The following is a 72,089-nucleotide window of genomic DNA, read 5'->3' on the forward strand; positions in this document are numbered from 1 at the left end:
GAACGAGAAAATATTTTGATCAAAATTTCAAATCGATTTGTTTTCTGAAAACCCTATTTTCAATGCGTTCATTACCATTGAACGTAAAATCCTAGGAATTCACCTGGAATTCATTAGGTCACCTGAACTAAATCGGGTGTCAACCGTAAGAACGGTGGTTGCATAGTGGTCAAAGACAGGACCTTGTGCCATACCGAAAAATTATAAGGGTGAGCTTTACTATTGCTCCTACCAAGGATAGTAATTGCGTCCGACACGTTATAGACCATAATTAAAAGCATGTCAGGGGACATTGCCTTAACAGTTGCTTGTTCAACGCTTTCCTTTACAACCGGACGGTAGTTTACCGAAAGGTAATATACGGGACAAGTAAACTGGACGTTTTGCTTTCCAAATACAAGGTTAGCAAGTGGGTGACACAAAACCATATGTTTTGAGCTAAAATTTTCAAATCTGAAACCCACCAAACCCACAAAAATATTTTGCAAACACCGGTAAAGGGTTATCCCGGAAAACTTATCTAGGGTAAAAACTAGATTTAATTTTCAAAAGATCAAATGTTTTCATAAAGATCCAATTTCCTTAATGGATCTAAATTTTTATAGTCATGTGGGACTGTAAACCATATCGTTACTACCATTGTTTATACCGCCGTATAGAAATCACTGATGTACAAAGTGTGAAGAATAAAGAAGTGATTCTAGTATTTCAAGACGATATTGCTTGAGGACAAGCAACGCTCAAGTGTGGGAATATTTGATAATGCTAAAAACGAACATATATTTCATAGCATTATTCCTCAAGAAAGACAAGCTTTTAGTTACAATTGTTCTATTTACAAGTGATATTCGTTTAAATAATAAAAGGTGAAGACAAAAGACAGATTCGACGAATTGAAGACGCAAACGACCAAAAAGCTCAAAAGTACAAAAGACAATCAAAGAGGTTCCAATTATTGATAAGAAACGTCTCGAAATTACAAGAGTACAAGATTCAAAATGCAAAGTACAAGATATTAAATTGTACGCAATGACGTTCGAAAATCCGGAACCGGGACCAGAGTCAACTCTTAACGCTCGACGCAACGGACTAAAAATTACAAGTTAACTATGTATATAAATATAATATAATATATAATTAATTATATTAATTATATATATATTATATTTATAAATAAAAACCGTCGGCAGAGAAAGACTCCAAAGTTGTGAGCTGTAATTTCAAACTCCGCGACTCGCGGAGTTTGAAGGCCAAAATGGCCGCGAGTCGCGGAGCCCCCAGTTTTGAAACTCCCTATAAAGCAAACCGAAATCTGATCATTTTCATCATCTTTTTCTTCTTCTCCTCATACGTAATATATATATATATATATATATATTTATAATTTATATTTTAATTTTAATTATAATTCTAATAATAAGGGTATGTTAGCGAATGTTGTAAGGGTGTAAGTCGAAATTCTGTCCGTGTAACGCTACGCTATTTTTAATCATTGTAAGTTATGTTCAACCTTTTTATATTAATGTCTCGTAGCTAAGTTATTATTATGCTTATTTAAAACGAAGTAATCATGATGTTGGGCTAATTACTAAAATTGGGTAATTGGGCTTTGTACCATAATTGGGGTTTGGACAAAAGAACGACACTTGTGGAAATTAGACTATGGGCTATTAATGGGCTTTATATTTGTTTAACTAAATGATAGTTTGTTAATGTTAATATAAAGATTTACAATTGGGCGTCCCTATAAATTACCATATACACTCGATCGGACACGATGGGCGGGATATTTATATGTACGCATAATCGTTCATTTAACCGGACACGGGAATGGATTAATAGCCACTAGAATAATTAAAACATGGGTGAAATTATGTACAAAAGACACTTGGTATAATTGATAACAAAATATTAAAACCTTGGGTTACACTCAGTCGACATCCTGGTGTAATTATTAAACAAAGTATTAAAATCTTGTTACAGTTTAAATCCCCAAATAGTTGGAATATTTAACTTCGGGTATAAGGATAATTTGACGAGGACACTCACACTTTATATTTATGACTGATGGACTGTTATGGACAAAAACCAGACGGACATATTAAATAATCCATGACAAAGGACAATTAACCCATGGGCATAAAACTAAAATCAACACGTCAAACATCATGATTACGGAAGTTTAAATAAGCATAATTCTTTTATTTCATATTTAATTTCCTTTATTTTATATTTAATTGCACTTCTAATTATCGCACTTTTATTTATTGTTATTTAATCGCACTTTTAATTATCGTACTTTTTAATTATCGCAATTTTATTTTATCGCACTTTTATTGCAATTTCATTATCGTTATTTATTTTACGCTTTAAATTAAGTCTTTTATTTATTTAATATTTTACATTAGGTTTTAACTGCGACTAAAGTTTTAAAATCGACAAACCGGTCATTAAACGGTAAAAACCCCCCTTTATAATAATAATATTACTTATATATATGTTTGTATTTTTATAAAAGTAAATTAATATAACGTTGAGCTTTGTTTAAAAAAGATTCCCTGTGGAACGAACCGGACTTACTAAAAACTACACTACTGTACGATTAGGTACACTGCCTATAAGTGTTGTAGCAAGGTTTAAGTATATCCGTTCTCTAAATAAATAAATATCTTGTGTAAAAATGTATCGTATTTAATAGTATTTCTTGGAAAATTTAATAGTATTTTATACCACTCCGCTACCGCATCAAAAAACCTGGTGGTTTAGAGGTTCCCGGGTCATTGTTACAACTTAAGGACTTCGGGGGTTAACGATACATATAAAGTTCATCGGGGTTGGAATTAGATTTTTCTATTTTTATGCCCTTTCCCTTATTATTTTCTTTTGCCTTTTTAAATTCAGTTGGGGTAATTTCTATAACATCATCGGAATTCTCGTCGGAATCTGATTCATCGGAGAATTGGTAATCCTCCCAATATTTTGCTTCCTTGGCGGAAACACCATTGACCATAATTAACCTTGGTCGGTTGGTTGAGGATTCTCTTTTACTTAACCGTTTTATTATTTCCCCCACCGGTTCTATTTCTTCTTCCGGTTCCGATTCTTCTTCCGGTTCCGATTCTTCTTCCGGTTCCGACTCTTCTTCCGGCTCCTCTTCAGGAACTTGTGAATCAGTCCACGAATCATTCCAATTTACATTTGACTCTTCATTATTATTAGGTGAGTCAATGGGACTTGTTCTAGAGGTAGACATCTATCACATAATATCAAACACGTTAAGAGATTAATATATCACATAATATTCATATGTTAAAAATATATAGTTTCCAACAAAAATGTTAAGCAATCATTTTTAAAGAAAACACGGTCGAAGTCCAGACTCACTAATGCATCCTAACAAACTCGATAAGACACACTAATGCAAATTTTCTGGTTCTCTAAGACCAACGCTCGGATACCAACTGAAATGTCCCGTTCTTATTGATTAAAAACGTTCCATATTAATTGATTTCGTTGCGAGGTTTTGACCTCTATATGAGACGTTTTTCAAAGACTGCATTCATTTTAAAACAAACCATAACCTTTATTTCATCAATAAAGGTTTAAAAAGCTTTACGTAGATTATCAAATAATGATAATCTAAAATATCCTGTTTACACACGACCATTACATAATGGTTTACAATACAAATATGTTACAACAAAATAAGTTTCTTGAATGCAGTTTTTACACAATATCATACAAGCATGGACTCCAAATCTCGTCCTTATTTAAGTATGCGACAGCGGAAGCTCTTAATAATCACCTGAAAATAAACATGCTTAAAACGTCAAACAAAATGTTGGTGAGTTATAGGTTTAACCTATATATATCAAATCATAATAATAGACCACAAGATTTCATATTTCAATACACATCCCATACATAGAGATAAAAATCATTCATATGGTGAACACCTGGTAACCGACATTAACAAGATGCATATATAAGAATATCCCCATCATTCCGGGACACCCTTCGGATATGATATAAATTTCGAAGTACTAAAGCATCCGGTACTTTGGATGGGGTTTGTTAGGCCCAATAGATCTATCTTTAGGATTCGCGTCAATTAGGGTGTCTGTTCCCTAATTCTTAGATTACCAGACTTAATAAAAAGGGGCATATTCGATTTCGATAATTCAACCATAGAATGTAGTTTCACGTACTTGTGTCTATTTTGTAAATCATTTATAAAACCTGCATGTATTCTCATCCCAAAATATTAGATTTTAAAAGTGGGACTATAACTCACTTTCACAAATTTTTACTTCGTTGGGAAGTAAGACTTGGCCACTGGTTGATTCACGAACCTATAACAATATATACATATATATCAAAGTATGTTCAAAATATATTTACAACACTTTTAATATATTTTGATGTTTTAAGTTTATTAAGTCAGCTGTCCTCGTTAGTAACCTACAACTAGTTGTCCACAGTTAGATGTATAGAAATAAATCGATAAATATTATCTTGAATAAATCCACGACCCAGTGTATACGTATCTCAGTATTGATCACAACTCAAAATATATATATTTTGGAATCAACCTCAACCCTGTATAGCTAACTCCAACATTCACATATAGAGTGTCTATGGTTGTTCCGAAATATATATAGATGTGTCGACATGATAGGTCGAAACATTGTATACGTGTCTATGGTATCTCAAGATTACATAATATACAATACAAGTTGATTAAGTTATGGTTGGAATAGATTTGTTACCAATTTTCACGTAGCTAAAATGAGAAAAATTATCCAATCTTGTTTTACCCATAACTTCTTCATTTTAAATCCGTTTTGAGTGAATCAAATTGCTATGGTTTCATATTGAACTCTATTTTATGAATCTAAACAGAAAAAGTATAGGTTTATAGTCGGAAAAATAAGTTACAAGTCGTTTTTGTAAAGGTAGTCATTTCAGTCGAAAGAACGACGTCTAGATGACCATTTTAGAAAACATACTTCCACTTTGAGTTTAACCATAATTTTTGGATATAGTTTCATGTTCATAATAAAAATCATTTTCTCAGAATAAAAACTTTTAAATCAAAGTTTATCATAGTTTTTAATTAACGAACCCAAAACAGCCCGCGGTGTTACTACGACGGCGTAAATCCGGTTTTACGGTGTTTTTCGTGTTTCCAGGTTTTATATCATTAAGTTAGCATATCATATAGATATAGAACATGTGTTTAGTTGATTTTAAAAGTCAAGTTAGAAGGATTAACTTTTGTTTGCGAACAAGTTTAGAATTAACTAAACTATGTTCTAGTGATTACAAGTTTAAACCTTCGAATAAGATAGCTTTATATGTATGAATTGAATGATGTTATGAACATCATTACTACCTTAAGTTCCTTGGATAAACCTACTGGAAAAGAGAAAAATGGATCTAGCTTCAACGGATCCTTGGATGGCTCGAAGTTCTTGAAGCAGAATCATGACACGAAAACAAGTTCAAGTAAGATCATCACTTGAAATAAGATTGTTATAGTTATAGAAATTGAACCAAAGTTTGAATATGATTATTACCTTATATTAGAATGATAAACTACTGTAAGAAACAAAGATTTCTTGAGGTTGGATGATCACCTTACAAGATTGGAAGTGAGCTAGCAAACTTGAAAGTATTCTTGATTTTATGTAACTAGAACTTGTAGAATTTATGAAGAACACTTAGAACTTGAAGATAGAACTTGAGAGAGATCAATTATATGAAGAAAATTGAAGAATGAAAGTGTTTTGTAGGTGTTTTTGGTCGTTGGTGTATGGATTAGATATAAAGGATATGTAATTTTGTTTTCATGTAAATAAGTCATGAATGATTACTCATATTTTTGTAATTTTATGAGATATTTCATGCTAGTTGCCAAATGATGGTTCCCACATGTGTTAGGTGACTCACATGTGCTGCTAAGAGCTGATCATTGGAGTGTATATACCAATAGTACATACATCTAAAAGTTGTGTATTGTACGAGTACGAATACGGGTGCATACGAGTAGAATTGTTGATGAAACTGAACGAGGATGTAATTGTAAGCATTTTTTTTAAGTAGAAGTATTTTGATAAGTGTATTGAAGTCTTTCAAAAGTGTATAAATACATATTAAAACACTACATGTATATACATTTTAACTGAGTCGTTACGTCATCGTTCGTCGTTACATGTAAGTGTTGTTTTGAAACCTTTAGGTTAACGATCTTGTTAAATGTTGTTAACCCAATGTTTATAATATCAAATGAGATTTTAAATTATTATATTATCATGATATTATCATGTATGAATATCTCTTAATATGATATTTATACATTAAATGTCTTTACAACGATAATCGTTACATATATGTCTCATTTAAAAATCATTAAGTTAGTAGTCTTGTTTTTACATATGTAGTTCATTGTTAATATACTTAATGACATGTTTACTTATCATAGTATCATGTTAACTATATATATATCCATATATATGTCATCATATAGTTTTTACAAGTTTTAACGTTTGTGAATCACCGGTCAACTTGGGTGGTCAATTGTCTATATGAAACATATTTCAATTAATCAAGTCTTAACAAGTTTGATTGCTTAACATGTTGGAAACATTTAATCATGTAAATATCAATCTCAATTAATATATATATAAACATGGAAAAGTTCGGGTCACTACAACGCTTCAGGTTCATTGTCAAGAGGTGAATTCAGTTGGTGGAAGGGATTGCCTTCTGCGCGTTTCCATTAATTAAGTCGACTACGAACCCATCAGATGAATTGATAATGGATAATTGGTTGATTCATGCCGGTGACGCTGTTTTCGGAGCTTAGGTGAACATCTATGCCGGAATAGCTCTCGGAATAACTATCAGAATAGCTATCGAAATCTGAGGGACTCGAACAGGTTGCAGATTCATCTCCTACGATCAGATGAAGGATTTTCGATAAGAAATAGATTATAGGATGTAGATTAGTACCCTGCAATACATAATTTACATATGCATATATAATACTAACATCCCATAAGTTACGGAGGAATTTCACGGAAGCTGTCAGGCAAAGTTTTCAGTAACAGATACGCTAAGATATGAATTTTGTCTATACACTATTCATGCAGTCAATGCAGTAAGATGTGTCTAGACTAAGAATGATAAGCATTTGATTCTCTAAGAATGATAAGCAGGTAAATTTTCGACACGAAATGATAAGCAAAACTTTTGACATGTAGACACGGTCGAAGTCCATACTCACTAAAGCATCCTAACGACTTATCAGTTAGACACACTAATGCAGACCTGGTTCGCTAAGACCACCGCTCTGATACCAACTGAAATGCCCCGTCCTAATCCATCTGGACGAAGTCATCAACATTTGATCTCAGAGCGATGATCGACTCCAAATAATGTCCTAAAAATGAGCAAATGCACAGCAGAAGATTTCTTTCATACCTGAGAATAAACATGCTTTCAAGTGTCAACCAAAAGGTTGGTGAGTTCATTAGTTTAACATAAATAATCATTTTATAATTTTAATAGACCACAAGATTTCATATTTTCATTTCTCATAAACATACGTCCCATGCATAGAGATAAAATATCATTCATATGGATTGAACACCTGGTAACCGACATTCACAATATACATATAAGAATATCCCCATCATTCCGGGATCCTCCTTCGAACATGATATAAATTTCGAAGTACTAAAGCATCCGGTACTTTGGATGGGGCTTGTTGGGCCCGATAGATCTATCTTTAGAGTTCGCGTCAATTAGGGTGTCTGTTCCCTAATTCTTAGATTACCAGACTAAATAAGGGGCATATTCGGTTTAATAATCCAACCATAGAATGTAGTTTCATTTACTTGTGTCTATTTCGTAAAACAGTTATAAAAACAGCGTATGTATTCTCAGTCCCAAAAATATATATTGCAAAAGCATTTAAAAAGGGAGTAATGGAACTCACACATATAAATATTGCAAAAACAGTTATTTAAACATTGCATGTATTCTCAGCCCAAAAACGTAAAGGGTAAAAAGGGATTCAAATGAACTCACCATACTGTATTTTGTAGTAAAAATACATATGACGTCATTTAACAAGTGTAGGGTTGACCTCGGATTCACGAACCTATATCATTAATGTATATTAACACATATATTTGTAATCGAACAAATTTATATATATTATATCTTAGTTTATATGTTATATGTATTTAATTTGTATACATTTAAAATGATTACTATTTATACATATAGATATCTTAATATGTATATTAGTATTGTATCAATAATTTGTTATTTGTAATATTTATAAAAATAATGTTAATAATAATAATACTTATCATATCAAGAACACTAATAATAATAATAATTAATATTAACAACATTAATATAGTAATAATAATAATAATAATAATAATAATAATAATAATAATAATAATAATAATAATAATAATAATAATAATAATAATAATAATAATAATAATAATAATAATAATAATAATAATTTACAACCTTTGAAGGGAAACTCAATAAAAAGAATGCACCCGCCAGGACTCGAACCCGAGACCTCTAGCTCACACACTAACACTCCAACCCCTTGGGCTGTTGCCTCTTATCTGATTTAATAACATTACCAGTTTATTTAACTCGTATTTCCTTTTGTCTAATTCATCTCCTTCCTCAATCAATAACAGACTCATCTTCATCATCTATCTTTATTATTCGAATCACCATTGAAGCATCATCACGTCCTCCTTCATCAACCTCGTTACAATCATCTTTATTATTTAATGATCACCTCATCATCATAAGTTTTTATCGACCAACATAAAATCATAACAACAATCATCATTATCTCAAACGATTTTCTCCCATCATCATCGTCCATCTTCATCGTATATTATTCATCGTCTTCCCTATCGATCATTATCTTCTTTTTCAACATCAACCCAATTATCATCATCATTAGAAATAGAAAAAGAATGATGCAGCAGTAGCACGTCGACAACCAACAATAACTAGTCTAAATGGGTTTTGGGCCGATTTTATAACAAGTTTTATTTTAATTGTAAGATGGGCTTCGGCCTATACAGCATCATAAATCCAAAACATCTTGATCCAAAAACAATTCGTGGTTTGGTCTGTTTGGTTTATCACTCAACCGAGAATGAGAAAAAAAATAGATAGCGGATCATTTTCATCGTGTACCATTTATCATATTTATCCCCACTTCACTTTATGTGGTCATTTTGTCTGCCATCAAACTCCATTAGTGCCACATGTGTGCTTGTAATATAATAATTAATCAAGTTGACAAATCCAAATAAATACTCCATGATACAACTTCATTTCCTTTACAGCTTATCATAATGTATTCCTTTTATTTGTAACCCAGAAAAATATAAACCGCTGTAGTAACAACGAATCATAAAGTAAATAAGCTGAGCAATAGGTAGTTGCACACAGAAGAAATCAGACAGCGAACAACAGAAAATACGAGGTGCTTGGCCGTCGTGAGTTCATGAAGAAATTACGAGAGAGGGATGGAAGGTGAGAGTGGTGGTAGCGAGTTTATGGTGGTGAGATTTTGGTTATAATCGAAAGAAATGAGCAAGAAATCATGGAAGCTTGATGATGGTTTTCGTCCTGGGTTTGTGCCCTGTTGAACAGAAACAATCAGATATAGTTTGTGGTGGTGAGGTTTCGAAAGATACATAAAATATATGGGTTGATATTGGCGGTGTGCGTGTGTGATCTGTTCAAAACAGTTCCACGAAGTAGCAGTTTAGCAACGATGAAGTTTTTGGTTTTGATTTAAACAGTAAAATAAAAAAATGGCACATGGTTGTTCATGAATTGGGTGAAAGTTTGAAGATGGTGATTGATGGTACATGGTGGTTAGTGGTGGTCGTATAAAGGTGGTGGAGATGTAACTGGTGGTTTGCCTAAACGAAGATGATGATCAAATACTAAAAACATAATTGAGTTTTGATAGTGAAGTTCCCGGTTATGTAGCAAAATACAAATGGGTTTGTGTGGTGGCTTTAGTGGTGATGTTTGTAGTGTTCATGAATAGTATGTAGCGGGTTTAGAAGGTGGTCGTGGAAGGAGATTAAGGTGGGTTGATATTTGGAAGTGATGAGTTCTCTTACGTCTACTAAATTGATCAATGGGTATATGGAGGATTTGTGGGTCTCATGTTGTGACAGACAACAGGAAATTAAATAAATAAAAAAAATAAAGTCGATGTGTATCTCTAACTGATTTTGGACTTGTTCCTTTGATTGTTTCTGGTTCGTACGAATTTGGTGGTGGAAGGACAATTAAGCACAGTTGATTAGTTACAGGAAACAGATTTGGTTCTAATTCTAAAGATACACTCCTTTACAATTGATTAATAATAATTTTAAAAATAAAAATAAAAATAAAAATACTGAAATATTTTTAATAATAACAGCATATTAATACAATCAATAATAATTACCATAATAATATCTAGGATAATAATACTAATAGTTATAATAATGTTTGTAATAATATTATTAATAATCCTAATAATAAATTGTATTATTTTTATAATAATTATTATGATAATGATAATAATAATATCTAATAATAATACTAGTAAAATTTATAATTACTAATTATAATAATAATGATATTAACAATGATAACTACATTAATGATAATAACATAACATTTCCAAGTTCATAAAATATATCTCATAGCTTATATGCATATCAACTAATCCGTTAAAGGCTTTATTAATATATCTCAATTTAATAATCACACATATGTATATGTATATATATATATATATATATATATATATATATATATATATATATATATATATATATATATTTATTTATTTATTTATTTATTTACACATAATTGTTCGTGAATCGTCGGGATTAGTCAAAGGTCAAATGTAACCATGTACACAGTTCAAAGATTTTGAGATTCAATTAAATATACTTTGCTTATCGTGTAGAATTCATATAGAGATTAAGTTTAAAAATTTGGTCGGAAATTCCCGGGTCGTCACATATGACGTCGATGCTCATGGGACAGATTGTGAAGTTGAGGTTTGCGATGCGGTTGTTGTTGGTGGTGGTAATGGTACTGTTGATGTTATTGATGGTGGTACTGGTTATGCTGTTGGTGCTGCTGCTGGTGTTTGTAACCTTTGCACCATATTCTCCAAAGCCACTACCCGAGCGCAAAGCTCGTTGACTTCTTCTATTACACCGGGGTGATTGTCGGTTCGGACGAGCGGATAAATAAGATCTAGAATTTGATGTAGTATATAATCATGACGAGATACTCTGGAAATGAGAGAGAAAATGGTGTTTCGGATAGGTTCGCCGGTAAGTGCTTCAGGTTCATTACCAAGAGGGCAATGTGGTGGATGAAAGTGATCACCTTCTTCTTATCTCCAATGGTTAAGTAGATTACGAACTCATCCCCAATTCATCCAAAATAGATGATAGCTAATTAGTTGATCCATTCCGGTCACGCTGCTTTCAGAGCTCATGTGGAAATCCATATCGGCATAGCTGTCGGAATCCGAGGAACTCGAACTGGTTGAGGGATCCATCTTGTATGATCAGGGAAAGAATTTTTGGTATGAAATAGATTATAGAATTTAGATTTGGTATTCTTCAATACATAATTTACATATGTATATATAATACCAAAATCCCATAAATTACGGAAGAATCTTTGAAAGATGTCAGTCAAAGTTCACAGTAACAGATACGCTAAGATAAGAATTCGTCTATACATTATTATGCAATAAATGTAGGAAAACGCGTCTAGACTTAAGAATGATAAGCAGGTAATTTCCTAAGGATGGTAAGTAGATGATTTCCGACTAAAAATGTTAAGCAAAACTTTTGACATGCAGACACGGTCGAAGTCCAGACTCACTAATGCATCTTAACAACTATCAGTTAGACACACTAATGTAAGACCTGGTTCACTAAGACCACCGCTCTGATACCAACTGAAAGGATCCGTTCATATACATTATAAACGATTCACAATAGTTGATTACATCGCGAGGTATTTGACCTCTATATGATACATTTTACAAACATTGCATTCGTTTTTAAAAGACAAACTTTATTTACATCAAAAATTGACGGCATGCATACCATTTCATATTACATCCAACTATAATTGACTTAATATTAATCTTGATGAACTCAACGACTCGAATGCAACGTCTTTCAAAGTATGTCATGAATGACTCCAAGTAATATCCTTAAAATGAGCTAATGCACAGCGGAAGATTTCTTTAATAACTGAGAATAAACATGCTTTAAAGTGTCAACCAAAAGGTTGGTGAGTTCATTAGTTTATCATAATCAATCATTACCGTAATAGTAATAGACCACAAGATTTCAGTTTCTATAAATATCCGTACACTCGCAAATGTATAAAAGTATTCTATAAGTTGTTGAGTGCTTCGGTAACCATACTTAACAATTAATGTGGCATATTCCCTTTATTATGAAATCTCCCTACACTGTACCAAGTGTAGTAAAAACGAAGTACTATGCAACCGTTTACGATACTAGAGCGACTAGCCCGGTTGGGGTTATCAAACCCGATAGATCTATCAATAGGATTCGCGCTTACATGCTCTTACAACATGTAAATATTAGTTACCAAGCTATTAGGGAAAAATATGCAAAGTGGTACAACTCAACGTAGAATATGTTTTTAGTATTTGTGTCCATTTCGTAAAATAGTTATAAAACAGTGCATGTATTCTCAGCCCAAAAATATATATAAAAATGGAGTAATGAAACTCACACTACTGTATTTCGTAGCAATTATGTATATGACGGCACTGAACAAGTGCAGGGTTTGTCTCAGATTCACGAATGTATCAATATTGTGATTCGGTATTGCAGGAAAGTACGTAGACGCAACAAAAATGATAAACGTTAGGTTGAACTCACGATCAATACCCTCAATCAATACCCATAACCTCCATAGCTATAACCCATAATTTCCTTAGCTCTATCCCGTTTGAAAACTTATTTTGAAATCGTCTGAATATAACTCCGTCGTAGTATTTTATGTATACTAATAATATCTTGAAATAATACTAAGTATATATATATATATATATATATATATATATATATATATATATATATATATATATATATATATATATATATATATATATATATATATATATATATATAAAATTCGATTGAGAAAGTTTAGAGAAATATATTTTCAATTTTCTATGAAATAATGAAACCTATTAAATTCTATTTATAATAGATTTTTAAATTATTAAAGTGAATTATTAAAGTATGAATTATTAAAGTGAATTATTAAAGTATGAATTATTAAAGTGAATTATTAAAGTATGAATTATTAAAGTGAATTATTAAAGTGAATTATTAAAGTGAATTATTAAAGTATGAATTATTAAAGTGAATTATTAAAGTATGAATTATTAAAGTTAAAGTAAAGTAAAAGTTAAAGTATAGTAAAAGTATAAAACTATGTACGTATAATACGCGTATAAATATATATAATATAAATTTAAATCGTTATATATATTTGATAAAATAAAATATAAATATCGTTATTTTTATCATACTGGTTAAGTAATGAGTGGTCAAAAAGAAAAGATTTCTTAAATCACATTGGACCTCATAACATAGGCCCGTAATCATATCATAATGTATCTGATAATTTAATCATTTGATATTATTTCTTAATTCTGTCAATAAATATATCGAAACAAATATGTTCATGTAAAGTATCATATATCTAATACTTTGTTAATGTTTTCAGTTAATATTATATATTATATATACATATCTATATACACATAATTGTTAGTGAATCGTCGAACACGGTCAAAGGGTAATTGATTACATGAATGTAGTTCCAAACTTTTTGAGATTCAACATTACAAATTCTGCTTATCGTGTAGGAAACATATAAAGGTTAAGTTTAAATTTGGTCAGAAATTTCTGGGTCGTCACAGTTTGGAACTGGAAAACGGATTAAGCAAACCATGAAGGAGGCTGTGGACAAATCACAAAGACTAAACCTGCCTTCAAAGAATCCAAATGATTCAGTGTATGCTGAAATTATTATCAAATACCTTACTCCTGACTCTAAACCCTTGTGAATAATATTCTTCATCATCCTCTGATCTTAGATATTCTAAGATATCATCATATCTTTCATTATAAATATCTTCAATGTTTCTGAAGATATCTTCATAACTATTGTTATTCGAAATCATTTATCTCTTTGCGCTATCTGTGTTACATCATAAAAGAAACTATTTTAGTTTCTAAATTCTGAAAAATTCGAATTTAAAATATGTATACTATTGAAGTAGTGTTGGGAACTGAAGCATGAGTTAGTATAATATAATGACACTTGATCAACGTGATTATATTACAGTAAGTCATGCTGAGTTTTTAAATGGAACGTGATGATTCACAGATCATAACATCATCATGTGCCATGTTACACGACTCTTGTATTCTATTTAACCTCTAAAATATTAAGAAAATATTTCTTGATGATTCGGTCTTTTCCATGGTATTCTGGTAATTTAACAAATCAAGACCGTGCCATTACCATTTCCTTCTTAGAACATTAACAATATTCATTCCGAAATTTATATCTGCGAATTATGGACCATTACAAGCGATGCTTAATCGCAAGAAGAAGAAACGAAAGGACAAAGCTCCAAAATAGAAATTGGAGTATAAATGGCAGCAAATAGGAGGGAGTATTAACTGTGGATGACAATGATTATAGAAGACAGAAGCAGGGACTTTGAAGTATAAGGGAAGATATAAAACCCAACAACAATCCAGAAATTACAAACCATATATATCGATGCATATAGTAATATAAAGACACAGGAGAACTAAAAACACTATAAAACCAAGAGTATAGTAGAAGTAAATAGATTCTTCCAGCGACAGATGAAAAAGAAGAATGACAAATATGAAAGTTAGGAGTATATCAAGAATAAGAACTGGATGGAGCATATTAGCGAATGCTATAAAGTATGAATTGAGGGAGAAAGAATAAAAGGTGTGAGTTGTGGAAATAAGGAAACGAAGGGGGTGGATATATAGTAAAATATCCGACAGAGAAATCAAAACAGATTATCGCATTTAATCAAAGCGGATCCTAACTTCCTTAATTACCGAAGAACCAAATCTTATTACGAAGATTTTCTCTAAATTCCTTGAATTCCGGAAATCAACCGTGACTATGTCATTGGTTAAAAAGAACGTGCATTTACTCATTTCATTCTTTTGTGATAACTTCACTCGAACTCTTCACAAAAATCAAATTGCTTTATCTATATTACTTGATGATAATAAAACTCTAATTTCCAACTCGTATACGTTATGAAAACATACTTATTGTCAGCCATGATCATCCCTTTCAAATTTCGGGACGAAATTTCTTTAACGGGTAGGTACTGTGACAACCCGAAAATTTCCAACCAAATTTAAACTTTATCTTTATATTATTCCAACACGATAAGCAAAGTTTGTTAAGTTAAATCTCAAGAATTTTAAATTGTGTTCATACATTCATTATAACCTCGACCAAATTCTGACGATTCACGAACCGTTATATATAAATAAATATGTATATATATGTATATATATATTATAACTTGAGAATATTAATAAAGTATTAAACGTATAATACTTTACATGAACGTATTTGTTTCAATATGTTTATCGATGGAATTAGAAGATAATATCAAATGATTGATTTATCAGATACATTGTGATATGATTATGGGTATATGTTATGAGGTCCAATGTGATTTAAGAAATCTATTCTTTTTGACAACATTCGAAAAATGGTAAAGTGATTTATAAGTAAGAACGTGAAGTGTAAATAACTTAGATGTTGGATATCGACAAGTTAAGTAACTCGACATTTTTCATTAAGATGATTTCATACGTTTATTTAACCTTTGAACTTTATCGCATGCTTTACCAACAGACTGTAATTTAAAAACTTGAAACCTATTATGAATATATATGATTTTACTTTTCTAAAACGTTTTATGATATAAAGATTTCCATTATTTTAACCTTTAAGCAAAATGATTCTTAAATATATTTAGTTTTGGAAAACAAAATTATCATATTTATTTGATTTAGTTTCAAACGTACAAAAAAGTTTTCAGTTTAAAAAGAACTTTATTATTAAAATGTTTATAACTTTTATAAATATCTAGAACCACTTTTGATAACTCATTACTTAACCAGTATGATAAAGATAACGATATTTATATTTTATTTTATTAAATATATATAACGATTTAAATTAATATTATATATATTTATATGCGTATTATACGTACATAGTTTTATACTTTTACTATACTTAAACTTTATCTTTACTTTATTTTTACTTTACTTTAACTTTAATAATTCACTTTAATAATTCATACTTTAATAATTCACTTTAATAATTCATACTTTAATAATTCACTTTAATAATTCATAATTTAATAATTCACTTTAATATTTCATACTTTAATAATTCAAAAATCTATTATAAATAGAATTTAATAGATTTCATTATTTCATAGAAACTTGAAAATATTTTTCTCTAAACTCTCTCAATCGATTTACATATATATATTTACTCCGTATTATTTCAAGATATTATTAGTATACATAAAATATTACGACGGAGTGCTATCCGAGTGATTTCGAAATTGTTTTTCGAGCGGGATAGAGCTATGAAAATTATGGGTTATAGCTATGGAGGTTATGGGTATGGTTCGGGAGTATTTCTCCTGAGTCAAACTAGTGTTTATCATCTCCGTTGCGTCTACGTACTTTTCCTGCAATATTGAATCTCAATATGGATACGTGAGCACTCATAACTTAATTTTATATATTATTAGTGTATCCCTGACTAGTGCTCGAGTATATATATATGATTATGCATGCTTATACGTTCGTTATTATCGTTAGATAGGTTATGTCGAATGTTGAATTAAATACATATGCTATTAAGATAAGGTATATGATATGCATGTCGTTGGAAAGCTAGCAAAAATTTGAGAACTTTTCATTTAGATATCGAATGGTTTTGATGAACGGTTTAGAAGTTATAGTCAATTGAATTTTTGTATTATTATTAAAAATGATTATTATTATCGTCGTTATTATCGTCGTTATAATCTTATTATTATTATTATTATTATTATTATTATTATTATTATTATTATTATTATTATTATTATTATTATTATTATTATTATTATTATTATTATTATTATTAAAAGATATTATTGTTATTTTTATTATTATTACTATCATTATTATCGTTAAGGTTATAATTAGTATTATTATTATTATTATTATTATTATTATTATTATTATTATTATTATTATCATCCAAATAGTTATTAGTATTATCATTAATATTATTATTATTAGTATTATTATAATTAAAACTAATATTAGTAACATCTAATTATTATGATTACTATTATTATTAATATGAACGCGATATAAAAGACGACTAAAAGCTATTAAACGAAGCAATTAGGAAATAATGAGTATGAGTATCATGATGAAATTAAAATATTGTAAGATATTGATTTAAAGAAAAAATATCGTTTTCATTATTTTACTATTATTATTATTATTAAAAGTATTATTAATATTAAAACTATCATTTTTACTAAAATTATTATTTTTTAAAAAAATATCATTGTTAATATGAAACATCATTATTATTATCATTTTAGTACTACTATTGTTAATAAAAATTATCATTTTATCATTTTTAGAAAATATAATTATTGTTATTTTTATTAGTAGAATAATAATAATTATTACAAAATAATACAACTTTTACTTATTATTATTATTATCAATATTATTTTATCAAATAAATATGTGATACAAAGATATTTTACTACGTATAATATAATTACATTAATAATACCTATTATATTATTTTTATGATATTAAATGAACTTTATAAATTTTATTACTTAAGATATATAAAAGTATATTTTTATTATATAAATTTTAATATAAAATTTTATTTATTAATAAAAGAACTATATTATTTACTTTAATAAAATCTATTAAAAATATTTAAATAAATAAAACGACTATATTTAAACTATATAATAATCATGTATAATTTTGGAAGACATTTTGGTCAATATGACTTTTGTTGACTTTTGCATATTTAGTCTCGAGTATTAGGATTGTGATACACTACGACTTGACCTAAATTGTTAGACAGATATTGATTAAACATAAAAATATATATAATTAATATAGGTTCGTGAATCCAAGGCCAACATTGCACTTGTTCAATGACGTCATATGTATTTTTACTACAAAATACAGTATTGTGAGTTTCATTTGCTCCCTTTTTAAACGCTTTTGCAATATATATTTTTGGGACTGAGAATACATGCGCTGTTTTTATAAATGTTTGACGAAATAGGCACAAGTACTAAAAACTACATTCTATGGTTGGATTATCGAAATCGAATATCACCCCTTTAGCTTGGTAACCTAAGAATTAGGGAACAGTACCCCTAATTGACGCGAATCCTAAAGATAGATCTATGGGACTAACAAACTCCATCCGAGGTACGGATGCTTTAGTACTTCGATTTTTATACAGACGAGAGGATTCTGTGATACAGACGAGAGGATTCTGTTTTGGGGATATTCTATATGCATTTTGTTAATGTCGGTTACCAGGTGTTCACCATATGAATGATTTTACCTTAATGCAGACGAGAGGATTCTGCTTGAGGATTATGTTTATGAAAAATGAAAATCTTGTGGTCTATTATATTATTGGAAATGATTTTACCTTTATGCAGACGAGAGGATTCTGCTATTGGAATTATATTTAATAAAAATCTTTTGGTTTATTAAAATAATGGAAATGAATGATTATGATAAACTAATGAACTCACCAACCTTTTGGTTGGCACTTGAAAGCATGTTTATTCTCAGGTTTGAAAGAAATCTTTCGCTGTGCATTAGCTCATTTTAAGGATATTACTTGGAGTCATTCATGGCATATTTCGAAAGACGTTGCATACGAGTCATTGATTTTATCAAAATTATTATTAAGTCAATTATAGTTAGATGTATTATGAAATGGTATGCATGCCGTCAACTTTAGATGTGAATAAAGTTTTTATTTTAAAAACGAATGCAATGTTTGTAAAATGTATCATATAGAGGTCAAATACCTCGCGATGTAATCAACTATTGTGAATCATTTATAATGTATATGAACGGGTGCTTTCAGTGTATATACCAATAGTAAATACATTTAGAAGATGTGTATTGTACGAGTACAAATACGAGTGTATACGAGTAGAATTGTTGATGAAAATAAATGAGGATGCAATTGTAAGCATTTTTGTTAAGTAGAAGTACTTTGATAAGTGTCTTGTAGTCTTTCAAAAGTGTATAAATACATATTAAAACACTACATGTATATACATTTTAACTGAGTCGTTAAGTCATCGTTAGTCGTTACATGTAAGTGTTGTTTTGAAACCTTTAAGTTAACGATCTTGTTAAATGTTGTTAACCCATTGTTTATTATATCTAATGAGATGCTAAATTATTACATTATCATGATATTATGATGTATTAATATATCTTAATATGATATATATATACAATTAAATGTCGTTACAACGATATTCGTTACATATATGTTTCGTTTCGAAATCCTTAAGTTAGTAGTCTCGTTTTTACATATGAAGTTCATTGTTAATACACTTAATGATATGTTTACTTATCATTTATCATGTTTATATAGTGTATCAATATCTTAATATGATTCATATTAATTAGTAAGACGTTGTTATAACGATAATCGTTATATATATCGTTTTCGAGTTTCATAATTCAATAGTCTCATTTCTATGTATATAACCCATTGTTAAAATACTTAATGAGATACTTACCTATCATAATAACATGTTAACTATATATATATATATATATATATATATATATATATATATATATATATATATATATATATATATATATATATATATATATATATATATACATATATATATATATATATATATATATATATATATATATATATATATATCCATATATATGTCATCATATAGTTTTTACAAGTTTTAACGTTCGTGAATCGCCGATCAACTTGGGTGGTCAATTGCCTATATGAAACCTATTTCAATTAATCAAGTCATAACAAGTTTGATTGCTTAACATGTTGGAAACACTTAATCATGTAAATATCAATTTCATTTAATATATATAAACATGGAAAAGTTCGGGTCACTACACCTAGTGAGAATTGTGTGTAGATTGTATGCCGATTGCTTAGATTGCCCCTTTATTTATAAGAGAGAATTAAGGTTTAGGAGGAAGACTTGACCGCGGCCCATGGACCAAGCCCAATTACTCGGCCCGATGGGCTCCGCACATCATCAATTATTATGAGGAAACTCCTAAAATTAAATACGGAGTACATACTAGTGTGGATATAAATTTACAGATATTTGTGCTTGTGTGAATATATAAATATAAAAAAAAATAAAAAAAATACTTAAAGCATACTAAATTTAAACTTTAAAACTCTATTGAATTAATCATAATTATAAATATATCCTTTTTAATATCGATTTTTTTACATAATTTTAGTATTAGTATTATTAATGATTAATGACAATAGTTAATTTTAATTATAAATGAAATTAATTTATATATGAATTGTTTAGACGTAGTTTTAAAATCTCCCACATGAATAAATTATGGATTTTTCTAAGCATAGCTCTAAGAGCTACACTTAAGAAAATAATTTATGCATTATATGATGATACACTATGCTAGTAAGGTAGTTATTAAAGGGGGTTATTAACAATTTACAGCTTGCCTTTAAAAAAAAATTAAAAAATAAAATAAAATACTAATAATGCATGTTTTAGTATCTTAAGCATAGTCTTTAGAGCTATCTTTAGAAAATTTCATAAATTATTTATATATTCAAACAATCTTATTTATAAATAGGATCCAAATAAATAATTGCCATTAATAAATTTAATTTATCATTGTTTTATTAAGACACCATAAAGTGTGATTATTGTACACTACTAAAATTTATCGAATATGTTTATAATTTAGAATGGTACGACCTTTCGTATTTAATGATATAGAAGTGGTATCACTTCTAACAAAATCCATATAAAAGTGTCAAGATCCTCTCCTCCACAACAACAACAAAATTCAATCATGCATATGCAAGGTATGGAAGAAGTGATATGTAGACAATACTTCCTCTATCTTTGAATAAACAGAAGCAGAGTGAAAATAATGTGGATAAAGTCCTCCCTCTTTCTCTTCGACGAATAAAAAAATTGCTTCCGAGAGGACCCCCGACCAATAAGTAAGAAAAAATATTTTATAAAATAAAAATAAGACACCATGAAAATTGCAGGATCAAATTTTCATGAATTTTAAATCCTGTCTGGATTTCAATTTTAAGCTTTAAGTGATAGTCAAGTCATCAATGAATCTACGCTTGCTATTGACTTAATTAATAGAACTCAAATAATAAATATAATAAATTATAATCCTTTATTTAGGTTAATAAATAAATATAATAAAAAGTGAACTTCTAGTTTTTGTCCTCATAAATTTAATACAACATGACACATTAGTATTACTATGTAAAATATAGAGTTAAGACTATATATATATATATATATATATATATATATATATATATATATATATATATATATATATATATATATATATATATATATATATATATATATATATATATTTCTTTTTTTTCTCTTCTAATGTAGGTATATACTCAGAAAATACCAGTGTAGGTTACATAAATTCAAAAAGTGTTCAAATGTAAGTTATTGGTGACCGGTTACCCGAGTGTGTAGTCCTGAAGCTAACAGGAGGATACGATTTCTTCACGAAAGTTGTTTTAATTCAATCACCTAACACTCTTGAACTAAAATCAATCCAATTCAATTGTTGACCAAAATCTCATAAACTTTGACTTTTCGATCAACTGTTCAGAGATGAATTTTAACAGGATCTGATGCAATACGAAGCTTGAATGAGTAATCAGGAACCTGAAACTCTAATCAATTTGAGCTTTAAATGCTTCTTGTTAACGTCCGTTAGCCCCAAGGACTTTACATGCAGGTAACCGGTCACTAATAGCTTACATTATAACACTTTTTGAAAGTATATGACGTACACTAAATAAAAATATTGAAACAAAATAGTCTACGTTAAAACAAAAATAAAAATATAAACTATTTGGTAGACTCACACTAAAATATAAAATATGATCTTATAAAAAATGCAAATGATTAGTGTTATTTTGGATTAAGGTAGGAGGAAGAGATAAAAGAATATCCAACGAATTTATGCGAATCAGGCGGTTAGAATAACAACTTCAACTCTCCACTAATAATAAACACATAACAATTCGTTCATCAATCCCAGATTACATCAAAATCTTCAATTTCCTCTACAAAAAAAGGTCAGTTCTCTTTCTGGTAAACCATATTTTTTGTAGCTTAATCAATCATTCTCACCAATTTAACATATTCTGCAAATTTGTAACTGCTTTAGCCTTTAGGTCTTTAGCACCTGTTTGATTAGTGAAATATGTAATATGTTTTTGTGTTTGATTCTTGTGTAAACACTATGGTTCAGAGGTAATCTGCACACTGCAGTTATTAAAGTTAGATATTTTATGCCGGTGATTTTAGTGTTATCCAACAATTATTTTAGGCAGTTGCGATTTACGTGTAAGCAAGAGCTATTGAGTTATACTTATTAACGGGTTTGGAGAGTACGGAGTGCACGCACGTAAGAGTTGACTCGATAATGCGACGAAAAAGCGGGGTCAAGGGGGCAGCAACCTTGCAGGGTCGAAGGGGCAGTGCCCCTGGCTGGGGTCAAGGGGCAACGCCCCTAAACCTCAACTGAAAAGGCACTATACGTTATGACAAAAATGTGTATGTCGAGGAGTTTCCAGCCAAAAGTCACACCATTTCGTCACACCATTTCGTGTAACAGTTTTTCCCGCCATAATGAAGGGTTGTATCCTTCCATTATTAACTGCCAATATAGCTTAATTTACAGAATTCGGATTTGGCACTTCTACTTACATGCACAACTTACAGAATTCTCATTTCTCTCAATCTAATTTGTGATTTCATTGCCAAAACACAAATTGCACTCTTGTCTTATCCTGTAAATATTTCGTGAAACCAAAGCAATCATTTGATCGAAATACTTTATAGAAAAAGTGAATACACGATTCAAGGATCAATCCGGACAGTCAAATCATACTCTATTTCTAACATTTTACTCGTAAAATTCGACCTGCCTAAATATGTGGATCGTATTTGTTTGTTGAGCCATATTTACGGATGCATGTCAAGTAAAATGTTAAATTTCAATGATGATTTTTAGTTCTTTCAATCGTCGAAAAATCTGATTAGGTTTGCAATAAACTGTACACTTTTTTCCATCGATCGATAACTACCAGTATGACCAATCACAATGGTGGATACTGTTATACTCAACAGCCCAAATCAATGTACTCAAAGTATTTACATAATCTTGTATTCTCTCAAATTTTTTAAAAAAGTCTCTCCAACAATAGATCCATTTTTCACAAAAACTGCTGGATAACCAATAGGAGCATCGATCAAAGCTTCTGAACCTTGAATATCATACAAATCTCCGGTCCATATATGTTTCCAAACACACTTTTCCCCAACTGGAAAATAAGCCTTCACACTCTTTCTGTGTTTATCGAGAGTGGGGACAACTAGGAACTCGTCACCAACTAGAAACTGTTCGTATGTCAAGTTATGTACATGATCATCGTTAGGGTAATGTAGAAATAAGTGTCGACAAACTGGAAGACCTTTTTGACTAGCTTCCTGTGTTGTAAACATAAATGTTAGATCAGTTTATGTAAATATGTAATAACTGTATATGTGTAAGGAATATGATTGTAGTTGGTAGTTACCTTTACAAGTTGGATCCTGTAAAATTTCCATGCTTTGTACACTTTTGCAAAACGTGCAAAATGTGATAACGTTGCTTCGTTTGAGTAAAACTGGCTATTTACTGATGGCTTGTTTCCCTGCACAAGATTTAATGTAAACCAAGTTAAGTATTGTTCTGGACATTAAATTGATGACACGGCTACCTAAAAGACAGCATCTGGTCAAAACGAAGACTTTTGTGTGGGTCAGGTTGTGTTAGACCTAAAGCACGTTTTTCTAAAACTTATTTTTTATACTTATTATATATTTTTTTATTTATTTTAGAAAAACTGTGTGTGTCAAATTTGATTAAGGAAACTATATTAGGTCCATAATGAGGAGCCGAACCGATCAAGAACTGAACCGAGTTACTTCGGTCCAATCCTTGGTCCACATTTTTCCAGATTTGTCTTCGGTCCGGACCGGACCGAACCGAACCCGAAAATAACACAAAGAATAACCGAACTGGAAATATATGGTCCGGTCCTCTGTCCAACTTTCTGCTATAAATTGAGACTCGGGACAAACCGAACTGAACTAGTTTGGTCCGAATCTGTACCATGCACACCCCTAGTTTTATTATGAACTATAAATGCCATCCGGTGAACTTTCTAACTGTTTGACCCATTCGACTAGTTTCCTTTTAGCTACTTTTTTATTTTGACCCGTTAGACATAAAACACTAACCCAAATTGACCCATTTTTAAATGGGAGAAAACTACCCCCTCTAGATGCTATATAACTTACTTCATGTGTCCGAAATATTGTAGTGAAGGCATTTAACTCCATCCATCTTAAAAGTAACTCTTCATCCCTTTTATACTTCAAAAACGGTAAGTTTACTGCACAATAACCTCCAATATCGCTATGATTAAACGCATATCCACAAAGTCCACTACTTAGTAAGCCAACAACGGCACTTTTTATGCCATCGTTAGCCTGCCAACTCACCATTTGATCTCCCTCCCAAAACAGCATTGCCCATTTTGGACTGTTTCTGAAACCCGCTCTCATAAAGAAAACTAAAAATTCTGACGGGTCTTCTTTTTCCTTTCCTGTTAGTGTACTTTTCCATTCTTCTGTAAACTCCCGGTTTATTTGAGCCCATATTTCTGGCTATCTATTATGTGCAGAAATTGGGTCCTCACCTGAAAAGATTGCATGAAAAAAGATTTTAAAGTTGTCATGTAACGATAATTTAACATGTGGTTTACTTAAAAACAGACATTTATCAATGTACTTGGTCAGTATGATTCCAAAATTTTAGATTTTTCGTATTCACTTTGGATGACTTTCAACCCTCTTGACCCATTTGACCCGTTACCCTTTTAGCTATCATTTTTAGTTGACCCGTTAGCTATAAACTGTAACCAAGTCAGCCCAAACATAGGTAAATGTGTACAATATAGAAGAACAAATTTAAGGATGGCTAAAGCATTTAACCATCCTCTGATACATGTCATATCAACTGATTCACCGACTAACATTGACGAAAAAGTAAATTTTGTTGATGAAATTATATTTTTAATTATATTTTTTAACGCATTAGTGTATTTAATTTGGATAATTATAAAGAAAGTATATCAAACCTGAGTATATGCAAGCATCAACAGGAAGCCCTTCACCGAAATCAGCCATCCATCCCCGAACACCATCGTCTACCATTTCTCGTAAAATTTTCTTGAACCAATTTGCAGTATTCGGATGAGTCAAATCCAACATCCCAACATCAAAAGCAGTATTAGGAACCATGTATGCTTTTCCATTTTTGTCCTTCACTAAAATGTCCAACTTTTTCGCCTCTTCAAACAGGTTTCGCTTTGCGTCTGGCTTGCTTTCCACCTGCAATATCAAATGATCTCATCAAAAGATGACTTCTATTGTTCTTAGTTGTTATGTATGAAATCGAACGAGACTTACGGGAGCTAAACAAGGATTGCAGTATGTCATCACTTTAATGTGTCGAGCACTAAGATCGTTGATTAGTTGTTTCCATCCTTGATATCGTGTTTCGTCCACTTCCCAATTCCACCAAAGTTGTGACCCGATTACTGTCTTTCTCTCCCCTACCCAATCCTACACAGTGGCTATGTGTTAATAAGTGATAATCTAATCAAAATCGGATAATCCGTTTCTAGAAGATAGTGGGTATGTTTGGTAAAGAGCTTTTTGGAACTTATAAGAGCTTCTAGCTTTTATGAAAAAGCTCCTATCTAATAAAAATCTTCGTTTTGTTAAAAAAGCTTAAAGCTTTTAGACGAAGGGAAAAAGCTAGAAGCTCTTAGAACTAGCGTATGAGAAAAAGCTCATAGCTTTTTGTCAGTTTACTCTTTTTTTTTACAGCACCAGCTACTCTCTCAAACACCTATATATATATCTAAAAGCTACCAGCTACCAGCTAATTTTACCAAACATACCCCGTGTCTAGATGTGCTTTTGCTGCTTTATGACATACAATAGCTATTTTTACGGTGTTGACTGTTTGACAAATTGTGATTATTTGAGAAACTTTGATAAATAAGGTGTAGAAGTAACTCTCTACATGTTTGTTCTAAGTTATATTTTATGTGTTTTCTAAATGATTATCTAATCTTTATTTTAACTTCAGATATGTGAATACTACCTGCAACCAGAATGCTGATATTGGAACATCACGAGCCACAAGTTCTTCCCAAACATGGCGAACTTTATCTGTTCCCCCTTGCATACCAACAACGGCACCAGATATGATCCAATCAGGAAGTTCAGGTGGTCTGCCTATTGACTCGGTAAATTGTTCAATGAGTTCAGAAGGTGAGTTTCCATGTAATATCCTACCTTCAATACTATCTCCATGTATCTGTAACCATTATTTAATATAGTTATATCAACTGTTAGTGTTGAGGCGATGTCTATATCTAATGTTCGTTTGAAAACTGAAAACCAATTTATTGGACCTCAAAATCAAAATATATTTCCATTTCAGGTATGCATTACCTGTATCTGAACTCTATCATCATGTGTTAGATCAAAGACCGAATAATCGTAACCTTCAAGGTAAAGAGATTTCATCTTTGAAGTCAAATAAAATGGTGACGGTGCATACGTTGTACTCCAGTCACCTCCAGCCCTATACAATCACATAAAAATGTTTACCAGGTTATTCTCATATTTTATACACAAATGCATGCACATACATATATTAATAGCTACTTATGTTTGCAATAGTAAAGCTACAAACTTTATGAATGGATAGTTTTAAGTTTTTTAATTGATTAACAAATACTGAAAGTTTGATGTTACCTGTAGCTAACTAAATTAGCAGCAAAAGTGATTGGTTGATCTCCTCTCCCAATTCCTTGTTCTTGAACAAAGATAGGAACTTTTCTTCCTTTAAAGTCCATGTGCGAAAACTGTTCACCAAACCCAAAGAATCTTTCGTTCTTTTCACTTGAATACGTAAGACATATCCTGTTAAAACACTCATATCCACCATCTCTCATTGCTACATTTTCCTCTTCGTTACTTGGATCCATGACTACCCGTTTCCTTTTTGAAATTGACCCGAATAACCGAAGTCGAATCTTTCTAGTTCGACTCGATTTTTTAACCAATCCCTTGTAACTCCTTGGTGAAAGTTTTGGTGAAGAACCAAGATTTAGTTTTCCAAGTTTCACTTGAAACCTAATTTGATTACTACTCTTTTGTTCTAATAAAAATTTATACTTTACATAACTATGTACATCTTTCTCCAAAAGTTCCCATTTTTCTCCATTTGAGCCCTTTTTGTTCTTCCTCATGCTAAAAATCCTACCTTTTATTTCAAGAACAGGGAATTGTGATCCAATTTCATCATAGCCAGATACAAAGTCTTGATCTTTTTCTTGAAAATTAATATCATTTTGACTTTTAAACACTTTTATTTCATCAATTGTTTGATGATCACATACTAATCGAACATTTCGATCTTTTATAATGAATGATCCCCTGCTTTCTTCCACTTCTGTTTCAGCCATTGCAGTAGAGATGAATGATTGACCAGGGATTGTTGACCATATGGATCTTGTAGGTTGTGAGTTATGAGAAATTGAAACATGCCCACCATTTTCTGATCTCCATTTTAGCTCAAAATCATTTCCAAATGAAAAAATTTGATGTGATGAAAAGGTAGTTTGGGAATGTAAAAACAGAGTACCCTGTTTAAAGGGTATAGATTTTGGGTTTGAAGGAAAGGGATTGTTGAGATGTTTATTGTGTTTTTTGGTGATTTTTAGGGTTGACATTTTTTTAGTTTTGAAATTGGGTGGTGAATCTTGAAAAGTTTGATATTTAGAGCCGTCTGGCTATCTTTTGAACAGCCAAAATTAGGTTCAAGCATTCATACTTGTTGATTTAGAGGGAATATATATGGGTTTGGCCTCACTTGGTGACTATATGCGGATTTACTAAATTATCCCTATTTTGGGTTGTGTTGAAGATAGAAATGGAAAGTTGACTTTGGTGGTTATGGAAGATAAAGGAAGGATCTTGATTGGGCTATTTAAGCTTTGTATTAATGTGGTATTTATTTATTGGTTGCACTGGATGGAGTATGGGTGTAAAAACCCGGTTAAATTCTGACATCACTTATTTACATATACATACGCTATCAAATAGTGAGGGATCGACAATTTTTTTTTACGAGTACAAAATGTTAAAATTTTGATAAAATAAGTAAACAGTAATAAAACGTCGAACACTGAAAAAATTTTAGTCTTTGGTGGGGGCCGACACCAATTCACCTTTAATAGGGTTATCAGATATGTTTTAACGTGTTGTATTGCTTAACATTATGAAATGTGTATGGTGATTTACGAATGAATCATGAATTTCGATGTATAAAACTATAAATCATGAATTTCGAATGTAAAATTGGAAAATGATGTGTTTAGTAGCATCAAATTAAATATAAAAGTATGTCGTTGTTTAATAAATATTAGGTGACTCAACAATTCATTTCAATTTTCTTTTCTAAGGTCGTTGTTTAATATCGTATATGTAATGTAATATGTAACAAGTATTCTTTTTTAATAATATATAACTTGTTATTAAGTTGGGCGATGTTTTAATAGCAATGCATTTTTGTTAATATCTCGTTACTTCCCCGTCTCAATTTAATAGTTCCGAATTAACTTTTTCATAATTTAAACTGTAAATAATCTTTTTGTGTTATATAATATTTGATAAAAGTTATACCAAATAAAAACGAATATATAATTTAATTCATTCATATAAATTTCATCGTGTATTACATAACAAAAAAAAATTATTTAAAATCAAAGTTAAAAAAATAAAAATCAACTCATAACTATTAATTGAGAGGGATGGTTGGAGGAAGTATTATATTTGTATAACATTTTTAATATAATTAATTAACAATAAATATTGGTGGTATATACGGAGTAAATCACCAAGTTCGGAATACAAACATATTTTAGTTTACGTTTTCAAAATCTAAAAGAAGGAGAAAAAGTGGACCGTGCTTGAGAAAAGATGCACCTGGACAAAATCTTCGTTGTTAGTTAATATATCTTGGTGTACTTGGACGCTTGTCGGTTAAAAATTATAAAACAAAGCTGTCGTTGGATATTTATAAGTTTAGATCTTTTATTTCTACCAAATATAATAGTTTGAATTCATCAATTAGATGATGATTTTGAGTTTAAATTCAACAGTAACATGATATAGACATACGTATTTGAAGAGATTATTTCATACTTTAATTTATACTCCTTTAAAATTATAGTTAAATTTATATTTATTCATATTCACTAAAAGAACACTATCAATCACTTAAAATTAGCTAGATTATTTAACTATAATAGATGAATAACCCTTATGGTTGTCATTAACGCGTTTTAAGTAATTGTAGATAACAGCTACTTATTCATTTAATGGCGGCGATTATATGAATATACAACTGTTTAAAGCGTGTTACTTTTAAGAGTTGCTGTTAGCAAAATTCAAATAATTAAAAAGAGACAATTATACTTTGTTGAAAAGTTACAATTCAGTTATCTTATATGGTTCACAATTTATACAGATTGTCTAGAGTTACTATATGTACCTAAGTTCAACAATGTCTCAACACTTTAAATATACATAAAGAAAACATTTGTGGTAGTTTTTGCGTTTTAGAAACGCTGCACAACATGCTTTCTCATAACTAGGTATTCGCTTTAAACTCAGCTAATCATTATTTAAATCAAATTCATTTTTTCTGATTATCTACAATTTTCTAACACAATAATCAGATGATTTTCTTAAATTAAAATACAAAACTAATAGCAATAACTGATGTTTCATATCAATCAATCAATAATATTATAATTAAAATAATGAAAATGTTTAAATGAATGATAATTTGCGAAGGGAAAAAAATCGTTATCGGGATATTGTGCCAAAGTTGAACAAAAATTTCTTTGACCTTCCAAAACTACTTCCTAAAGAACGATTCATGCAAATTTGGAGCAATATATTTAAAATTTAGAAAGTATATAACCATGAATTGCAATGCATGTAGACGTAAGTTTGGACTCCGCGTATAGAAGGATGTACCTAGATGTTTTTACGATCCACATACAAATAGTTGTTTGTAACAACAAAATTCACCAATTAAGGAAAGTCACATCCACACCTTTTATCGATAAAAATACATTCCTTTCATGATGGAAAAGATGATAATGATATATATATTTATGTTAAAAGTGTGATTTATCAACGTTAGTTTTAAGTTATCTTATTCGTATGTATATATAATAATCTATGTGGTAATTATTAATTATTACTCCGTAGTATTTGGATAATGGAACGCGCGTTCCGGCGTTTGCATTTTAATATACACTAGTGAAATGACTCGTGGTATCACATGTTTATTTAAACAAAACAGTTCAATGATATATTTTAGGTATTAAGTAAATGTAAATGTTAAAGTCATTTTAATGACCCGTGGAACTACGGATGTCAACTAAGAAACTTGTCGTTGTTTTTACAAACATATTGATGTACTTAACTTGATCAGAATAAATGAACTATAACACCAATCGGATGCTAGTCCGTATATAACTCGAAAACAATATCCAATATTGTTTGTGACTTTGAAAATCGAAGTAAAATTTACTACATTAACTTTTTTATTTGTACAAAAACAAATACTCCGTATATCTTATCTTTATCAAATAAAAAAAAATATATACTAAAACTTGATCAAACATAACCTTAATATTTCGACCAAATATACTTCAACAGAAAGATCATGTTTTAAAAATATTATTTGTTTTTATGTTATTTTTTTTCTAATTTTTAATTAAGTAATTAATATATTAATATATAAAATAATAATGAAATCATTATTTAAATTATTAAATAATTAGTTACTATAAATACAATTTTTTAATAATAAAATAATTAAGATTAATGACATCATCTAAGTGACTTAGATTTTTTTCTTTTTATTTTTTATTTTTTCTTAATAAAAGAATTAGCCTAATAATGACATCATCATCATAGGATTTTAATAGAAACTATAGATTGCTTAGTATTTGTTTGTAGTATTAGACGATATTCACGTAAAAAATGTCTACATGTATTTACAACATATTACATACGTAAACACTGGCGGAAACATAGTAAATGTTTTTCACCGGGAGCAAAAAAAATTAAAAAGCATAACAACTTTTTTTGGAAAAAATATGGAGGCTATTGGGCAAACTATGAAGATTTTTTAGCAAAAAATGAAGACTTTTAGACAACAAAAAAAATCATTATGACAAAATAAAAAAATTCAAAATTTTTGCACTAAAAATTTCAAATCCATTGGAGGAAGGTTCCATCCCCTGCCCCTTCCTAGTTTCGTCACTGTACGTACCTAATGTTGTACATTTGAAAATTTTAAAAACACGATATTTATAAAAAAAAACACAATATTTCTGAAAGTAAAGTTCTTTTTGATTGATTTCTTCTTTTCTTTATTTCTATCAAAATCAAATACGGATAACATAATGTATTATAATTTTTTCATTAAATTTTCGAAAGGAAAACAAATATATCTAATTTCTCGCACTTTGCGGTTGAATATTTCAACATCCATTATTAAACTAATATTGATGGAGAAATGAAAAAAGATGTGAACAAAATGTGAAAAAAAATGTGGCAGGATAAATTGAAGTGTTTTACTTATAAACCAATGAACTTATCACTTACTCTAGTCATTTATATGGTATAATTATTTTAGTTTGTTTATTATTATTATTATTATTATTATTATTTTATATATATATATATATATATATATATATATATATTAAAATCTATCAAAAATGTTTCCTTTAAAAAAACCGTTTTGAATATAATTAGTTGCGTTTGTTCATAAAATTATTTCGAATTGAACGATGATGACAAAGAAACCTAACTTGCAGCAAAAAAAAAAAAAAAAAAAAAAAAAAAAAAAAAAGAAAAATCTTCAAAAAGTATGGTGATTTTTATTTATTACTCCGTAATTATTATAAAAAATTAAAAGGTTGCATTCGAATGCCTCAAGTTATCATTCTTACTCCCAAACATTTACATTTTACCCTAATTAATTACAACTTTCACCCTAAATGCTGCATATTTTGTCAAAATTCCCTTTGATCAAAACGCAGCCACTACTATATGAAATGGCCAAAAAACTTGTAACCTTTAAGGATTATATATTTGTCAAAGATATATTCATTTTTTTGTTTTGGAACCGTTGTTTCAATATTTAGGAGATGATGGGCTTTCGTTCCTTGATATTAGTAGTTTTAGGGTAAGTTTTATTTGACCTCTTGTAACACTCCATCTGTAGCGACCCCGACAAATCGTCAAGTGACGGCGTCGGCTACGTGGGTCCCATTACCTGATTATAAGTCTTTAAGATAACGTTTGACCAAAATATGTCGCCTTCATTTCAAAATAAAGATTGTTTCAAAGTTTACAAGAATTGTTCAACCAAAAGTTAAGTTACAACGTTATAAGTACGATTGAAATCTAGGCGACACAGTTTAAAGTAAAGTCAAAAGACGCTCCATGAAAAGCATGTATACTCGACATCCAATGCAAGTATCAAATAATGAGCGGAAGCATGTATCACATATCGTGCAAGACCTGAGAAAAATATGTAGAAAACTGTCAACGAAAAACGTTGGTGAGATCATAAATGTATTTGTAAAAGTATATTTTGAATCACAAGGTTTAGTATCAAGGCGTATACATCTCTAAAGATGTGTTTGTAAACCACAAGATTTAGTATAAAGTGAATATCAAGCGTATACATCCCAAAAGATGTTGTCTGTATCACGAGCACCCAATTACCAAAACTTAACTGAATCTTCCCTCTGAATTTTGAATATAGTGTTAGAACATACACTATGCACGTTGAAATTATATTTCATCCACTAACGGTAGCGAACCGTCTGAATGAGGGTTCGTTAAACCCGTATGGCCACACAACATAATCACTCGCTTACACTTACACCCTGCAAGTGGAACTAATGATAATTGGATTGAGGACTTTTGTTCTAACTCGTCTGTATCTTTGTATTCGTATTTGTGTTCAAAGTATAAAAGTATGAAAAGTATATATACATGTGAAATGTATATAAATATGTAATGTATATGTTTCTCAGCCCACGATTTAAAAGAATAAAAGTTGTTGAAAAGGTGGGACTATGATCTCACCTCGAGTGCACGAGTATAAATGTACTTCACAAAGTATACGTGTGCATGAAAGTTGCTTAGCCTTAACCTAAACAAGTAAGTTATATCAATTAACCGGTTACGACACAAGGTCGGGTGAAATGTGTTCAATTAGTCCTATGGCTCGTTACGACTCGATTAAATATAGCATGTGAATCACGTTGCCAAGTTTCATGCGAGAATCAAGTATAAAAGCATGTTAGAAAGGTTGTATAAGTATTTGGTTAAGTTTGATTAAAAGTCAACTTGGTCGGGTCAAAGTCAACAGAAAAGTCAACGGGGTCGGGTTGGGTATCCGACAATTTTTCTAAGTTATATAATCATATATGAGCATGTTGGCCAAGTTTCATGTTAATCGGAGGTCCGTAGCATAGCAAACATTTTTATGTCAAATGACCAAAGTAACAGCCAGTTTTAGTGCATCAGGACGGCGTCCCAATTTCCAGGACGGCGTCCTGATATGAAGAGTGGGACGGCGTCCCAATTGCCAGGACGGCGTCCTGATATAAAGGGTGGGACGGCGTCTAGGAGGTTGGGACGGCGTCCCAAAAGGCTTACAGACCCTGTTTGCAGAAAACACAAGGCACGAGCCAAACTTCAATCAATCCTAGTTTATGATCCGCAAACAATCAAGACATGTATTTTATATCACCGGAAAGCTCTTTCGACAAGGAATACAACTAGATACATTTCCTAAATCAAATTTATCATTTTAGACAACAAAAATCTCGTCGAAAGTTCGTTAAACGTTCCAAAACAAGGTTTCAAGTTCATCAATTGCAATTCAAGTTTCGGGAATCCAATTTATACATATGATATGCCGTTTTGAAGGTAATGAAACATGTAATACAACTAAACACTTACTAACAACATTTCATGGCATTCAAATCATCAAAAGTTCATTTAAAGTCTATCAAACTCTAACGAAAATTCACAAAAATCAATAGTCATGAGTTTGATGTTTCCTTAATCAACCTATACATCAAAACGAAGCTAAAGATACTAGTAACACAATTAAAACATGCACTTTAACAATCTAACAACATTAACTCATTCAAAATCAAGAATTTAGCACACCCATTTCAAATGTTCAAACTAGTTACTCCAAACCACAAATCGAGCAAACAAAACATATATTCATGTTACACACGAGCCATAGACACTAACTAACACAATTTCAAGTATATAAAACGAATTTAGAGAAATTTAGTGTTTTTAGAAATGTTACCCAAAATGGATGAAATTTGTACCAAATCGAAGAGGATGATGAGAGGATCACGAATATGTAATTTGTTTTGAAGTTTGCTTCCCGATCCGAATTTAGATGATGATTCTATGAAGTTGGGGTTTGTGTGTGTTCTTGCTAGAGAGAAAGAGAGAGAGGGAGATGATGGAAATGGTGGAGAAATGGGTTGACTAGTTGACCTAGTCAACTAGTTTGCCCATTTGGCAACTCCGGTCCCTCGAGTTTCAAAGCGGGTGCGGGATTTAACCGATCGAATATTTTTAAAACGCTCGAGTAAACGGGTGATGTCAAAATTAAATAGCGAAAATATAATGAACGTTACTCACGGAAACTATTAATTTAAATACGAAAGATTATGTTTTAAAAAAAAAAGACGGTGTTAAAATTAAATTTAACGGAAAAAAAAACGCGGGATGTTACATTATCCACAACTCAAAAGAAATTTCGTCCCGAAATTTAGTTGGAAGTAGTAGTCGATATCTCTTACTCGAGACTTTACGTTGTCAATGTTATGAATAAGTGAAGGCACGTCCTTGAGTGTTCTCATGAATTTGGATAGTTAGGGTATTTCGTTGTATTAAGGTTTGGTTTTTACGATCCCCGGTTTCAACTGGTTTTTCCTATGAAGAGTAGTTTGTCATCGATAGTTGATGTACCTAGCAGGATTGCACGTTCCTGTTCCGCAGGACACGTTTCTATGTTTGTTACACGAAATGTAGGGTAAACGGAAACTTAATTGAGTCGGAAGTTCTAAACGGTAGGAAGCGGTTCCAATACGCCCCAAGGTTTCAAAAGGTTCAATATTGCGAATATAGCCTTTCTCGATTTCCCAAAATGGATTACACCTTTCCAAGGTGCGGTTTCTCAATATTACGCGGTTACACACTGAGATTTGTGAGGTTTTCATCTAAGTTTGGTATAACTCTTTTGGCGACTACGGATCGTCTCGAGCCCTCCTCGGATTTGAATGATTTCAATTGTTGTTTCTTGATGGAGTTCAGATTTCGGTGGTTGATGCTTTGGTTAAATGAACAGGGGTATGACATTAGCGGTCATATAGGGTTTCGGAAAGTGCGGGTGAGCACACGAGTGGTAACTACTGTTGTGCGAGTGATCTACTAAAGGTGACAATACGAGCTTGTGACATGTCTCTCCAAGACGTAAATCGTTCGTTTTCTCGGTTCATCGGTTGTGGGAGATACGCGGTACTCACGTCTAAGCGGGTTCCCAAGGTTCCTTGTAAAATTAGAAGTGAAACGAGTATTTCAATACGGAATAATTGACAAAGATACACCGTGTTGGAATAGAATCTCTTAAGATACGTTTGAACAAGTTAGTTAGTGTTCGAAAAATGTTCGTTAGGACTATTCACCCTCGTGGCGAATACTTATGAAATATGAGGAGTTTCTCTATCCATGGAGAAATGTTACAAGGAGTTTCTTTAAACGAAAATGCGAGCGATAAAGATAGGAGTGAAATGAGGACTTAGAATCGGATGAGCTTACATCTCGAGGTTGCCATAACGTGCCTCTAGTTGTCAAAAGTTGAAGTCTGAAAGAGAAACGAGGTAGTACACGTAGTTGTATAGTTCGGGGTTGAATAATAGTTGGCCGATTATCAGAAACACAAGGACGTTAAGTCAAAGAAGAGTGAAGTATCATTGGATTGTGTGTTATCTTAAATTCCAGTAATATCAGACGGTAATGGTGAAATATCAGAGGTATGTAGTGTGGTACGTGATGACGAGAAAATTGATCGGATCCACAATTTAGTATTCGACTTCTTCGTGTAAAATAACGAATTTAACTAGAAATGTTGGTGTGAAGAATCACGCTCAAGGCTCGAACACGGAGAGGTTTAAAGTTTTCCTTAGTGAGTTAACGAGTTTAAAAGTCATGTAACACGAGAAAAGTCAGAAATGAATCTTCGGTAATAACAGACGAGATCTAAGATTTTACGAATACAAGTCTGAGTGGGGAGAGTTTCCTGATTACATGTGGCTTGATTTCGAGATTGATTGTAATGCCTTGACCATTAACATTATGGTCTAGAAAATTGGACTTCGTTCAACAGAAATTCTCACTCGGAGAATTTGGTATAAAGTTGCTCTTTTCTCAAAAGTTCGAGCGTAAGATGGTGATGTTGTTCGTTTTCCTTCTTTACTTAAATAAGTTAAGACGTCATCTATAAATATGATAACAGATTTGTCTAGATAAGTTGCATACGTGATTTAGGAGGTTCATGAATACGGACGAAGTCCTAAATAAGTCAAACGGTACTAAGAGAGATTTACAACTAACGTTGCGAGTTCGGAAATGGCTTAGGAGACATCGTCTCACTTAACCCCCCAATTGATGATAACCGGAACGGAGGTCGTTATGGAATACACACGGGATTCATGCAAGAAATCATGAGGTCATGGATGCGAGGGAGAGGGTATCGGTTTCCAACGGAAAATTACTCAGTTCACAATAATCTATACAAGATGATGGGGAAACATTTTTTTTTTTTTTTTTTTTTTTTTTTTTTTTTTACGAATAGGTTTCGAGCTCCCTAGTTCTATAGGTGTCAAGTCAAAAGTCTTAACGTATATCCTCCAATAAAATTTATAGGCACACAATATTTTTCCGTTGGTCACTTAAATTGCCTAAGTAGTGTCTAGGGGAAAAAGTGGAATGTAAAGAGCACGAGTCAAAGACTTGGTTAATAAACATCTAGTGGTAATCGAATCGAATAAGTATGAAATATACGGTTTGTTGTGAAGAAACGTACCCGTGACTAGTCCATCGTCGTCTCGGGCATCCTAGGTGTCGATGTTGAAAGTTCAACGGCGTGCGTTGGGGTTGATTTTCTTATTTGGGCACGCACTCCTAAAATGTCCCGGTTGGCCACATTCAAAACAAACACCCGTCTTGGGTGCATTGGGCTCCTTTTGAGCGACGGGAGTGGTATTCCTACAATCGTGGGCTACATGGCCACTTCTTTGACACTTCAAGCAAAATGGTTTGCCACATTCGCCTAAATGATGTTTGTAGCACTCGTTACAATACGGTAGGTGTCCGGTATAACCCCTCTTGCCGTCGGAGGTGTAAGGCTTCTTAGCAAAGTTGTTGTTGCTTGATTGAGAGGGTTCCCACTTCCTTTTGTTGCCGCCCGATTTATCCTCGGCCTTAGGTGCCGGAACTACGATTTCGTCAACCGTTTCAATTAGTTGGCGAGCCATGTTCATAGCGGCTTGATGAGTAGTGGGTTTGGATGAAATCACCCCTTGTTTGATGCTTTTTGGAAGACCGAGCATGTAGAGTTCAATCCTTTGAGATTCGGGGTTAACAAGATTAGGACACATCAAGGATAGTTCGGCGAAACGTTGATTATAAGCTTTAAGATCGTTTCCGACCGCTTTCAAAGCTCTTAGTTCTCCCTCAAGCTTTCGGGTTTCTTCGCGCGGAAAATATTCAACAATCATCTTTTCCTTTAGATCGGCCCAAGAGAGGGCATGAGCTTCATCGGTACCCACCGATTGAACATAGGTGTTCCACCATGTTAGAGCAATTCCGGAGAAAGTGTGAGTGGAGTATTTGACCTTGTCTTGGTCCCGACAACCGCTTATGCTAAAGACGGCTTCCGTTTGCTCAAACCATCGGGTGAGCACGACCGGTCCCCCGGTTCCATCAAAAGTGTGAGGTTTGCACCCCATGAAAGCTTTATAGGAGCACCCCTCGTTTGAGTTTCCGGCTCCATTGTTGTTGTTGTTGTGGTTGTTATTATTATTGTTGTTGGATGAGTGACCGGCCATGGCCGCATCTACGGCGGTAGCTATCATCCGTTCGAGAGCTTGTTCGGGAGTTTCATTGCGGCGTACGCGACGAGGAGCCATTGTTCCTTCAAGACACAAGAATATCGTTGGTTAGTATTTTCAACAATACTAACCGGAGTATGGATTAAGGATAGAGAGAAAATTTTCCTTGACTCGCCCTAAATTCTTTATGTCATAATGTCGGAACGTCCATGTGAATCACCGTAATATAATCCCGGAAATTATATTACCCTGATTCTCATGTGCATTTAACATTACTTCATAAAGTCAAGGTGGCGCATCAACAAAATTTATCAACGTAAGATCAAGATCGAATACGAGTTAGATATGATAGAAGAGTTCGAGTATAAATGCACAAATAGTCAAGTAATTCCTACTTCGGTCTATATGCCGGTTGTAGTCTAGATTCACCTATGTACCCTATGACTCGGGGTGGACACAAATGAACTCTAAATCCCTACAACCAAGGCTCTGATACCAACTGTAGCGACCCCGACAAATCGTCAAGTGACGGCGTCGGCTACGTGGGTCCCATTACCTGATTATAAGTCTTTAAGATAACGTTTGACCAAAATATGTCGCCTTCATTTCAAAATAAAGATTGTTTCAAAGTTTACAAGAATTGTTCAACCAAAAGTTAAGTTACAACGTTATAAGTACGATTGAAATCTAGGCGACACAGTTTAAAGTAAAGTCAAAAGACGCTCCATGAAAAGCATGTATACTCGACATCCAATGCAAGTATCAAATAATGAGCGGAAGCATGTATCACATATCGTGCAAGACTTGAGAAAAATATGTAGAAAACTGTCAACGAAAAACGTTGGTGAGATCATAAATGTATTTGTAAAAGTATATTTTGAATCACAAGGTTTAGTATCAAGGCGTATACATCTCTAAAGATGTGTTTGTAAACCACAAGATTTAGTATAAAGTGAATATCAAGCGTATACATCCCAAAAGATGTTGTCTGTATCACGAGCACCCAATTACCAAAACTTAACTGAATCTTCCCTCTGAATTTTGAATATAGTGTTAGAACATACACTATGCACGTTGAAATTATATTTCATCCACTAACGGTAGCGAACCGTCTGAATGAGGGTTCGTTAAACCCGTATGGCCACACAACATAATCACTCGCTTACACTTACACCCTGCAAGTGGAACTAATGATAATTGGATTGAGGACTTTTGTTCTAACTCGTCTGTATCTTTGTATTCGTATTTGTGTTCAAAGTATAAAAGTATGAAAAGTATATATACATGTGAAATGTATATAAATATGTAATGTATATGTTTCTCAGCCCACGATTTAAAAGAATAAAAGTTGTTGAAAAGGTGGGACTATGATCTCACCTCGAGTGCACGAGTATAAATGTACTTCACAAAGTATACGTGTGCATGAAAGTTGCTTAGCCTTAACCTAAACAAGTAAGTTATATCAATTAACCGGTTACGACACAAGGTCGGGTGAAATGTGTTCAATTAGTCCTATGGCTCGTTACGACTCGATTAAATATAGCATGTGAATCACGTTGCCAAGTTTCATGCGAGAATCAAGTATAAAAGCATGTTAGAAAGGTTGTATAAGTATTTGGTTAAGTTTGATTAAAAGTCAACTTGGTCGGGTCAAAGTCAACAGAAAAGTCAACGGGGTCGGGTTGGGTATCCGACAATTTTTCTAAGTTATATAATCATATATGAGCATGTTGGCCAAGTTTCATGTTAATCGGAGGTCCGTAGCATAGCAAACATTTTTATGTCAAATGACCAAAGTAACAGCCAGTTTTAGTGCATCAGGACGGCGTCCCAATTTCCAGGACGGCGTCCTGATATGAAGAGTGGGACGGCGTCCCAATTGCCAGGACGGCGTCCTGATATAAAGGGTGGGACGGCGTCTAGGAGGTTGGGACGGCGTCCCAAAAGGCTTACAGACCCTGTTTGCAGAAAACACAAGGCACGAGCCAAACTTCAATCAATCCTAGTTTATGATCCGCAAACAATCAAGACATGTATTTTATATCACCGGAAAGCTCTTTCGACAAGGAATACAACTAGATACATTTCCTAAATCAAATTTATCATTTTAGACAACAAAAATCTCGTCGAAAGTTCGTTAAACGTTCCAAAACAAGGTTTCAAGTTCATCAATTGCAATTCAAGTTTCGGGAATCCAATTTATACATATGATATGCCGTTTTGAAGGTAATGAAACATGTAATACAACTAAACACTTACTAACAACATTTCATGGCATTCAAATCATCAAAAGTTCATTTAAAGTCTATCAAACTCTAACGAAAATTCACAAAAATCAATAGTCATGAGTTTGATGTTTCCTTAATCAACCTATACATCAAAACGAAGCTAAAGATACTAGTAACACAATTAAAACATGCACTTTAACAATCTAACAACATTAACTCATTCAAAATCAAGAATTTAGCACACCCATTTCAAATGTTCAAACTAGTTACTCCAAACCACAAATCGAGCAAACAAAACATATATTCATGTTACACACGAGCCATAGACACTAACTAACACAATTTCAAGTATATAAAACGAATTTAGAGAAATTTAGTGTTTTTAGAAATGTTACCCAAAATGGATGAAATTTGTACCAAATCGAAGAGGATGATGAGAGGATCACGAATATGTAATTTGTTTTGAAGTTTGCTTCCCGATCCGAATTTAGATGATGATTCTATGAAGTTGGGGTTTGTGTGTGTTCTTGCTAGAGAGAAAGAGAGAGAGGGAGATGATGGAAATGGTGGAGAAATGGGTTGACTAGTTGACCTAGTCAACTAGTTTGCCCATTTGGCAACTCCGGTCCCTCGAGTTTCAAAGCGGGTGCGGGATTTAACCGATCGAATATTTTTAAAACGCTCGAGTAAACGGGTGATGTCAAAATTAAATAGCGGAAATATAATGAACGTTACTCACGGAAACTATTAATTTAAATACGAAAGATTATGTTTTAAAAAAAAAAGACGGTGTTAAAATTAAATTTAACGGAAAAAAAAACGCGGGATGTTACACCATCGACGGATATAGGAAAGATAAATTTCTTAATCCTCCATGTGACATTTAGGTTTTTAAATATGGCTATTTGACATTCATTAATCTAAAAGATTAAATTTTTGTATCAAATATGATAGGTAATATTGTAAAATCTAATTGAAAATTTAGTGAAAAAAATAAATGAATAACAAAAATATATTTAATTCGTGAATGGTTGTTTTTTGTGTCAAGCTTCCGTCAAAAAAAGACTAACGGCGCCCTCAGTCTTTTTCACGCCGAGTTAATAGCCGTCAAGGTTCGTCAAGCTCGCCACCTCATCTAACGCCTCTCATCAGACGCGCAGTTATAATCAGCCATAGTGGCTAACCGGCAAAGTCATAAGCTAGTGATAGTAAATAATTATCAGATCATGCCATGATGATGTCCACTTGAAAAGTAAAAATAAGATTAATGGCCACGATGATGATAAAATGGGTGAATTAAAATAGGAAGAATGATACTCTGGTTTTCACTTTCTGTACATCGAAAGTTATGAATAAGAAGATGATAATGATTTAATTACACTTCCAGCCCCTGAACTATTCAAAATTATACAATTGAAAAATGATAAAATTTGCAGTCTTATAAAATACTTATTATAATTATAGCTATATGTTGACTAAATACAATTAGTATTCTCAGTTAGAGTGAATGACAATCTAAATGGATTTGTTTGCGTGAGTTACATAAACTTAATTTTATTGCATCATGAAATAACAAAAAATCTATAATTAATTATAATTAAACATCATGAAATAACAAAAAATCTATAATTAATTATAATTAATTAACTGTAAGAAAATATTGAAATAATATTAAGGTATATTATACATTATACATAATAAATTTGGGACAAGGGCCATTATAACATTTAAGTTGGGACTTTACAATTATATGCTAAGTTAGTCAAATTATTTTATGTAGCTGTTGTTAAGGATATTGGAGCATCTTTCTGACCTTATGAGCTTTACACATTTATCCAGGTACGGATGTCCGTACTGTTCTTTCAGCGTTACCTTGATATGCTTCATGATTATCTTGTTATCACTTCGTTATTTGATTTCGCGTGCTTAATCTATCTATTTGAATTGAACTAAATTATGAGATATATTTTTGTGGGAACTTTTGAGAAAATGTTTGTGTATGATGAAATGAGAAACTTTACATGATCTGATTATTCTGGAAATCTTTAAGAAAAATCTTTTTCTGAAATGAAATGAGTTTTGATAAGCTTTGTGAACTTATTTATTTGCGACCGTTCTTTCTGATTCATTTGATTAGGTTCCATATGTACTGTGAACATAATTATGGTGTTGGTTGGTATGTTCACTGTGCTACCATAGAACCCTAGATTCTGTAGACAGGAGATAGGTATACCGAGGTAACTACCTGTGGGGTGCCCACAGGCTTGTCATTGTGGCGACCAATGACAAAGCACTATCCGTGGTGGTGCGATTAGTCCGCGGCATCTCCACTTCTGTGATTGCTCGTTGAAGAGCGTTCTGTTACATTCTGTTATATTATGTGATTATGCTCGTGGGAGAGCTTTCTGATTATTTGGGAAGCGTATGGATGCATCCTAGGTTATACTATGGACAGATTTCTGTAGACGGTTGTGTAGTGTAGTGCCATACACACCTTCCGATTTAGGGTTGCACCTGGAGTCATGACCAGTGTGCGATTCTGACATGCGATATATGATTTGTGATATGATATGGCACCGATGTTGTGCATTCTGTTCTGTCCATATTCTATTCTGTTAGGTGTACTCGGTATAATTTTCCCAACCCCTCGTTGCTTCAGCCTTATTTCATTTCTTACTCTGGTGTTGTGGTGGTACTCGATGGAGACTTATAAAATAAATGTAAAAATAATTTTATTTAATTCCTTCCGTTCTTATACTTTAAAATATTTACTATTACTGTTTATATCTGTCAATATCCGCGCACTGAGCTATTAGCTCAGTCGCATTTTTTTTTCTTTTCCTGCGGCAGGTAATCAGGATCATATGGGATGAGTGAGAGAGCTTATGGATGGAAAGATGCCTTAGAGACTACCCTTATTAATAATTATTCAGAGCTAATTTTTACTTTTCAACTTCGATACTTATTCAAAATAGACCTATACGCCGCCACCGTTTTTTTTCATCATTTTTCACCATCTCAGGCGGGATCAAACGCCCGTATGGTAGGCAACCTTCGGAATACGCCTATGAAGGACAGATGGTTCTTCCTGGAACGTCGTAACAATAAGAATTCCGTTCGCAAAATCGAACCAAATGGTAACCTAATACGGACAAAGAATCCCAATCCTTTTATGTCACAAACTTTGCCGATCCTGTTGATTCTGCTACGCTACGAAAGACTTTCGAAAGGTACGGTTTAATTACTAATGTTAATATTGCCCGTAAAAGAGCAAAGACGGGGAAACAATTTGCATTTGTACGATTTATGGGAGTAAAGAATGTGTCAGACATGGTTAAAAGGCTTTCGGATGTATGGATCGATAATTATCACCTGTTTGTAAAGGCTTCAAGATTTGATTCTAGGAATTCTAAACAGAAAGATGGATACAAAAATGTCAAACACGTGGACGTGAAATCTGATACTTTTATGAATGATATTAAGATTCAAGAGAAGGTTGTGGATGATGTCTCATATGCTTCAAAAGTGGTTAACTCTAAACCTCAACTGCAAAAATCCTCCCTGGTTGAGGCTGATTTGATCACTGTGCAAAAAACTGATATGATCATCATGGCTAAAGTCAAAGAAATAGGTACGTTGTCAACGTTATACTCGATGTGTTTAGCAGAAGGTTTTGGCGAGTTCAAGTTACAGTATGTCGGTGGTTTTTGGGTATGGTTTAAATTCGAGACTGAATCAGGCCTGCTAGCTTTCAAAAATAACGCTAACTTGATGTCCTTGTTCGTTGTTGTGAAAGATGCCTCGGATGATTTTGTGGTGGACGAAAGAATTACTTGGATCAAATTATCTGGGCTTCCTACGTGTGCATGGGGCACGAATGCAACAAAAAAGATAGCTTCTCTCTTTGGTCGTTTTCTATTTTTTGAAGCAAATAAGAACGTTCCATTATCGATTGCACGAGTATGTATTGCAACCTATGATAAGAACCTGATTTCAAAAGTGGTTTGTGTGGAAATCAACGGTAAAGAAGTTGTTATTCGAGGCCAAGAAGTTGGTGATAATGCTAAAAACGAACACATATTTCATAGCATTATCCTTCAAGAAAAACAAGCTTTTAGTTGCAATTGTTCTAATTCCAAGTGATATTCGTTTAAATAATAAAAGGTGAAGATAAAAGACAGATTCGACGATTTGAAGACGCAAACGAAGAAAACGCTAAAAAGTACAAAGTACAATAAAGTGGTTCAATTTATTGATGAGAAACGTCTAAAGATTACAAAAGTACAAGTCGCGAAACGCAAAGTACAAGATATTAAATCGTACGAAATGACGTTCGAAAATCCGGAACCGGGACCTGAGCCAACTATCAACGCGCGACACAACGGGCCTAAAATTACAAGTCAACTATGCATAAGAATATAATATAATATATATATAATTATATAAAATTATATATATTATATTATATAATAAATAAATCAAGAGCCGCCCACATTTTTGGCAAGTATATGAACTGATCCAGCTGGCATGCGATCGCATGGCCTGGAAGCTTGTTTTCCATGCGATCGCATGGCTCCAGAACTCTGGTCACATCTATAAATTGGAGCATTTTTCGACGAATTATACACACCTTATTCACTGATCTCTCTCACTCTCTCAATATATATTTATATTTATATTTTAATTATAATTTTAATATTAAGTTAATAATAATAAGGTTATAGTAGCGAATGTTTTAAGTTTGTAAGTCAAAACTCTGTCCGTGTAACACTACGCGATTAATACTCATTGTAAGTTATGTTCAACCTTTTTAAATTAATGTCTCGTAGCTAAGTTATTATTATGTTTATTTAAGCCAAAGTAATCGTGATGTTGGACTAAATATTAAGACTGGGTTATTGGGCTTTGGACCATAATTGGGGTTTGGACAAAAGACCGACACTTGTGAAAATTGGACTATGGGCTATTAATGGGCTTTATATTTGTTTAACTGAATGATAGTTCGTTAATTTAATATAGAGATTTACAATTTGACGTATCTATAAATAACCACATACACTCGATCGGATAAGATGGGCGTGATATTTATAAATACTAACAATTGTTCATTTAACCGGACACGTGAATGGATTAATAGTCAATGGACTCATTAAAACAGGGGTGGATTACATACAAGAAAAATTGGTGTAATTGTTAACAACGTATTAAAACCTTGGATTACACACAGTCGATAACCTGGTGTAATTATTAACAAAGTATTAAGACCTTGTTACAGTTTAAGTCCCCAATTAGTTGGAATATTTGACTTCGAGTATAAGGGTAATTTGACGAGGACACTCGCACTTTATATTTATGACCGATGAACTATTATGGACAAAAACCAGATGGAGGTATCGAATAATACAGGACAAAGGACAATTAACCCAAGGTAATAAATTAAAATCAACACGTCAAACATCATGATTACGGAAGTTTAAATAAGCATAATTCCTTTATTTTATATCTCATCGCACTTTATTTATCGTCATTTTATTTATCGTACTTTTATTTTATTGCACTTTTAATTATCGTACTTTTATTTTATCGCATTTTTATTTATCGTCATTTACTTTATGCTTTAAAATAAGTTATTTTTATATTTAATATTTTGCATTAGATTTTAACTGTGATTTAAGTTTTAAAATCGACAAACCGGTCATTAAACGGTAAAACCTCCCTTTTATAATAATAATAATAATACTACTTATATATATATATATATATATATATATATATATATATATATATATATATATATATGTATATATATATGTATATGTATATATATGTATATATATATATATATGTATATATATATATATATATGTATATATATATATGTGTATATATATATGTATATATATATTTATGTCTATATATATATATATATATGTATATATATATATATGTATATATATATATATATGTATATATATATTTATGTCTATATATATATATATATATATATATATATATATATATATATATATATATATATATATATATATATGTATATTTATACAAATATAGTTAATAAAAATATAGCGTTAAACTCAACTGTATCCATGTGGAACGAACCGGACTTACTAAAAACTACACTACTTTACGATTAGGTACACTGCCTATAAGTGTTGTAGCAAGGTTTATGTATATTCCATTCAATAAATAAATAAATAACTTGTGTAAAATTGTAGCGTATTTAATAGTATTTCGTAGTAAAATATAATTTATTTCGTACTACACCTCGCACACATCAAGTATTTTTGGCGCCGCTGCCGGGGAAGACAAAAGCGAAACGCTATATAAAAAAATTAGTTTTAAGATATTTTTATATAAATATAATATTTCTTATTTTGTAAAAATATTTTGTTAAAAATACAAAAATATAAAAACATAAAAAAAGAAAAAAGAAAAATATATTTCTATATTTTTAAGTGTTTAAGTGTTTAAGTAAAAATAAAATATATTTTATAATTTATATAAAGGTATAAAAAAAATAATTAAAAAGAGTAAACAGGCCGAGAACTGTAGCAGGTCAACAAATCAGACCTGGTATTCAACACCATGCGACCGCATGGATTTATAACACTCAACTCATGCGATAGCATGAGTTGATGTGACAGGTCTGGTACCTTTGACCGACGAATTAGGGTTACGGTTTTATTAATTATTATTATTATTATTTAATTAGTTAATTAGGGTTTTAATTAAATAATATTTAGTTTTAGTTTTAGTTAATTTTATATCTTAAGTTTTAATTAGTTTTAATTTACTATATAAAATAATACTTTTATAAAATAATAATATAAAAATAATATTTTTATAAAAATAAGTAATTTTATCATTTTTTATATCTTTTTATAAATTGTCTATTTTAATCTTTTAATTCGTAATTTGTAATTTATCGTTCGTAACTAATTTTAAGCTTAGTATTTTGCCATAGTATTTCTAGATCTTTAGGCTTTGCCGTAAAATCCCTTAAGTGCTTTTTCTTTAGATTAAGATTTAGACGCTTTAGAATCTTACGACGTCGCTTATCGCTTTAGTATTTAATAGATTTTAGTGCCTTTTTAAGTAATTGTCGTTTTGGATATAGAATCCTTTTAAGCTTTAATACTTTTAGACGCAAGTTTTAATTTGTAGTTTTTAGACTTTTAAGTTTCGACGCTTTACTTTCTTATTATTATTTTTTGACTTTTTATTTTTTGACGTTTGTTTTTCGACACGCTTTTTCTTTCTCATTTCTACGCTCTAGTTTTTAGGACATAGAATTTTCAAAGTTTTCTTTAAATTTCGACGAAAAATTATTTTAAGCGGTTAAATTGATAGACATCCAAAGTTTTCTGGTTCGTAGTAATAGTTGGATTTGTTAGTGGTTAGTTGTGAGCTTCCGATTTAAAGGGTCCTGGCTACCTGCTGCATCTATTGGCTATTCAAAACGTGGGCAAAATCAGAAAAGTCTATTAATTTGATAACTTATATAATTTTTATTTTTATAACTAATAGGATATTCAGTGAATGCACCGAGCAAAACGTTCACCACCTTTCATACGTTCACCACCTCTAACTCGATCAAGACATCTAGCCAATATTGTCGCCGTTGATTTTTCTTTAGAATCATCATCTAGTCGAACAAGTACTCCAATTCAAATTTCATATAATCCATTTTTTGAACCCGACCTCACAATTGAGAACCCGGAGGATATTCAGGGACAATTCAGAGATCCTGAACCACTAATCATTCCTCATGAACCACAAATCATACAACCAGAGGTTGTCGAGAAAGAAACCATTAAATCAGAATCCTCTAGTGATTTAGATTCAACAAATTCAATCATGAAAAATCAGGAACCTCTAAGTATGGAAGACCGAATGAGAGCCACACGCACTGGCCAAGGTCATGTCATTACTCAACCAGACATTAATGCGCCAGATTATGAAATCAAGGGACAAATCCTACACATTGTAACTAATCAATGCCAATTTAGTGGTACGCCAAAAGAAGATCCAAACGAACATCTTCGAACCTTTAATAGGATTTATACTCTATTCAAAATTAGAGAAGTTGAGGATGAACAGATCTATCTCATGTTGTTTCCCTGGACTTTAAAGGGAGAAGCCAAATATTAGTTAGAATCGTTACCTGAAGGAGCGATTGATACATGGGATGTTTTAGTTGAGAAATTTCTTAAAAGATTCTTTCCGACTTCTAAAGCCATGAGACTTCAAGGAGAAATTATTACATTCACGCAAAAGCCAAATGAAACTCTATATGAGGCGTGGACAAGATTCGGAAAGTTGTTGAGAGGATGTCCTCAACATGGTTTAGACACTTATCAAATAGTGCAAATATTCTACCAAGGATGCGACGTTGCTACAAGAAAAGACATCGACACAGCAGCTGGTGGTTCCATTATGAAGAAAACCGCAATTGAAACTCACAAAATTATTGATAACACGGCCTTCCACTCACATGAGTGGCATCAAGAAAAAGATATTTTTCGTTCATCTAAAGCGGCTAGAGCCGATTCTAGCCATGACTTTGACTCCATTTCCGCAAAGTTAGATGCTTTCGAAAGACGAATATAAAAGATGACTAAAGATATTCACGCAATACGAATTAGTTGTGAGCAGTGTGGAGGACCACATTTGACAAAAGATTGTCTCAGTATTAAATAAACAATGGAACAAAGAGAGAATGTTTCATACATGAACCAAAGGCCTGGAAATAATTATCAAAATAATTATCAACCGCCAAGACCAAACTACAATCAAAATCAGAATTATAACCGAAATATTCCATACAACAACCAACAAGGTCCTAGCAATCAACAAGTATCTAATAATACTTACAACAAGCAAAGACCTATTTTTCCAAATAAACCACCACAAACCGATGATAAAAAGCCAAATTTAGAAGATATGATGTCGAAGCTTGTTGAATCTCAAACGCAGTTTTTCACATCTCAGAAACAAACTAATGAACAAAATGCTCAAGCATTTAGAAATCAACAAGCTTCTATCCAAAATCTGGAACAAGAAGTAAGCAACCTAGCAAGGTTGATAGGTGAAAGAAAACCAGGGAGTCTACCCAGTGATACAAATGCTAACCCCCAGAATGAAACAGCTAAAGCCATTACCACAAGAAGTGGTATTACACTTAAACCACCTGAAATACCTGTAATTTCTGATGACTCTATTCCTACTACAATGGCACCACAGCCTGAGCAAGAGAAGGAAACAGAGCCGGTAATTGAAAAGGTTAATAAAGATAACACAGTTAAGGCAAAACCTTTTGTTAAACCATACCAACCACCGCTTCCATACCCGAGTAAAATGAGAAAAGAAAGACTTGAAGTCGAGCAATCCAAATTCTTGGATATGTTTAAACAAATAAATGTCAATCTTCCTTTCATTGATGTGATTTCAGGAATGCCAAGATATGCTAAATTCCTGAAAGATCTAATCACAAATAGAAAGAAAATGGAAGAACTCTCGGCTGTTACTATGAATGTTAATTGTTCTGCAGTGCTATTGAATAAACTACCAGAAAAATTATCAGACCCAGGAAGTTTCACAATTCCATATTTTCTGGGTAGTCTTAATTCAATAGAAGCATTGGCAGACTTAGGTACTAGTATAAATTTAATGTCGTATTCAGTATACGCTAAACTAGACCTTGAAGAATTGAAACCAACACGAATAAGCATACAACTAGCCGATCGATCAGTAAAATATTCTAGAGGGATAATGGATAACATGCTAGTTAAAGTTGGTACTTTAGTATTTCCAGTAGACTTTGTTATTCTGGACATGGAAGAAGATTCTCGAGTTCCTCTTATATTAGGAAGACCATTCTTAAACACGGCTAAAGCAATAATAATAGACGTGTTTGGTAAGAAACTGACCCTAAGTATAGAGGACGAGAGTGTTACCTTTTCTGTTGATAGAGCCATGCAACAACCGCAATCTGCAGATGATACATGTTATTATATTCAAACTGTAGATTCACATGCAGAATTGTTACAAGAATTTCCAGAATTACAAGGAACATGAGAATGTTCTTTAGGAGAAGGAACTGAACCAATTGATGAAGCTAAAATGTTAGCCATACATCATGGCTAATGAATATGAACCAACAACAGAAGAACTTCAAATGCTGAAAGAGCAAGACAGATATCGATACAAATCATCGATAGAAGAACCACCAACATTAGAGTTAAAGCCACTTTCAACCCATTTGGAATACGCTTATTTACATGGTGAATCTGAATTACCTGTAATAATATCGTCTTTTCTTACGGAAAATGAAAAATCTCAACTCATTTCTGTGCTAAAAGCTCATAAACCAGCTATTGCATGGAAGATTCATGACATTAAAGGTATAAGTTCTTCGTATTGCACACATAAAATCCTTATAGAAGAAGGTCATAAAACATATGTGCAACGCAAACAAAGACTAAATCCAAATATGCAAGATGTTGTTAAAAAAGAAATTATTAAACTGCTCGATGCAGGTTTAATTTATCCAATCTCTGATAGTTCATGAGTAAGCCCAGTTCAATGTGTACCTAAGAAGGGTGGCATGACTGTCATCAAAAATGAAAAAGATGAGCTTATTCCTACTAGGACTGTAACAGGATGGCGTGTTTGTATTGATTATAGAAAACTAAATGACGCCACCAGAAAAGATCACTTTTCCTTACCTTTCATTGATCAAATGTTGGAAAGGTTAGCTGGGAATAGTTACTATTGTTTTCTTGACGGTTTCTCTGGATACTTTCAAATTCCAATCGCACCCGAGGACCAAGAGAAAACCACCTTCACGTGCCCTTATGGTACTTTTGCTTACAAACGCATGCCATTTGGACTTTGCAACGCCCCTGCAACTTTTCAAAGGTGCATGATGTCAATTTTTCACGACATGATAGAAGAATGCATGGAAGTTTTCATGGAAGACTTTTCAGTCTTTGGTGATACTTTTGAAACATGTCTAGTTAATCTTGAACGAATGCTTATTAGATGCGAGCAATCAAATCTAGTACTTAATTGGGAGAAATGCCATTTCATGGTTATAGAAGGCATCGTTCTTGGTCATAAAATTTCAAAGGAAAGAATTGAAGTGGATAGAGCTAAAGTAGATGTAATTGCTAAGCTTCCACATCCCACCAATGTTAGAGGAGTTAGGAGTTTTCTAGGGCATGTCGATTTTTACCGACGTTTCATAAAATATTTTTCTAAAATTGCCACTCCTATGAATAAACTCCTAGAAAAAGATGCCCCATTCATCTTTTCGGATGAATGCATCAAATATTTTAATATTCTTAAAGAAAAACTCACTAATGCGTCGATCATGATAACTCCAAATTGGAATCTACAATTTGAACTCATGTGCGATGCAAGTAATTTTGCAATGGGAGCCGTTTTAGGATAAAGGAGTGAAAAACGATTTCAACCTATTTATTACGCTAGTAAGACGTTACAAGGAGCACAAACGAATTACACAACTACTGAAAAAGAACTCCTTGCTATTGTCTTTGCTTTTGACAAATTTCATTCATATCGCGTTCTAGCAAAAAGCGGTGGTCTATACCGACCATTCTGCTCTTAAATACCTATTTTCAAAACAAGATGCTAAACCACAATTAATACATTGCATCTTACTCTTACAAGAGTTCGATATTGAAATCCGAGACAAAAAGGGAGAAGAAAATCTCGCAGCTGATCATCTTTCTCGCCTTGAAAATCCTGAATTAGAAGTTCTAAATGAATTGGCCATACAAGATAACTTTCCTGATGAATATCTTTTAAAAATCGATTATAATGAAATTCCATGGTTTGCAGACTATGCAAACTACTTAGTATGTGGATTCCTTAAAAAGGGGTTATCGTACCAAAAACAAAAGAAATTTTTTAGTGATATAAAACACTATTTTTGGGAAGATCCACATTTATTTAAAAGTTGTCCCGATGGAATAATACGTCGATGTGTATTCGGGGATGAAGCTAGTCAAATTTTAAACCATTGTCACACAGGACCAACATGAGGGCATTATGGGCCTCAACTCACAGCAAGAAAAGTTTACAACGCTGGATTCTATTGGCCTACAATTTTCAAAGACGCACACCTTCTTTGTAAATCCTGTGATGCTTGTCAAAGGGCCGGAAAAATAAGTCAACATGATGAAATGCCACAAAATATCATTCAAGTATGTGAATTATTTGACGTTTGGGGTATTGACTTTATGGGTCCGTTTCCAAAATCTCATAATAATCTCTACATTCTCGTTGCCATTAATTATGTATCTAAATAGGTGGAAGCACAAGCTCTCCCAACTAACGATGCACGAGTTGTAGTCAACTTCTTAAAACGTCTTTTTGCAAGGTTCGGAACACCGAAAGCTTTAATAAGTGATTAGGGTACTCATTTTTGTAATAATCAACTTGAGAAAGTTCTCAAAAGATATGGAGTAACTCATAAAATCTCAACCGCTTATCATCCACAAACAAGTGGACAAGTTGAAAATACCAACCGAGCATTAAAACGTATTCTAGAGAAAACAGTAGGATCAAATCTGAAGGAATGGTCCATGAAATTGGAGGATGCACTCTGGGCTTTTAGAACAGCCTACAAAACTCCAATCGGAACCACACCTTTTAAACTCGTTTACGAAAAAACATGTCACCTTCCAGTAAAAATTGAGCACAAAGCATTTTGGGCTTTGAAGACATGTAATCTTGATTTACATGAAGCCGGAGGTCTACGATTAAGTCAACTAAACGAATTAGAAGAATTAAGACATGATGCGTATGAAAATTCATTAATTTATAAGGAAAGAACGAAGAAATGGCATGATAAAAGAATCAGAAGTTCAAAAGAATTTAAGGAAGGAGACAGAGTCCTTCTTTTTAATTCGAGATTCAAGTTATTTCCTGAAAAATTGAAATCAAGATGGTCTGGACCATTCGTAGTTAAAAGAGTTTTTCCATACGGAACAATAGAGTTAATAAATTCAAATGGCATTGAATTTAAAGTTAATGGTCACAGAGTTAAACATTACATAGATAATCCAATAGAAGTTGAAGATGAAGTTAATCACAATTTTGACACCACAGCTAACTAAGTGTGGGGAGATTCAAATGTTTTAAAGGATAATATAATTCTGTCTAGAGTTAGATTTTCTGTTTTCGTGTAGTTTTCGAGAATGGAATTCGAATGGTCTTTCCTTAGCAGACCCTAAAGAACTAGTCTTCTCCCTCCATTCTGAATTTTTATTTCTTTTAGGTTTTACGAGATGAAGAATTCCTTTGATTTGAACCATGGTATACTACTACACGCTATGATTACTAAACGTAATAATAACACCTTTCCGAGTGAACTGGTATCATTCATAAGAGGCAAAATGGACGAAGTAAGGAAAGAACTCGGGAAGAATCATAATAAGATACATTTTGGTAAAGGAAAATCAAAATTCGCAACAAAAAGAAGAGCACGACATCTTGAAAGATGTCGTAAATACGGAAAATGGTCACATGAAGGAAAATGTTCGAACAATCAAACACATTCCAATTCTGAATTCGTTACTTTATGCAGAGAAGGGCCGTTCATATGTTTAGAAGAAAAGTTATTGAAAATTCGTGGTTACGCTTATGTAGCTATGGAAAACCAAATCGAACGACTCTCTTATGAGTCAACTAAAGCAGGTCTCTGAGAATTCTATCTCACAGGTAAGTATTTATAGTTTTTATTTTTATTTATTGCTTTGAACCTTTTGATAATAAACGCTGAATCGTTCGCTATAAAGTATTAAATTGATATTCAATAAAATTAGCTATAATAAACCAAAATTATTGATATCATACAAAATTTAATGCATCACTGCGAAATTTACCGTTTATTCATAAGGTATAAATATCTTTAATCAATCAATCCAAAATATTTCAGAAATTCGTCAGGAGTAAAACTAGGTAATATAGCTGAAATTACTTTACCCAAAAGAGGGATGTATATTTTTGTTAATATTTGATTGATTAAAGTGGGATAAAAGACCAAAAAGATTTTTATTTTTATTTTTACCTTGTTTTTAAAATTAATATATAACTATATTATTTTTAAATATAAGATTGTAAAATTAATGTATATAAAAATAATAATATTTATATGAACTTTTATTAATATGTACTTTTAAAATTTAAGTTTGGTGTGAATTTAAAAACAAAATTTACTTTATTTTATTAAGTTAAAAAAATTGATTTTTAAAATTCGTCGTGAGTTGAAGACTAGGTCGTTGAACCGAAATTGCTTTACCCGAAGGCGGGACGAGAAATTTTATTATCATTTGATAATGCTAAAAATGAATATATATTTCATAGCATTATCCATCAAGAAAGACAAACTTTTAGTTGCAATTATTCTATTTACAAGTGATATTCGTTTAAATAATAAAATGTGAAGACAAAAGACAGATTCGACGAATTGAAGACGCAAACGACCAAAAAGCTAAAAAGTACAAAGTACAATAAAGTGGTTCAAATTATTGATAATAAACGTCTCAAAATTATAAGAGTACAAGACGCAAAACTCAAAGTACAAGATATTAAATTGTACGCAAGGACATTCGAAAATCCGGAACCGGGACCAGAGTCAACTCTCAACGCTCGACGCAACGAACTAAAAATTACAAGTCAACTATGCACATAAATATAATATAATATATAAATATTTCATAAAAATTATATATATATTATATATATTTATAAAAATGTCGGCAAGAAGCAAACAACAAATGTGAGCTGTCCCAGCTGGCCATGCGATCGCATGGCCAGGAAGAAGGAATTCCATGCGGTCGCATGACCCAAAAAGTGAGGCCACATTGCTATAAATTTCGCCGTTTCAGTCGAATGTAAACACATCTTTTTCTCTTCTCATCTCTCAAAAGTATATATATATATATATATATATATATATATATATATATATATATATATATATATATATATATATATATATATATATATATATATTATAATTTTAATTTTAATTTTAATTTTAATAATAAGGGTATGTTAGCGAATGTTGTAAGGGTGTAAGTTGAAATTCTGTCCGTGTAACGCTACGCTATTTTTAATCATTGTAAGTTATGTTCAACCCTTTTAAATTAATGTCTCGTAGCTAAGTTATTATTATGCTTATTTAAGCCAAAGTAATCGTGATGTTGGGCTAAATATTAAAATTGGGTAATTAGGCTTTGTACCATAATTGGGGTTTGGACAAAAGAACGACACTTGTGAAAATTAGACTATGGGCTATTAATGGACTTTATATTTGTTTAATTAAATGATAGTTTGTTAATTTAATATAAAGATTTACAATTGGACGTACCTATAAATAACCATATACACTCGATCGGACACGATGGGCGGGATATTTATAAGTACCAATAATCGTTCATTTAACTGGACACGGGAATGGATTAATAGTCAATGGACTCATTAAAACAGGGGTGAATTATGTACAAGGACACTTGGCGTAATTGTTAACAAAGTATTAAAACCTTGGGTTACATGCAGTCGATATCCTGGTGTAATTATTAAACAAAGTATTAAGACTTTGTTACACTTTAAGTCCCCAATTAGTTGGAATATTTGACTTCGGATATAAGGATAATTTGACGAGGACACTCGCACTTTATATTTATGACTGATGGACTGTTATGGACAAAAACCAGACGGACATATTGAATAATCCAGGACAAAGGACAATTAACCCATGGTAATAAACTAAAATCAACACATCAAACATCATGATTATGAAAGTTTAAATAAGCATAATTCCTTTATTTCATATTTAATTGCACTTTTAATTATCGTACTTTTTAATTATCGCAACTTTATTTATTGTCATTTACTTTACGCACTTTTATTTATCACAATTTCATTATCGTTATTTACTTTATGCTTTAAATTAAGTCTTTTATATATTTAATATTTTACATTAGGTTTTAACTGCGACTTAAGTTTTAAAATCGATAAACCGGTCATTAAACGGTAAAAATCCCCCTTTTATAATAATAATACTACTTATATTTATATATATATTTATTTACAAATATAGTTTTAAAAATATAGCGTTAAACTTGGCGAGTTCCCTGCGGACGAACCGGACTTACTAAAAACTACACTACTGTACGATTAGGTACACTGTCTATAAGTGTTGTAGCAAAGTTTAGGTATATATTCACTCTATAAATAAATAAATAACTTGTGTAAAATTGTATCGTATTTAATAGTTTTTCGTAGTAAATATATAACTATTTCGTATACGCCTCTACGCACATCAAGTATTTTTGGCGCCGCTGCCGGGGAACTACTTAAACGCCGGAAGCGAAATGCTATATATATATATATATATATATATATATATATATATATATATATATATAAAGGATTCTTAGTTTACTTTTGTAAAAATACGCTTTTGTAAAAATATGTTTTAATTATTAAAAATACAAAAATATAAAAAAAATTTATATATTTTTAATAGTATTGTTAAATATATATAAAATTATAAAGTTTCTTTATTTTTATTTTAATTCTTAAAATATAAGTTTTTATTTATATAAATATTTTATAAAAACAAAAAATTAAAAACAGAAAAAAGAAAAAAAAATAAAAGAATCGGGCCACTACACTGTAGCAGCCCAACTTCTGGCCTGCTATCTTAATCCATGCGACCGCATGGTATTACAACGGTCAGCTCATGCGATCGCATGAGCTGAGTTGACAGGCCTGGTACCTAAGTCTGTACGATTAGGGTTTTTAAATAATAATAATTATTATTATTAACCCTAATTAGGTTATAGATATTTAATTAGTTTTTATTTTAGTTTTAGTATTTAATTTGTATTTTTAGTTTAATTAGTTTTATAAAATTAATAGTTTTATAAAATAAATAATATAAAAATAATATTTTTTTATAAAAATTGTACTTTTTATAACTTTAAGTTTATTTTTATATTTTGTATCTTTTTATTTGTTTTAGCGTAATATTTGTATTTTTCGTTCGTATTTAGTTTTAAGTCATAGTTTTTGCCATAGTTATTTTTATTTCTAGACTCTTAGGCTTTGCCGTAAAATCCCTTAAGTATTTTTTTTTCTATAGACTAAGATTTAGGTGCTTTAGAATTTTGCAACGCCGTTTTATATTTTTAGTACCTTTTTAAGTTATTGCCATTTTGGATATAGAATTCTTTTTAAGCTTTAATACTTTTTGACGTAACTTTTAATTTTTAGTTTTTGGACTTTTAAGTTTCGACGAGCTACTTTCTTATTTTTATTTTTCGACCTTTTATTTTTTGATGTTTTTCCGACGCACTCTTTTTCTTTCTTATTTCTCGCCGCTCTAGTTTTTAGGACATAGAATTTTCTATTTCTTCTCTAAAATTTCTTTAAATTTCAACGAAAAATTATTTTAAGTGGTTAAATTTATAGACATCCAAAATTTTCTGGTTCGTAGTAATAGTTGGATTTGTTAGTGGCGAGTTGTGGGCTTCCGATTTAAAGGGTCCTGGCTACCTGCTGCATCTATTGGCTATTCGAAACGTGGGCAAAATCAGAAAAGTCTATTAATTTGATAACTTATATAATTTTTATCTTTTATAACTAATAGGATATTCAGTGAATGCACCGAGCAAAACGTTCACCACCTTTTATACGTTCACCACCTGTAACTCGATCAAGACATCTAGCCAATATTGTCGCCGTTGATTTTTCTTTAGAATCATCATCCAGTCGACCAAGTACTCCAATTCAAATTTCCGATAATCCATTTTTTGAACCCGACCTCACAATTGAGAATCCGGAGGATATTCAGGGACAATTCAGAGATCCTGAACCATTAATCTTTCCTCCGGAACCACCAATCATTCAAACAGAGATTGTCGAGGAACAACCCATTAAATCATAATCCTCTAGTGATTCAGATTCAACAAATTCAATCATGGAAAATCTGGAACCTCTAAGTATGGAAGACCGAATGAGAGCTAAACGCACTGGCCAAGGTCACGCAATTACTCCACCAGACATTAATGCGCCAGATTATGAAATCAAAGGACAAATCCTACACATGGTAACTAATCAATGCCAATTTAGTGGTGCGCCGAAGGAAGATCCAAATGAACATCTTCGTACCTTTAATAGGATCTGTACTTTATTTAAAATCAGAGAAGTGGAGGATGAACAGATATATCTCATGTTATTTCCCTGGACTTTAAAGGGAGAAGCCAAAGATTGGTTAGAATCGTTACCTGAAGGGGCGATTTATACATGGGATGTTTTAGTTGAAAAATTTCTTAAACAATTCTTTCCGGCATCTAAAGCCGTGAGACTTCAAGGAGAAATTGTTACGTTCACGCAAAAGCCAAACGAAACTCTATATAAAGCGTGGACAAGATTTGGAAAGTTATTGAAAGGATGTCCTCAACATGGTTTAGACACTTGTCAAATAGTACAAATATTCTACCAAGGATGTGACATCACTACAAGAAAAGACATCGATATAGCAGCTGGTGGTTCCATTATGAAGAAAACCGCAACTGACGCTTACAAAATTATTGATAACACTGCTTCCCACTCACATGAGTGGCATCAAGAAAAAGATATCGTTAGATCATCTAAAGCAGCTAGAGCCGATTCTAGCCATGACTTAGATTCCATTTCCGCAAAGATAGATGTTGTCGAGAGACGAATGGAAAAGATGACTAAAGATATTCACTCAATACGAATTAGTCGTGAGCAGTGTGGAGGACCACATTTGACAAAAGATTGTCTCAGTATTGAACAAACAATGGAACAAAGAGAAAATGTTTCATACATGAACCAAAGACCTGGAAATAATTATCAAAATAATTATCAACCGCCAAGACCAATTTACAATCAAAACCAGAATTATAACCGAAATGTTTCATACAACAACCAACAAGATCCTAGCAATCAACAAGTATCCAACAATACTTACAATCACCAAAGACCTATTTTTCAAAATAAACCACCACAAACCGATGATAAAAAGCCAAATTTAGAAGATATGATGTCGAAGCTAGTTGAATCTCAAACTCAATTTTTTACATCTCAGAAACAAACCAATGAACAAAATGCTCAAGCATTTAGAAATCAACAAGCTTCTATTCAAAATTTGGAATAAGAAGTAAGTAACCTAGCAAGGTTAATAGGTGAAAGAAAACCGGGAAGTATACCTAGTGATACAAATGCTAACCTCCGGAATGAAACAGCTAAAGCCATTACCACAAGAAGTGGTATTACACTTAAACCACCTGAAATACCTGTAATTTCTGATGACTCTATTCCTACTTCACAAGAACCACAATCTGAGCAAGATAAGGAAACAGAACCGGTAGTTGAAAAGGTTAATGAAGATAACACAGTTAAGGAAAAACTTTATGTTAAACCATACCAATCACCACTTCCTTACCCGAGTAAAATGAGAAAAGAAAGACTTGAAGCCGAGCAATCCAAATTCTTGGATATGTTTAAACAAATAAATGTAAATATTCCTTTCATTGATGTAATTTTAGGAATGCCAAGATATGCTAAATTCTTGAAAGATCTAATCACAAATAGAAAGAAAATGGAAGAACTCTCAGCTGTTACTATGAATGCTAATTGTTCTGCAGTGTTGTTGAATAAGATACCGAAAAAACTTTCAGATCCAGGAAGTTTCACGATTCCATGTTTTCTGGGTAGTCTTAGTTCAATAGAAGCATTGGCAGACTTAGGTGCTAGTATAAAGTTAATGCCGTATTCACTATACGCTAAACTAGACCTTGGAGAATTGAAACCAACACGAATAAGCATACAACTAGCCGATCGATCGGTAAAATATCCTAGAGGGATAATGGAGAACATGCTAGTTAAAGTTGGTACTTTAGTATTTCCAGTAGATTTTGTTATTCTGGACATGGAAGAAGATTCTCGAGTTCCTCTCATATTAGGAAGACCATTCTTAAACACGGCTAAAGCGATAATAGACGTGTTCGGTAAGAAACTGACCCTAAGTATAGAGGACGAGAGTGTTACCTTTTCTGTTAATAGAGCCATGCAACAACCGCAATCTGCAGATGATACATGTTATTATATTCAAACTATAGATTCACATGCAGAATTGTTAGAAGAATTTCCAGAATTACAAGGAACAGGAGAATGTTCTTTAGGAGAAGGAACTGAACCAATTGATGAAACTGAAATGTTAGCTACACTTATGGCTAATGGATATGAACCAACAAAAGAAGAAATTCAAATGCTAAAAGAGGAAGACAGATATCGATATAAATTTTCGATAGAAGAACCACCGACATTAGAGTTAAAGCCACTTCCAAACCATTTGGAATATACTTATTTACATGGTAAATATGAATTACCTGTAATAATATCGTCTTCTCTTACGGAAAATGAAAAATCTCAACTCATTTCTGTGCTAAAAGCTCATAAACCAGCTATTGCATGGAAGATTCATGATATTAAAGGAATAAGTCCTTCGTATTGCACACATAAAATCCTTATGGAAGAAGGTCATAAAACGTATGTGCAACGCCAACGAAGACTAAATTCTAATATGCAAGATGTTGTTAAGAAAGAAATTATTAAAATGCTAGATGCAGGTTTAATTTATCCAATTTCTGATAGTCCATGGGTAAGCCCAGTTCAATGCGTACCAAAGAAGGGTGGCATGACTGTCATCACAAATGAGAAAAATGAGCTTATTCCTACTAGGACTGTAACAGGATGGCGTGTTTGTATAGATTATAGAAAATTAAATGACGCCACCAGAAAAGATCACTTTTCCTTACCTTTCATTGATCAAATGTTGGAAAGATTAGCCGGAAATAGTTACTATTGTTTTCTTGACAGTTTTTCCAGATACTTTCAAATTCCAATAGCACCCGAGAACTAAGAGAAAACCACATTCACGTGCCCTTATGGTACTTTTGCTTACAAACGCATGCCATTTGGACTTTGCAACGCCCCTGCAACCTTTCAAAGGTAAATGATGGCGATTTTTCACAACATGATAGAAGAATGCATGGAAGTTTTCATGGATGACTTTTCAGTTTTCGGTGATACATTTGAATCATATCTAGTTAATCTTGAACGAATACTTATTAGATGCGAACAATCAAATCTAGTTCTTAATTGGGAGAAATTCCATTTCATGGTTAAAGAAGGCATCGTTCTTGGTCATAAAATTTCAAAGGAAGGAATTGAAGTAGATAGAGCTAAAGTAGATGTAATTGCTAAACTTCCACATCCCACCAATGTTAGAGGAGTTAGGAGTTTTCTAGGGCATGCCGGTTTTTATCGACGTTTCATAAAAGATTTTTCTAAAATTGCCACTCCTATGAATAAACTCCTAGAAAAGGATGCTCCATTCATCTTTTCAGATGAATGCATCAAATCTTTTAATATTCTTAAAGAAAAACTCACTAATGCGCCGATCATGATAACTCCAAATTGAAATCTACCATTTGAACTAATGTGCGATGCAAGTGATTTTGCAATGGGAGCCGTTTTAGGACAAAGGATTGAAAAATGATTTCAACCTATTTATTACGCTAGTAAGACGTTACAAGGAGCACAAACAAATTACACAACTACTAAAAAAGAACTCCTTGCTATCGTCTTTGCTTTTGACAAATTTTGTTCATATCTCGTTCTAGCAAAAACGGTGGTCTATACCGACCATTCTGCTCTTAGATACCTATTCTCGAAACAAGATGCTAAACCAAGATTAATCTGTTGGATCTTACTCTTACAAGAGTTCGATATTGAAATTCGAGACAAAAAGGGAGCAGAAAATCTCGCCGCTGATCATCTTTCTCGTCTTGAAAATCCTGAATTAGAAGTTCTAAATGAATCGGAAATACAAGATAACTTTCCTGATGAATATCTATTGAAGATGGATTATAATGAAATTCCATGGATTGCAGACTATGCAAACTACTTAGTATGTGGATTCCTTGAAAAAGGGTTGTCGTACCAAAAACGAAAGAAATTCTTTAGTGATATAAAACACTATTTCTGGGAAGATCCACATTTGTTTAAAAGCTGTCCCGATGGAATAATACGCCGATGTGTATTCGAAGATGAAGCTAGTCAAATCTTTAACCATTGTCACACAGGACCAACAGGAGGGCATTATGGGCCTCAACTTACAGCAAGAAAATTTTACGATGCTGGATTCTATTGGCCTACAATATTCAAAGACGCACACCTTCTTTGCAAATCCTGCGATGCTTTTCAAAGGGCTGGAAAAATAAGTCAACGTGATGAAATGCCACAAAATGTCATTCAAGTATGTGAAGTATTTGACATTTAGGGTATTGACTTTATGGGTCCATTTCCAAAATCTCATAATAATCTCTACATTCTAGTTGCCATTGATTATGTATCTAAATGGGCGGAAGCACAAGATCTCCCGACTAACGATGCACGAGTTGTAGTCAACTTTTTAAAAAGTCTTTTTGCTAGGTTTGGAACACCGAAAGCTTTAATAAGTGATCGGGGTACTCATTTTTGTAATAATCAACTTGAAAAAGTTCTTAAAAGATATGGAGTAACTCATAAAATCTCTACTGCTTATCATCCACAAACAAGTGGACAAGTTGAAAATACCAACCGAGCTTTAAAACGTATTCTAGAGAAAACCGTAGGATCAAATCCGAAGGAATGGTCCATGAAATTGTAGGATGCACTCTGGGCTTTTAGAACAGCCTACAAAACTCCAATTGGAACCACACCTTTCAGACTCGTTTATGGAAAAACATGTCACCTTCCAGTAGAAATTGAACATAAAGCATTTTGGGCTTTGAAGACATGTAATCTTGATTTACCTGAAGCTGGACGTCTACGGTTAAGCCAACTAAATGAATTAGAAGAAGTAAGACATGAAGCATATGAAAATTCGTTAATCTATAAGGAAAGAACGAAGAAATGGCATGATAAAAGAATCAGAAGTTCAAAAGAATTTAAAGAAGGAGACAGAGTTCTTCTTTTCTATTCACGATTCAAGCTATTTCCTGGAAAATTGAAATCAAGATGGTCTGGACCATTCATAGTCAAAAGAGTTTTCCCATACGGAACGGTAGAATTAATAAATTCAAATGGGATTGAATTTAAAGTTAATGGTCACAGAGTTAAACATTACATAGATAATCTAATGGAAGTTGAAGATGAAGTTAATCACAATTTCGACACCACAACTAACTAAGTGTGGGATGGTTCGAATCTTTTTAGGGTAATATATATTTCTGTTAGATTTAGATATTCTGTTTTCGTGTAGTTTCCGAGAATGGAATCCGAATGATCTTTCCCTAGCAGACCCTAAAGAACTAGTCTTCTCCCCCCATTCTGAATTTTTATTTTTTTTAGGTTTTACGAGATGAAGAATTCCTTTGATCTGAACCATGGTCTAATGCTACACGCTATGATTACTAAACGTAATAATGACACACTCCCGAGTGAACTGGTATCCTTCATAAGAGGCGAAATGGACGGAGTAAGAAAAGAACTCAGAAAAGATCATCATAAGATACATTTCGGTAAAGAAAAATCAAAATCTGCAACAAAAAGAAGAGCACGACACCTTGAAAGATGTTACAAATAAGAAAAATGGTCACACGAAGGTAAATGTTCAAATAATCAAACATATTCAAATACCGATTTTGTTACTCTATGCAGAGAAGGACCATTCATATGTTTAGAAGAAAAGATATTGAAGATTTGAGGTTATGCTTATGTAGCTATGGAAAACCAAATCACACGACTCTCATATGAGTCGGCTAAAGCAGGTCTCTGAGAATTCTTTCTCACAGGTAAGTATGCACAGTTTTTATTTTTTATTGCTTTTAACCTTTTGATAATAAACGCTGAATCGTTCGCTATAAAGTATTAAATTGGTATTCAATAAAATTAGGTATGCGTAACCGAAATTATTGATATCATACAAAAATTTATTACATCACTGCGAAATTTACCGTTTATTCTTAAGGTATAAATATCTTTAATCAATCAACCAAAAATATTTCAAAAATTCATCAGGAGTAAAACTAGGTTATGGAACCAAAATTACTTTACCGAAAAGAGGGGCGTATATTTTTGATAATATTTGATTGATTAAAGTGGGATAAAAGACCAAAAAGATTTTTAATTTTTAATTTTTACCATGTTTTTAAAATTAATATATAAATATTAAATTAATATTGTAAACTTTTTAAAATCAATATATTTAAGTTTGTAAATATTTGAAAAATTAATATTTTTAATATAAGTTTGTATGTATAAAAATGATATTTATATGAATTTTTAATTTTATGCATTTTAAATTTAAGTTTGGTGTGAATTTAAAAACAAAAATTTACTTTATTTCACTAAGTTAAAAATATGATTTTTAAAATTCGTCGTGAGTTGAAAACTAGGTCGTTGAACCGAAATTGCTCTACCCAAGGGAGGGACGAGAACTTTTATTATCATTATTTTTAATCTTATTGAATTAAAGTATGGCAAAAACATTTAAAAAACCCAAAAATCTTTGCTTTTAAAACAACGCTTTAAATTGACAAATTTTAAAATTTTATTGAGGGACGAACTAGGATAACGATCCGAAACGCCCTCACTCCTAAAAAGAAATTTTTTTTAAAATTTATTAATTATTAGTTTTAAAAAGTATAAGGTTTTTATATAAAAAAAATACCAGAACCCCATGCGATCGCATGGGGTTTGGCCAGTAAAACCATGCGATCGAATGGTGTCAAAAAACTGGTCAGGTTACAAGTTCAGCGAGTTCTGCTTCTGTCTCACTTCTCCAACACACACAATACACGAACATACACACACATACACTCCTAAATTCGCCATTTTTTCACCAAATTCAACCAAATTTCATCCTATAATCCGCTCTAATCATGAATTTGATAAGAAGTTTATCAAGAAGGGTAACAATTTCACCCATAAACCTCTTTAAATTTGATTTTTAGTGTTCTTGAGCTATATTTTACCTAATTTGATTTTGTTAATTTCTAGTGTAATTAGAGTTAAATTGTTAGTATTTTATGCATGTATAACCTAGATTGATGCTATTTAACATGATTTGAAGCCAAAAACTTCAAAAATTTTAGGAATCTAGGGTTTGTGTTCTTGAGCAATTTGGGGGTTTTTGATATAAACAGGTTATGGTCGATTTTTGTCATGAATTATTGCTAAATTAAGTAGTGTAACATGTTTAGTTAGCTAAATGATCCAAACTTTGATCCTAAACATGATTCTTGAGAATTAAAGTGGACTTTTTAGGTATAAAATTCATGAACTTGATTAAATTGATGTAAATGCCATTTGAAACTTGTTTAATTGCTAGTAATGGTTGTTTTAACATGTTATTTGAGTTGAATGCTTATGAACTTTGTAAACATTTTCATATATGCTTATTTGAAAAAGTGTAGAATTGTTAAAATTGTGAAAATGTGTATAAGTTTAATTTTGATTAAACATGTTATTGTAATTGTTTCAAGTTGCTATTTTGCTAACACTAATGCATATTTGGATGCACAAAATTTGTGTTTAATGTGTTTTGCAGAGATTTACTAATACTGATGGTGCATCATCATCATCTAGACAACCTGCTCCAGAACCTGAACCAGAAATGCAATATGAACCTGAACCGGAGCAACAACAGGAACAACAACAACAACCTGATCAACACGTTCCATATTATGATCTGCAACTAGAATATATTGATGCCTACATAGTATTTTCGATGCATCCGATAGTACAACAACCAACGATTCATGAAGAACAGTTGCATCCTAATCTGAGGTTCGATCGAAGTTGGAGAGATTACCCGACATATCAAAGTAACAAATTCAAACTGGTAACGAAAAATGTAGAAGTGCCAAGGGTAATCGATTGGGAACCTTTGGAAAGGGTCCAACTTGCTAACTCAGTTAGACAGCATCTGATCCAAAGGTATGGCAGCTCTTCTTTTCCCGATTGGGAACATTTATTCACCATTCGTAGGCCTGTATATAAGGAATGGTGCGTTGAGCTTATGAGTACTATTTCACTTAATGCGGATGTAGTTAGGTTAGATGATAGAAGTTTTCTTAGATTTATACTTGGCCGTAGGATGTACAGGATGTCCATGCTGGACATGGCCAGGGCTTTACAGATATATACACCCGCTGAATTACTACTACCCGATTGTATGAATTTGATTTATCATGGTCAAAGGGTAGATAGGAATTTTGATGCTAACGCGTCTGGAGGCGTATGTCAAATTATAATGTTTTTGGGTGGGCAGGAACACATACCTACTTACATATTCACAGAGCCGAGCTTCGTATAATTCATAGATTTCTGGCTAACTCGATTACACAGAGAGGTCACAATGAGGAGAAAATGACCTTACATGATTTATTCTACTTTAAGTGTATTCGAGACCCAAGAGGCTTTGTTAATATCCCCTACTGTGTTAGTTTTTATTTGTCTAAGATAGTGGAAGGAATACAGGAAGGGGGAATAATAGGAGGAGGTATTTTTGTTACTCTTATTGGAGAGTATTTAGGTGTAGATAGGGATCAAGGGGGTCCACTTATGGTATGTAGGGAACAGAATGATACCTTAGGATTAAAGGTCTATCAGGGTGCTAAGGTATTGAAAAGCAGACGCAATCAGGCAGTACCCTATGTTGGTCATCATCCACAGGTAGAGAGAGGTTCAGATGAGGAAATGGAGGAAGCAGATGACATTAGGGATGTCATTAGGGAGGCTATGACTGACGTCTACTAGTGTATAGATGAGGTAGAAATGACAAACGAGGATAGACATAGACGGTACGAGCAGTGGCAAGCCTGGAATGAGTACGAGCATTCTAGGCAATGACAGCATGATAGATGGGGCTATCATCAGCGTCAGATCATGAGTCGGATATCACCTCAGGTTCACTACGTACCGACCCGACCCGACCCCCTTACTATCCTCAACACCAGCCCGATATGAGACCACCATATACTCTCTACGACCCTAACCAGGCCTACCAGTACACCTATCACCAATCATGGAACCCAACCGACGACATGAACTGGAACCCCTATCCAGATTGATATAGTTCCCGTTGGTAATTTCTATGATTTTTATCTTTTTATTATTTTTATTTATTTTTGTTTAAACATATGATATTGTGATACATTAATGTATTGTTTAATATTTTTATTATTTTGTACTAATATTTTATATTTGATTTGAAAGTGAGATTTTAAGTCCCATTTCAAATTACCATGCATGTTATTATTTGAATGTATGTATATTGTCAAATGTACACAACAGGGTAAAATAGCACATTTTCAAAGACTGGCATTAAGTTTAGCAAAAGCTACTAATTTTGACGAAAAAACGAAAAACAAATGTGATGTAACAACAAGACGGAATGAACAAATGATGTGCACCATTTATCATTTAGCAAACAAATGCCAATATGTTTGGAAACTTTGGTAAAATTTAATCGTTTTTCTACGCTAATCACCCTCAATAATTTAAATTGTTACTGATTTCTTGCAAATGAGGGCATTGCAAGATCTTAAGTGTGGGAAGGGGTTAAATTCTTTCGGATTTTTAAAATTTTAACTTATACACTTGGTTACCATTAAAAATACTAGTAACGCAGTAGTTGTATTAGAATCTAGTGCTCTCTGATAATAAAGAACAGCCCTAGTCTTATATACTGACTACCCAATTCTAGTAAATTTTTTCAAAATTTTCAAATAAATGAATTCAAAATCATGTTTATACATATTTACGAACAATAAAATTAGGTGTTAACACCGAAATTATTGTTACCTCGGAAAAGACATAAATTGAGAAACAACCCAAAATGTTAGAATTCATTTAAAATAGAATAGAGGACAATAAAAAGGCAAAGAAAGGAAAATAAAAGCCAAGTGTGGGAAAAATTTACCAAGTTATTTAAAACATATATCACATATTTTTGTACAAATAATTGAAGATACTTTTGTTTTGGACAAAATTAACCGTTTTACCCGGTAAATTGTAAGATATTTGAAAGAAAGATGGATCTACACGATGAATCAATTCCATCATTAAAAGGAAGTAAAGTCTTCCAAAAAAGAAACGCGCTTCTTGATTTAGGTCAGGAAGTTGTCGTCCAGACCAGTTGTAGAGTCTACGAAAAACCTTGAAAAGTTTTCTCGAAAATCAGCTGGAAATTCACGGACCTCAGCATCAAACAGGGTCGCCAAGTGGTCAGACTTATCCTAACCATGAGAGGATCTGTCTCATAAAATGGGGAGGGCACCGTGTAAATTAGCTTGATAAGACTAATGAATCAGATCCTCATAAAGGATAATCTCCTTAAAGATCAAAAATCAGCTTTTAAGACTGATATTACTCAATCCTTGAGATTGACTTTTAAAGATTGAGAATTCAAACTCATGGAATTCGATGATATCTAAACTCGAGCTTGAACGAGAAAATATTTTGATCAAATTACAAACTGATTTGTTTTCTGAAAACCCATTTTCAATGCGTTCATTACCATTGAACGTAAAATCCTAGGAATTTACCTGGAATTCATTAGGTCACCTGAACCAAATCAGGTGTCAACCGTAAGAACGGTGGTTGCATAGCATAGTCAAAGACAGGACCTTGTGCCAAACCGAAAAACTATAGGGTAATCTTTACTTTTGCTCCCACAAAGGATAGTAATTGCATCCGACACGATATAAACCATAATTAAAAGCATGTCAGGGGACATTGCCTTAACAGTTACTTGTTCAACGCTTTCCTTTACAACCGGACGGTAGTTTACCGAAAGGTAATATACTGAGCAAGTATACTGGACATGTTGCTTTCCCAATACAAGGTTAGTAAGTGGGTGACACAAACCATAAGTTTTGAGCTAAAATTTTCAAATCTGAAACCCACCAAACCCACAAAAATAATTTTGCAAACACCGGTGAAGGGTTATTCCGGAAAACTTATCTAGGGTAAAAGCTAGATTTAATTTTCAAAAGATCAAATGTTTTCATAAAGATCCAATTTCCTTAAGGATCTAAATTTTAATAGTCATGTGAGACTGTAAACCATAACGTTACTATCATTGTATATACCGCCGTATAGAAATCACTGATGTACAAAGTGTGAAGAATAAAGAAGTGATTCTAGTATTTTTATTTCAAGACTATATTGCTTGAGGACAAGCAACGCTCAAGTGTGGGAATATTTGATAATGCTAAAAACGAACATATATTTCAAAGCATTATCCCTCAAGAAAGACAAGCTTTTAGTTGCAATTGTTCTATTTACAAGTGATATTCGTTTAAATAATAAAAGGTGAAGACAAAAGACAGATTCGACGAATTGAAGACGCAAACGACCAAAAAGCTAAAAAGTACAAAGTACAATCAAAGTGGTTCAAATTATTGATGAGAAACGTCTCAAAATTACAAGAGTACAAGACGCAAAACGCAAAGTACAAGATATTAAATTGTACGCAAGGACGTTCGAAAATCCGGAACCGGGACCAGAGTCAACTCTCAATGCTCGATGCAACAGACTAAAAATTACAAGTCAACTATGTACATAAATATAATATAATATATAAATAATTCATAAAAATTATATATATATATATTATATATATTTATAAAACCGTCGGCAAGAAGCAAACAACAAATGTGAGCTGTCCCAGCTGGCCATGCGATCGCATGGCCAGGAAGAAGGAATTCCATGCGGTCGCATGACCCAAAAAGTGAGGCCACATTGCTATAAATTTCTCCGTTTCAGTCGAATGTAAACACATCTTTTTCTCTTCTCATCTCTCAAACGTATATATATATATATATATATATATATATATATATATATATATATATATATAATTTTAATTTTAATTTTAATTTTAATTTTAATAATAAGGGTATGTTAGCGAATGTTGTAAGGGTGTAAGTCGAAATTTTGTCCGTGTAACGCTACGCTATTTTTAATCATTGTAAGTTATGTTCAACCCTTTTAAATTAATGCCTCGTAGCTAAGTTATTATTATGCTTATTTAAGCCGAAGTAATCGTGATGTTGGGCTAAATATTAAAATTGGGTAATTGGACTTTGTACCATAATTGGGGTTTGGACAAAAGAACGACACTTGTGGAAATTAGACTATGGGCTATTAATGGGCTTTATATTTGTTTAATTAAATGATAGTTTGTTAATTTAATATAAAGATTTACAATTGGACGTACCTATAAATAACCATATACACTCGATCAGACACGATGGGCGAGATATTTATAAGTACTAATAATCGTTCATTTAACTGGACACGGGAATGGATTAATAGTCAATGGACTCATTAAAACAGGGGTGAATTATGTACAAGGACACTTGGCGTAATTGTTAACAAAGTATTAAAACCTTGGGTTACACGCAGTCGATATCCTGGTGTAATTATTAAACAAAGTATTAAGACCTTGTTACAGTTTAAGTCCCCAATTAGTTGGAATATTTGACTTCGGATATAAGGATAATTTGACGAGGACACTCGCACTTTATATTTATGACTGATGGACTGTTATGGACAAAAACCAGACGGACATATTGAATAATCCAGGACAAAGGACAATTAACCCATGGTAATAAACTAAAATCAACACGTCAAACATCATGATTACGGAAGTTTAAATAAGCATAATTCTTTTATTTCATATTTAATTGCACTTTTAATTATCGTACTTTTTAATTATCGCAACTTTATTTATTGTCATTTACTTTACGCACTTTTATTTATCGCAATTTC

General features: G+C 32.1%; 1 protein-coding gene and 1 long non-coding RNA gene across 2 annotated transcripts; one reads left to right on the top strand and one right to left on the bottom strand.

The window, feature by feature from the left end:
• The first annotated feature begins 22,510 nt into the window (after positions 1 to 22,510).
• Positions 22,511 to 28,945, top strand: LOC139840292 (uncharacterized). Its single transcript, XR_011757335.1, has 4 exons — positions 22,511 to 22,644; positions 26,778 to 26,962; positions 27,135 to 27,307; positions 28,161 to 28,945. It is a non-coding gene; the product is annotated as an uncharacterized lncRNA (long non-coding RNA).
• Positions 23,726 to 28,542, bottom strand: LOC139840291 (uncharacterized). Its single transcript, XM_071830554.1, is given in 8 exon segments — positions 23,726 to 24,061; positions 24,151 to 24,267; positions 24,917 to 25,317; positions 25,759 to 26,011; positions 26,090 to 26,245; positions 26,793 to 27,008; positions 27,146 to 27,278; positions 27,452 to 28,542. Coding segments are annotated over 8 exon segments (2,592 nt in total). The 5' UTR covers positions 28,432 to 28,542.
• Positions 28,946 to 72,089: the final 43,144 nt, after the last annotated feature.

This window comes from Rutidosis leptorrhynchoides, chromosome 4 (assembly GCF_046630445.1).
Source record: "Rutidosis leptorrhynchoides isolate AG116_Rl617_1_P2 chromosome 4, CSIRO_AGI_Rlap_v1, whole genome shotgun sequence".
NCBI classification, from domain to species: domain Eukaryota; kingdom Viridiplantae; phylum Streptophyta; class Magnoliopsida; order Asterales; family Asteraceae; genus Rutidosis; species Rutidosis leptorrhynchoides.